This window comes from Zootoca vivipara, chromosome Z1, assembly GCF_965207765.1.
Source record: "Zootoca vivipara chromosome Z1, rZooViv2.hap1.1, whole genome shotgun sequence".
Taxonomy (NCBI): Eukaryota; Metazoa; Chordata; class Lepidosauria; order Squamata; family Lacertidae; genus Zootoca; species Zootoca vivipara.
Window position 1 is genome coordinate 17127821 of NC_142583.1, and position 72089 is coordinate 17199909.

Consider the following 72089-nt stretch of genomic DNA (forward strand, 5'->3'; position numbering starts at 1 on the left):
AGAGAGAGAGAGAGAAGCCCACTCACCCCTCTTGGTATGGCGTTGCGGAATGAAAGAGGCTTCACTAGGGCCCCAACGTAGGAACTAGAACTGCTGTGCCCTTCCTAATAGGTGGTGGGGGAAGAAGCATCCAGCATCCAGCGGCGATAGTGATTGTAGCATCCACGCTCAATCGTGCCAGCCGAGAGCCTTTGAGCTGCCCACTGGCCAGGAGCAGCAGTTTTTCCTCTCCTTTACAGGCTTTTTCGGAGTAGGGAGATTGGGGGAGGACTCCGCAGAGGCGCCCGGTTTCCGCGCCACCCACCTGGCGGCCAAGAACAGCACGGCTTCCTTCCTCCGGCAGGCGTTACGGCAAGAGGAGCAGGCGTGGGGGATTTGCCAGCTTTCCCCGTGTTTCCATATTTCCCACGGCTTTGTCATCGCAAGGGTGGTTGGAAACATGAGTTTTTTGCGTGGGTGAGTAGTTCCTTAATTACCAAGAGCCGAGGATTCTGGGAAACTTTGGCGAGTTTTCGTGGCCTTTGATGCTTACTGTGGGGGGGTGGAAAAAAAATTCTGGTCGCTAAAAAGCACAGGTTTTCTTGAGGCCGGTTTTGTTTGTTGCTTACATAACGTGGTTTTCAGTAATCGAAAAATTCAGGAATTGGATACTAGCACTATTGGGGCCTTCCTTGATTGTTGGTGCATTTTAAAATCAAAGCCATGTGGTGCCAGGGCGCAGACCCTGGTTGTAGTGTTCTTTTCCTTTGTTGTAAGAGCTGAGCCGCGCCATGTTGTCGTGGAATCTGGGCCTTCCAGGTGGGCGCGCAATAGAACTAGAGTGACCAGTGCTACCACTTTAAACAATAAAAGGTAATTAAAGGAATAAATAAGTAAGATCATTGTTGAGTTATAAATTAACAAAGAGGGCAATTCGGATTACGGCTTTTGTTTTAAGTTTAGCTCTGAGATTTGCTAGTGCATGTTGCTTTTAACTTTGGACTGTTTAGTTTACATTGGACGTACGCTTGGTGTGGGTGCAGTTGTTTGGGAGCCATATGTGAAATCTTGAACATATTTAATTTTGGGGAGTTCATTTAGCTTGCATTTATTTTCCTGTACTTTTGGTCGCGTGTTTTTCTTGATGCTTATTTTGGCGAGGTTCCTTTCTAGCATTGAGGGTGGTGTGCTTGGTTTTTGGGGAGTGTGGCTGGTGTATATGTGGGAATCTCACTTGCTGCCTTAGGTATTGTTTTAAGAAAAAGCCTGCTCCTTTTCCCTTGTGGGGTATCCAACAACCCGTATAGAGACCTTAAGTGGGTTCCCTATCGGTAGGAGAAAACAACAGAGGCCAACCTGAGAATATTGAGAAGCAAAGCAGCTAGCAAGCCTGATCTTTATTAAACTGTTGAAACAGGGTTCCTCACTCACCACACGCAGGTGGGAGGAGAACCCTGAACAATGGTGCGCAAGCCCTTATATAGACTTTTGAAATTTCCCACCCTGTAGCTCAAGACCACCCCCCAAAACATCATACATACATCACAGAAGGAGGCAGGTCTTCAGCAGAAATACATCACAGGAGAAGCTTTATGGTCACTGATTGCTTTACCTGGGCAACCTGACCACTCTTTTGTGATGGCCAATACTTTTAGTTCCTGAATCCAGGTCACAGGCTCACCCTATTCATGCACAAATGCACCCTTAAGACAGGTGCTGTAATGATGCTGGTTGTGAGGAGAGAAGGGGGATAAAGGTACAGTGGAGTTAAGAGCGGAACAAAACCATATCTCCAAGCGAAGGGGAAGCTAAAGACCGGAGAGGGAGAGATAATTGAGAGATTGTAAGAAAAGGCACGTTGGGAACCCGTGAGAGATAACGCAGAGGAGGGTGATGAGAAAATGGAGGACTCATTTTAAGCTGACTCAAGTAGAGACACTTGCTTCCGTAGTCTTCACGGAAGTGGGGATAAAGAGAACAATTAGTGGTGTAGCAGGTGGGTGATATCTAGTGGTAGATCTTTCAAGACCGGTGCTATGTGGTCTCGGCGACCGCTCCCAGTCACCAATCTAGCTGCCGCATTCTGGGTGGCTCTGATTTGATATCTAGTGGACAAACTAACAACATGAACCGAGACCAGGACTCTCTGCTTCGAGACAGACGCTATATTTTGCTTCTGATTCTTATCAGGTATTCGAATCTGTTTTGATGTCACGATAGACACATAACAAAGGGAACTCCCGGATTAAGGGGGAAAGGGCTTATTGTAAAAGTGAATTTCAGCATTCGTTTGGCGACTTGGACTTGAATTAATATATTTGGAACAAGATAGGAACCAGAAGAGCGCAATCCATAATAGCAAAAAGACAATTGATATCAAATGATAATGACACCCTGGCCAATATTAAAGAATTAATAACAGAAATGAATAAATCTTTGAATGATAAATTAGATTCGGTGGAGGCCAAATTGGAAAATAATTCGAAAACAATTTTGGAAATGACGGGACAGATAAAGGATTTATATGGCAAGAATAAGGAAATGGAGAAATCAATGAAGGATCTGAGCGCTAAAGTTAAGCAGACAGCTGAAAGTAAGGAATTAAAGAAAATACAAGAAAATGAAGAAAAGAAAAGACAAGATATAAAGAAAATGCAGGAAGAGTTAGCTGACCAACTTGCTCTGGTGGAGATGAGGCAAAAGGCATTGACGTTAAGATTGAGAGGTGTCACAGAAATGGCCAATGAGCGAATTGAGGAGAAAATAATTAAAGAGCTAGCGGAACGGCTGAGGGTCAATGAAGATGAGTTGATATTGGATGTGGATAAGAGCTACAGAATAAGCGGAGAAATGTAGCGAGTAGGCATAGGTCATAGTTACGAGAAGTGGGCCTATGCTTTCCTGGTATATAACTGCAGGGAATGAGCCATTTTGCCTTTTTGGTATAAGTCATTTTGTCTTTCTAAAAATCATATGTTCGTCTTTCTAAAAATCATATGTTCTGACTCCCTTTGCCTTACTAAGATGCTGTTTCTATGACCGTCAGCACTGCCTATGTTTACATAAAGCCACCTGGTTAGGGAATGTTCTTGTCTGGCTGGCAGAATTCCTGGAACATTAGATAAGGATGGATGTTTCAAGAAGTGGGCTATGGGTTATGGCTGACTGTCTTTCCATGCTGTATTGCTAATTGTTGTACTCGCATTGATGAAGTGTCTTTTATGTATTATATTGCTTTCTAATATTTACCAAAGTTTAATTGTAATTGTATCCATGATGGAAATGCACCTATGTTGGAAAGCACCTAGATTCTGTCTGTGTTATAGCTGGACGCTGGATGTGAGCACACACAGACAGGAACCTTGGAGACTTGGAAGGGGTTATACCTAAAATGTGGCAGGAAGCTTATGTAATTTTAATACCAAGAGGGAAAGAGGGAATCGAGGAAGTAGGAAATTTTAGACCAATTTCTCGCCTGAATATAGATTATAAAATATTTGCAGAAATTTTGGCCAATAGAATAAAAGGGGTATTAAATAGGGTCATTGGGCAAGAACAACAGGGTTTTTTTTACCAAAGATGTTTAACAATATGATAATCTTTTTGAATTTATTGGAATATATTGATTGGAACCCTAGTAAAAGGGCAGCATTCATCTTTCTAGATGTGGAGAAGGCGTTTGACAATCTAGCCTGGGGGGGTTATGAAGAAAGTTTTGGGGGAAATGGGGGTAATGGGCAGATTTTTGGAAGGAGTAAAGGCAATTTATAATAAGCAAATGGCTATATTGATTATAAATGGGGTAATCTCAGAAGAATTTGAGATATCTAAAGGCACTCGCCAAGGATGCCTACTGTCTCCATTATTGTTTATTCTGTCACTGGAATTTCTGATACAAGACATTAAAAAGGATGAGGATCTCAAGGGAATCTCAGTGGGGAGGAGTAATTATAAAATAAGGGCCTTTGCAGATGATATCATAATAATGATGGAGGAACCAGTAGAAACAATAAATAATCTGAAAAAGAAATTATTAAAGTATGGAGAAGAAGCAGGATTTAAAGTTAATGGAAATAAAACTAAAATAATTGTTAAAAATATGAGAAAAGAGGAAGTAAGCAAATTAAAAGCAGCTATAGAGTAGGAGATAGTGAATAAAGTGAAATATTTAGGAATAATAGTAAACTCAAATAATGTTAATTTATATAACAATTATGCCAAAATACAGAAAAACATTAAGGATTTAGAGATGGAAAGGGTTAAATTTGACATTTTCGGGAAGAATAGCGGTTTAAGTAAATTTATTTGGCACGGAAAAGGGCTAGAATACAGTTTAGATTATTAACAGATATAAAAGAAAGGGGAGGCTGGGAGGTTCCAAATTTGAAATTATACCACGCAGTGGCATATTTGTGCTGGATGAAAGATTGGTTTCTGCTCAAAGACCGAGAATTATTAGAACTGGAAGGCTTCAGAAACGTAGGCGGCTGGCATGCATATCTATTAAAGAAAAGGAAATTATACAGTGTTTCCCCCCTTTTTAATATATAGTCATAAAGTAAGCCATGGCAGGGTTTTTCTAAAAGTAAGAGAAGTAAGACATACCCCGAACGTGAGCCACCATTGTTCCTGTCGCCTCCTCAGCCCCTCCTGCATGCTCAGGGAGCCAGGGGGGAAAAATGCGCCTCTCAGCTGATTTCCCCACAGCCTGCTCAGCTTGCAGAGAGAGGGGGGGGGGAGACGGCCTCTTCCTGTCCCACCTGTTGCTGACGCACTGGGAGCCAGCAAACCAGCAAGAGAGCAGGGGGGGAGGGGGAAGGGCGCCTCTCAGCTGAGTTCTCCACACCAGCTCAGCACGCAGGGAGAGAGGTGGGGTCGGGAAGCCTCTTCCTGCCCCCCTGGGAGCCAGCAAACCAGAGAGGCACGGGGAAAACCGTGTCTCTGAGTGCAAGAGACGCCGACTCAGCAGAGACTGAGGGACCAAGAAGCAAGGGGGTACTGGTACCAGTAAAGACCAGTAAGAAAGAACCCCTTTATTACTCCCCCCTTTTAAATAATTTTTATTCCCAAAAGTAAAAAAAAAAAAAAACCTCTTTGGGGACCCACATTTTGGGGTGGGGGGTGGGGGACTGAAGCCACTGTTCTCACCAGAGAAATTGCTCTGTAAATGGAAGTGGGTTGCTGAAAGAACAAAAGAGCCCTGAAAAGCCACTTTGATGCAGCAAGTTGGGGTGTTGATAAAGACCAGTAAGAAAGAACCCCGTTATTACTCCCCCTTTTTAAAATATTTTTTTTATTCCCAAAAGTTAAAAAAACCCCTCTTTGGGGGCCCACATTTAATTGAATAAATGTTGATTGCTGTATGCTCCAGCAGAAGATGACTTAATTTTAATTGAAGAAATGTAGATTGCTGTACTGTACCGTACCATACTGACGCAATAAAATTAAGACATCCCACCGAAAATAAGCAACCCTGTGTTTTTTTAAGGAAAAAAAGTTACAAGATGGTGTCTTAAAAAGGGGGAAACACGGTAAATCGTTTTCAGATCATATGATTAAAAAATCATTATATAATATTTGGGAAGAATAAAAGAATTCACTCAAACCAAAGGTACCATGGTGGGCTTCACCGCTGGAGATGACAGAGATGAATAGCAAACCTAAAGGGGGGAAATGGTTAACTTACAAAGACCTATTAGTGAAAGAAAGTGATCAATTTGTGTTAAAACTATACCAACAGATTGAAAAATATTGCATGAGCTGGTTACATTATTATCAAATACAAAGCGTATTTAATAAACATAAATTAGTGGGATTTTCTGAAAATAGATCCAAATAACAAGAATTGTTGATTGAGAATTCTATCAAACCATTGGCAAAAATATACAAATTCTTATTAGAATGATATATGAAGGATGAGGAAGTCAAAAATGTGATGATAAGATGGGCACAAGATCTTGGTAGAACAATTTATAGGAGTCAATGGGATAAATTGTGGAGGGTGGACATGAAATTCACGGCCTGTATGGGGATTAGGGAAAACATGATGAAATAGATGGCATCTGACGCCGGAAAAATTAGCAAAAAAAAAAAATAGGAACAATTCGGATAAATGTTGCGAAATGTAAAGAAAAAATAGGTAATTACATTCACTGTTGGTGGAATTGCAGTAAGGTCTTTAAATTTTGGTCAGATATCTATGAAAAATGAAAGATAATGCTAAAGAGGACGTTCGAGAAAAAGCCAGAGATTTTTCCATTAAGGTATTAAGCATAATACCTGATAGCATCCCGAGTGACAGGAAAAATATTCTCTTGTATGCATGTGCAGCAGCCAGAATGTTGTTGGCTCAAAATTGGAAGGGGGATAAAATACCATCAATCCCGGAGTGGCATATTAAGTTGGTAGAATTCATGAATTTAGCAAGATTGACGGAGGTAATCAGGGAGGGATGTCCCAAAACAAAAATTGAAAGAGGAATGGAGATATGTGGAAGAATATTTGTGCAAAGAGGGTTTAAGTACGAAATTGGTGATTTGCTTAGGCTAAGATTCACAAGAAAATACAAGGATATAAAATGTAAGAAAAATATGATTATGTTTTATTTTATTTTTCAAAACTCAATGAAGAAGAAGCATGGTAATTGAACATAGGAAGAAAGGGAAATGATATTAAAATGATTGGAAGTTGATTTTTATTCCTTATTTCTCTGGTTTTTCTTTTTCCTTTTCTCGTTTTCCTTTACTTCTTTTTTCTTTCTATATCTGGATGGATGTTATGATTTGATACGATTTGTTATAATTTGTTTTTTGTATGGGTGTGTTTGTTTGTTATGATTTGTTGATGTTTTAATAAGAAATAAAGCTTATTTAAAAAATTAAAGAAAAGAAACATGAAACACACAGGGGGGAAATGACATACACAGGTTAAATTGCCATGTTGGCACTTTGCAATCAATAAGTGTGTTTTGGGTTGTGCAGTTTGGAAACTTGGGTCTCTAAAAGGTTCTCATTAGGGGCCAAGTGCTGCCAAGATCATGCCACATTCCAATGCACGGTTGGGCATTGCGGCAATCCTTTGTTTTGGATGGAGGGGAGACTGTAGTCTCCGCCTGCCCCTCCAAACGCTGGGGTATCCCATTAAAGGGATCTGGGAGGAGCGGCCATGTCCAGGGCCGAAGGCACTCCCTCGAACAGCGATCCCTGTGGGGGCCACGCTATTTGATGTCTTAGGAACCCTGCCTGGTCTGACCACACATATTTAGATTTCCCCATGCCCAAGCCGAGCCTCTTTCATCTGTATTCAATCAAGTTGTGGCCTCTTTTGACCCCAAACCAGTCTTATTGGTCTCTTTATTTATATGGGTTGGGATATGGGGACCCCAACACCTGGTCCCGCAGTGCCCTGCCAAGAGGTTTCTCTGGCTGATGCTGAGCGTGTTGCACATTAGTGTGAATAATCATGACAAAATGGCTATAAAGAAATGAGGACAAAATAAACAGGAAGGAAGGAACACAAATTAGTTCAGAGCTGCAGGGCTCTGCCCTCTCCCCACCCACCCCACGCTGAAAAGTCTGCATTAGGTAAGGGAAGGCATAGGGAAAGTGCAAGCTCCTGCAAAAAGACACATGATTGGTGGCTAGATGCAGGCAGATGTTTCTGAATGGAAAGTCAGGCCGGGAATGTTGTCCGATCTGGGTCAGTGGACATAATGAAGGCCAGTTGGCCTCCTTGCTTGCAAGCAACCACCTTGTGTTCTCCATAATTTCTCTTTCACTGAATCCATCCCCTGAAGAGCTGGGATGTCCCAGGTTGGGCATTTGCTCAGTCATACATGGCTTCCGGCTTCAACCTGGAAACGAGAAATAAACCAAACAGCTGATCCCTACATGGACTTGGGGAATAAATACACTGCCACCAACAGCAGAACTATTGCTATGCTCCTTTGACCGCTGCTCATTTGCTGCTCAGAGACATGTCGTTATCATCATGTGCTCCCTCCATCTGTTAGTGTTTTCATCTCTCTCTCTTTTTTTTGGGGGGGGGAGAAAGATAGCAAATAGCATTTCATACTGGTGACGCACTTACGGGTCTCAAACCATATAGGTACAAAGGGGAAAATGATTCCCAGTTATTTCAGTGGCACACAGTAATGCAATACTACCCACGATTGTATAAACTTTTGTTTTTAAAGAATGGTGCCCTGTTAAGAATAATATCAAGTTTTAAGAATCTTTTGAGCTTGTCCTTCAGGAGCTTGCAGAAGCAATAGCTGTAAATAGCACACAAATGGAGGGCATACTTTGTGATGACTTCTTTTTGTACTTTTTATGTAAACATGAGATAAAAGGCACAGCAAACAAGCACCAGCTGTCCAACAGAAAACGTACAATGCATTCCTATGCGTGTCTATCCAGAAGCAAGACCTAGCATGTCTGCAAAGAAATTGGGGTTCCCAAATCTTGGGAACCAGGCGCTTGTTGGCTTAGCAGCAGGGTTGCTACCCATGGTGGCCCTTGGCCACCATGGAGGCTCGTAGGTTCCCACAAATGAGCCAATCCATGGAGATTGGGGGGCGTGGCCTGGTGAGTGGGCCTGAGGGTTGCAGGCTTCACTAAGGTCCACCTGCCAGCTATTTATCCCAGCCAACCCTGCACAGCCGTTCAGTCAGCTGGGAGCATCAAGGAGGATGGACAAAGAAAGAAGATCCAAAGATCCAAAGGCAGCAAGGGACTTGGAGCACTGACCGTCCATCCAAAGACCACTGTGCTTTCTCACCCGGCCATAGGAGCTGCGCTGCAGCGTACTGTGCAATAAAGGAGGCGCTGCTATGATGGACAAGAGTCGGCCGACTGCAGGCTTCGTTGGGTGACGAACGCAGACATCATCAGGAGGATTGCCAGGATCATGGGTGAGCCCCACAAAAAGAGCTGAAGGCGCTGGGCTTGTTAGCTGCCCAGGTGCCAGGCACATTTCTTAGCTCAGGTGCCTTAGGGCAGGGGTGGCCAACTTCCAGAAGACTGCGATCTACTCGCAGAGTTATAAACTGGAGGTGACCTACCCCCGTTTTAGTGGGGTTCAGATCGAAGTTGTTGAGCTTTTTTTAGAGAGGGGAAATGACCCGTTTCATAACCCATTTCCCTCTCTAACCCTTTCTGAAGTTCTGAAGCCATGGCTCGAAGCAACATGGGCCTGCCGCAGAAACTAGCGGCACCCGCCTTCCCCACCTACTTACAGCTGCTACAGTGCCACATGGTTGGCACCATTTTGCCTACACGTGGTCTGTGCTTCACTGACCCTGTGGGAGGCAGGTAGGGGAGGGGGTCACATGGGGAGGCAGGCACCCAAGAAAAAGGGGATTTCCATGAGGTTTTACATGACGTTTTCTGCACGTTGGGGGTAGGGCATGAAGCTTTGGTGCTGCACCTATTAGGTCTTCCCAAGGTGTCCGTAGCTGCACAGTTAAGAACAGAACTGGGCCTCCCCTCCCCTCCATTGTAGCGAGAGCTCGTATTAGGATCATTAGTTTTTATAATAAATTAGTAGATGCTATTTTCTATTAGCCAAGCAGGCTTTTTTAACCTGCTCTCGCAGTTTCACATGGTCCAAGGGCATGGAGACCACCCTCACACGTTACTCTCTTCTGGAATTTGCCACGCTGTCATCTTGGGATCAAGACAAAATCTGGGACTGGATCCTAGCTAAAGACGAAGCTATGGACCTGGCACAGTCCAAGACAGCTCGCCTTTCCATGTGGTTCCCTAGAGTGAAGGTCGTAAGATCTCTAAAAAGTGCAAGGTATTTTATGGGGAGTCCCATAAGAGGGAAACATCAATCTGAAGATTGGGGAGGGGGAGGCTTTAGTAGCGCCCCCCTCCCCCAACATTGTAGGAAATCTCCGGTGGTTTGTGAGTTTTATTAATGCAATGCTGCTAACAAGTTGTATTTTCTCACACATGGCTTATTTTTAAATGAACTGCTAAAGCGTAACTGGCATATTATTTAGATTCCTACCTAGCTGCCTTCCCTGGACCAAATTGCCTGCTAGTCAGTCAGTCTCTGCCTTCAGAAATTCCTTTAATCAGCTCATTAGTGTAGTCTAAGGCTACCTTGTCCTGCTTGGATGATTTAGCAGTAAGACTCGGCTGCCTCTTTTATAAGTCGACTCAATCTACAAATCCTGGCTACAGTCATGAAAATGCAAAAGCTCATGTCCAAAATCTTCAGCTAAGTGAAGCAGGTGGCACTAAGGGTCCCTTCACAACCTGCTGTCTAATTTTGGAAGCCTCACTCAGGATTCATAGATACTGTAGGCAGTAGGCATGTTTCTCCTCAGAAATGTGTAGTTGAACTTGGGAGGTCATGAGCCCAGAGGAAGTTTCATTTGTACAACAAACAGGATCTTCTCTGATCTGATGCGCCACACGAGCTACTCAAAACTTATTTTCACCATGCATGTCAGGATGTAACTAGAGAGATGTAGCTGAGACATCATGACACACCTGAAGGCAGGCCACAATTTTAAGATTCAACATGGATGTCCCCGAGTTCTGATGCTATGGGAGAGAGGAAAAAAGCTTTTCTCTATGCATATTCTCCACACTACACGTAATTCAACACAACTCTATTGTGTCCCTTTCCTTTCATATTCAGCCACTCCTTACTGTACACAAATAACGGCTGCTAATTTTGCTAAGATAAAAGGCTACCAAACTGAAAGGCAACTTCATCTACTCACCAGAGATCTAACAGCCACCCCATTTTTATATCCCTTCTGCATAGGCTACAAGCCAGGTAAGAAGTTGGCTGGCTTGAGGTGTGTGTTGCAAGGCATTGATTGCACAAACATCCTCCAAGCTCTCAGACTCAAATCTTTCCTTTTGACTTAGGGTGAGGTTGGCCTGCATTGCCTTGCAAATCATGCTGTGGGCTTGATTGTTTCAGCTCTATTTGAGGGGATAAATATAAAGGAAAACTGTTCTCAACAAAAGGACTCTCATGTTCATGACTCAGTGAGAGCAGGTATCCATTGCAAAGAGACAAAACACGTTAAAGGATTCCAAAGGACACAAATGCAGTTGTGTTCATGAGCACACATACAGGCAGGCAGGCATGTGTGTAGCACAGTAGTTTTCTTCAATTAAAGTTATAACAAGAATGCTGAGCTGTCTGAGCACCTGAAATACATTTCCATTTTGATGTCAGTCAACATTTTTCTCCATGGATTTCCTCATTTATTTATGAGGATGTTGGCCAGTATCTAGCTAAATCAAAATCACACGCAAAATTAGGATCACTTACCTCCCCATAAATTTGTGCTGTCTGGGTTTTCATAAGCCTAGCAATTGTAATCATATGTTGTCTAGTCTATTGGAAAGTCTTACAAATTATGGTAAACTAAGACACACTCTGTCTCATTGGAGTACAGTAATTGAAATGGGCATAAGTAACTTGAGTTCGTTGGCTTCAATGGATCTACAAGGTGTGTGTTGTAAAGATGTGTGTAGTAATATTGGATATTGCTCATTACTTCTGTCAACTCCAGGAGCATAAACCTCCTCAGTTATGAGCCACTTCTGCTGTGAATTCTTAACATCCCTCCATACTTGGATCTTAAAACATAATTGGTTTTTACTGCAGAAGAATATCCTGCTGCTGTGTCATTTATTGGTATAATCTCAAGTACATGGTTGGTGTGTTCTGAACATGCCAACTGGAGGCTAAAGATTTCTAATGGCATGAACTCATGTGAATAAAAACACAATTATTCTATCTTGGGCTTCTCTTTCCTTTCCAGAGCTGAGTAGTCAGCAGCCAGGGCATTTTTAGGTAATTTAAATGACCTGTTACTTTGTGTGATCGGGGACCACTTAAAAACAAGCTTTGTGCAAGTTATCTTAAAATCTGATGGTTGGAGATACGGATACTGTAATTCAAAAAAAAAAATCATCCCAGAACTTCCTACTTTTTTGGGCTTGGATCTCTAAAGCTGCATTTAATGTTCTCTCATTGAGGTTGTACAAACCATATTGTTAGGAAGTCATTGTTTGTCGTATGGGACAAATATAGAAGACTGCTTGAACCTAAAATTCCCCGATGGATTATTCCAATAGAGGCCTGCACAGTCAAGAGGAAAAACACCCAAGGAATGTGGCCTTCATATAAAGCGGGCTCTCCATTCATGGAGAGCACGGGTTGTGGAAGGGTTAACAAGACGGGTTAGACTAGATGGCCACAGGGTGATTGAGCATTTTTGTTGCTGGGGGGGGGGGAAGTATGTTGCAAGTTAATGATGGCAGACTTCTAGCTCACCTTGGGTATCGGCACTATTATGGGCCTTTGTGCTGCAGTGTTTGCGTTTTAACAGTGTTTTCGGCTCACTTTATTACCAGAGCATCTCTGGAACCTTGGCAATAATAGTTTGGCTGGGAGTAGCAGAATCTATTTCCCCTTCTACTCATAGGTCCTATATAAAAGCTTTGACAGATTTCCTAATTTCCCCCATCAGTCCTTAGCTGCTGAGGTAGGGTTGCGTCCTTCTATTTCACAGGTGCTGCAGTATCTTGTGCACCTTTTCAATTGGGGTGCGCTGCTAAAACCCTTAGAACCAGTCGTCCACCATTTAATTTTTCCGCAAATATAAGATCCCTGAGCTAGGTTTGTCGTACACAAGGCTTTGGAGGGTTGGGGTAGGCTCTGTCCCATTCGAACTCCACTTAGGAGGCCCGTAATGGTTGATTAGTTGACCATTATGTGCTTAAAATTACAAGTCTTCTGTTGGTCTAAGTTTGAGTCTAGGTTCTTTCGGCAGCCTTTTCCATTGCATTTTTGGTGCCCTAAGAGTAGGTGAGGTACTCCTGGAAATTTTAAAGGGGGTTCCAGGAGTTTATTGCTACAGGATGAAAGCTTGTCCCGGTCAGAATTGACCCTTACCATTAGGAGTTCTAAAACCGATCAGCGGAGTAGAGGCATTGTGTTTCACTTGCTTGCTACAGGCCAGACGGGCCCATGTCCCGTCAAGGATGTGTCTAGATATTTGGCCCTTAGACCTCCCGGAGATGGCCCATTGCTAAAGCATTAAAATGGGCTCCCATTGGCAAGACGTGAGTTTTCCAGGGTGATGCGTAAGGTAATAGCAGCCTGTGACTTTTCGGCCACTGATTACGCTCCTCACTCTTTTCATATAGGGGCTGCCACGACAGCCGCCCGCTGGGGTTTGTCAATAGGATTAAGAATTTGGGCCGATGGAACTCTGATGCTTAAAAAAGCTACGTGAGGATGCGGTGTTAATTCTGGTTTTTGTTTGCTTGTTTGATTCTTCAGGTTTAGCGGTGGTTCGCATCTGCATTGTGGGGCACAGCATTGTCCAATGGGCTGGCAACAGAGTGAGGGAGTCTGGACTCGGCTTTGTTCTCAGCCTTCCTCAACATGTGAAGGGACACTCCATGGCGGTGGTGCAGCTAGGGGGAAATGATTTGCCACCCTCACTTTACATTCCACAATCCAGAAAGATTTAGGTGAGTTAAGTGTCCTTGTCATAGCTGCCAAGTCTCCCGATTTTGCCGGGAAAACCCCGTTTTAAAATCCGTTTCCTGCCCCTGTCCCGTACAGCAAAATATCCCGTAATTCTCCCGTATTTAAGGCAGCAGCTCCTGCTTCTGCTGGCCGGCCGCCCAGGAGGCTCCTCAGCTGCGTTGCAATGCTCTGTGAGGACTCGGAGTATCAGATGCTAAAGGGTTAATAGGAGTCTGACTCAGAACGACTGGGGTGGGGGCAGAGCTTGCATGCCTTTGTGCCTTGCCTGGGGACCCGCCTGTCCTTTCCTTAAGCGTTTCGCTGCACTGTGGGAGCTTGAGGGAGGCTTTTCTTGTTGGCTGGGCTTTGCCTTTCTGCCTTTCGGAATCGGAAGGGCTCGAAAAGAAACTACCAGGCTGTGTGCTTGAAGAATCGATCGGATGGAGGATACTACTAAGTCCGATGGCCCCTTGCAAGGGAAAAGGTATGTCTGGGCCTGACCCTTTTCAGCCTTCCCACCCTTCGGCAGCGGTGTGGGGGAAGTGTGGATCCCCTTAAAAAAAAAAAGCGAGCATGGGCTCGCAGCTAGCTTGCGGCCCTGGTGAGGAGCGGACAACGGCGGGAGGCCTTTTTCGGCCTTCCCGCCCTCCAGCAGCAGCGTGGGGGGGGGGAGTGGATCCCTTCCCCTTTTTAAAAAAAAGGCTGGGCGGCGGCGAGAGGGGGAGGCCTCACCGTGTCTCGCAGCTTGGGGCCTTTGAGGTTTTATTGCCCTACTGAGTGTTTTATGGCTCAGCAGGGCATCTTCCAGCCCGGCACACTCCCAGAAGCTGCGCGCTCTCGGCTGTAAAATGCAGAGTTCCATCGTCTCCTTTCTTGCAGCACTGTGGGGGCAAGGAGCAAGCGGTGCAGCTGCGAGACCAGTGTTTTGAGAAAGTTGCTGATAGCATCGAGAGTTCTGCTGCCTTAGCAACGGTCAGAAACAAAGGACTAGACAGTTTTACTTTCATTGTCGACTCAGGCGCTTCGCACCACATGATGCCGCCAAGTGGACAGATCCGAGATTGCAGGCCACTTGAAGAGGAGAAAAGCCTTAGTTTGGCTGAAGGTTCTTGATCTTGATGTTTATGTTTTACCAGGCATGAAAAACTGTCTTTTAAGTGTGTCTTCTTTAGTGTGTGATGGTTTTGAAGTGGGTTTTGCTAATGACGTGTGTACCATTTCCAGAGATGGGGTTAAGCTGGTCAGTGTTACTGTTGGGTCAGATGGTCTGTTTGTCCTGGATGGGAGGGGGCAAGCAGGTGGAAGTAACACTGGTGAAGCCCAAGCTAAGTGCGCCACAGTTGCCAGAAGGTAAGAAAGCAGTGAGCAGTCGGTGGGTCTACAGGTTGAAACCCACAGCGACTGGTGAACCTCAGTACAAGGCCAGGTTAGTGGCAAGAGGTTTCACGCAGTGGAAAGGACTTCACTTCTCAGAAGTGTTTAGCCCCACTGCTAGATTGGAATAGTTTAGGATGCTTCTAGCGACAGCAGTGCAGAGAGGTCTAGTGGTCAACCACTTCGACGTGGACACCGCCTATTTGAACTCTGACCTTGAGGAGGAACTGTACATGTTGCCTCCACCAGGGTTTGAGGGCGACGTGCCAGGTCAGGTGTGGAAGCTGCACAAGTCGATCTACGGTTTGAAGCAATCTGCGAGAAACTGGAATTCATGTCTTGATTCTGTTTTGGAGAGCCTAGGTTTCAGGAAGAGTCTAGCTGACAGTTGTCTGTATCTCAGAGGTGAAGGAGAACAGCAAGAACTGTTGCTGGTCTATGTAGATGACTTGATTGGGGAGAAAGTTGATGGAGAAATCTGCTGCCCCCCTTCCTTCTCTTGTAATAAAGTCCTGGAACCTGGGGTCACCCAATGAAGAAGAATGTGGGAAGTTTCAGGGCAAGCAAAAAGGTAAAGACTTTTGCAAAAAGCCAGTAGTTCATTTTACATTTATTTACTTGTTTATTTACTTGCTGCATTTATATGCCACCATCATTTTTCTCCAAGGAGTTCAAGGTGGCCTGCATGGCTCTTTCGCCACCTCATTTAATCCCCACAACAACCCTTTGAGGTAGGGCAGGAACTGCTACAGGAGAGCAATTTCTTTTCAAACTGCATGTTTGGCCAGGGGCGTAGCCAGGATGAAAATTAGCGGGGGCAAGGGGCGGGACCAAGGGGCCACAGCGGGGCAAGGAAAGCTCCCTTCTCCCTTGCCAGCTTTCCCTACACCCGCCCCGGCGATCGCGGAGGGGGAGGAGGGGATTGGAGCAGCACGATTTCCTAGCTAAGGGCCAGATGCAAGTGCAGAAGTTTGCAAAAGAGCTAGGTAAGCGGTTCAAGCTCAAGAACCTAGGTGCAGTGAAAGTTTATCTAGGTGTGAAGATATATAGGTCTGAGGATGGAAGTTTTTTGCTTAGTCAGAAAGGCAAGATTGAACAGTTGCTTGAGAAGTTCAGAATGTCTGACTGTAAAGGAGTCAGAACACCCATGGAGACAAGCTTTGTGAAAGACTCACAGGTAAAGGACAGAGTAGCGTTTGAGAGTCCTGAAGTGTTTCAGTCTGCTCTAGGAAGTCTGTTGTATTTGTCACAGTGGAGTAGACCAGATATTGCTTTTGCAGTAAATTTGCTTAGCAGAGAGGCTTCAAAGCCTAGTGTGCATGCCTGGAATGGCATTAAGAGAGTGCTGAGGTATTTGCAGGAGACCAAAGAGTTCTGTTTGGAGATGTCGGCACAAGGAGAGCCACAACTCACTTGTTTTGCAGATGCGGATTGGGCCAATCAAGAGGACAGGAAGTCAGTGACTGGTTTGGTAGTGAGGTTTGGAAATTCTCTGATTGGTTGGCGTTCACGCAAGCAAAGCCTAATAGCTATGTCATCGACGGAAGCTGAATTCTGTGCGTTGTCTGCGACATGCACTGAGTTGGAGTACTACAGATGTTTGGTCCAGGAGATATAGTGATTGTAGCCAGCCCATCACTGTTTGGGGCGACAATCAGCCATCTTTGAAACTGGCACAGTCTGGACAGTTCAAGGCCAGAACCAAACACCTGGACATTCGCTTCCGGAACGTATGTCAAAGCGTACAGGCAGGCTTGGTAAAGCTGAAGTACTGTCCAAGCCATGAGAACCTAGCAGATGGGTTCACAAAGCCCTTGAGTTTCCAACGTCATGGGGAATTCTGTGAAGGGTTGTTTTTGGGGTGAGTCTAGATACCCACTGTTCCCCAGTGTCCAGGTGAGAGGGGGTGTGGAGTTTTTCAGGCTGGCAAGGGTTAAAAGCCTGAAGCTGTGAGAAGGAGGGAGGAGTTTACCCTACATACGGGAAAGTTCCTTTTGTTCTCTGTATGCTGTTTTTAGTTTCGTTTCTGGTTGCGATGAAGACACAACCATGCCAGATTTGTCACCAGGTTTGTTATTTTCACTGTAAATAAAGTTCAGTAGCATTAGCAGAAGCTGGACTTCGTGGTTTTATTCATGAGCTACTTCTGAAAGCTCCACAAGCTTCCGTTTGTGCAAGAAAGGAGACGACGGAACTCTGCATTTTACAGCCGAGAGCGCACAGCTTCTGGGAGTGTGCCGGGCTGGGAGATGCCCTGCTGAGCAATAAAACACTCAGTAGGGCAATAAAACCTCAAAGGGCCTTCCCCAGGGCCAGGCGGGCCTGCCTGGCGAGGAGCGGGCGACGGTGGGAGGCCTTTTCGGCCTTTGAGCATGTGCAGAGTATTAACATGTTGCAGTCGTGTGATTTGATATGCACTTGGAATGGGAGGGGATGCCCTCTTGGAGTGAGGGATGTTGCTGGCTGGAAAAGGTTGAGAAAATGGGGGCACCACAAATGATCCAGGGACTGGAGCAACTCCCCTGTGAGGAAAATTCACAACTTCTGAGGCTTTTTAGGGCAGAGAAAAGGTGACTCGGGGCGGGGAAGGGGGAAGAGACATCAGATTGGGATATAAAATCATAGAATCATACAAGTTGGAAGGGATCCTGAGGGTCATCTAGCCCAACCCCTTGAGCTGCAGGAATATGCAGCTTTGTGAACCTGCAGCCTTGGTCTTATCAGCACAAAGCTCTAACCAACAGAGCTGGGGAGAAAGTTGATGGAGAAATCTGCTGCCCCCCTTCCTTCTCTTGTAATAAAGTCCTGGAACCTGGGGTCACCCAACGAAGAAGAATGTGGGAAGTTTCAGGGCAAGCAAAAAGGTAAAGACTTTTGCGTAGCCAGGATGAAAATTAGCGGGGGCAAGGGGCGGGACCAAGGGGCCACAGCGGGGCAAGGAAAGCTCCCTTCTCCCTTGCCAGCTTTCCCTACACCCGCCCCGGCGATCGCGGAGGGGGAGGAGGGGATTGGAGCAGCACGATTTCGGGCTGCTCCGACCCCCTCCTCCCCCTCCTCGAACGGCAGGGGCGAGGGGGCGCCAGGATCAGCCCGAAATCGGGCTGCTCCGATCCCCTCCTACCCCTCTGCGATCGCCGGGGCGGGCGGAGGGAAAGCCCCAGAGCCGCGCAAAGCGTTTGGCTGGCTTTCCCTCCGCCCGCCCCACAGCCAGCCGGCTAGAAGGGACGTCTCCCTTCTCCCTTGCTGTCTGTGGGGCGGGCGGAGGCAAAGCCAGCCAAACACTTTGTGTGGCTCTGGGGCTTTCCCTCCGCCCGCCCCACAGCCAGCCAGGGAGACGGCACCGGGCAGGCAGCGGGGCAGGCTGGCCAGCGGCCCTGCTTCTGGGGGGGAATTGCCCCCTCCTGCCCCCTGCCTACGCCCATGTGTGTGGCTACTCTGAATGTGTTGCTTTTCTTCTTTTTCAAACAAGGAAAGAGATGGATGGAGGTGGAGAAGACATTCCTTCGAAAAAAGCAAAGAATGGCGCAGAAACATGCCCCGACAATGTCCACATTTGTGACTAGGAATACCAAAGAGGCTGACCAGGACATAAATGCAGAGGTTAAAATGGCCATGCTGTGTGCCAAAAACGTTTCTTTCACCTTCTGCGACGACTACAACAAGTGTGTAGCTGACATGTTCTCGGACTCTGCCATTGCACAAAAATATTCTGCGGCGAGAACCAAAACTGCGCAAATAATAAAAGGTAAGTTGATACAGGTGCCATAGCAGCAGAGCTAGATGACGAATTGGCCAAAGCATGCCGATCTCAGCCCTTTTCATTGAAGTGTGACGAATCGAACAACAGAAAAGCAGACAAAGAATTTGTGATCATGAGGCCACTCTGCAGGTTGCTACCAGATTTTTAGAGATGCCCATATGCAACATTGGGAATGCAGAAAATCTTTATGAAAAGCTGAGTGAAGCATTCAGGTAGGGAAGCCGCACTGTGTTGACGTTTGCAGTAGTTTGCTCTTAACTATAACCTTACATTTTGTCTGATGTTTTGTTGCATTTTTTTTTTCCTATAGAAAAAGAGGCATTCCATGGGAGAACCTGATAGCCTTCAACTCTGATAATGCGAGTGTCATGAAAGGCAAACATAACTGTTATCAGCAGACTAAAGACCAGACAGCCCCACATTCAGGATCTTGGCTGCATCTGCCACCTAGTACAGCTGGCCACTGGCTATGCCATCAGAGCAGCACAGGAATCTGTTGAAGACATCCTGGTCAGAAAATACAACCACTTTGATAAAAGGTGAATTCATGTACATTATTATTAGATGGGCTTTGCAAACATACACATACGTATCCAGCCACTAACAAAATTATTTTCTATGTTACAGTGCAAAAAGATGTGAAATCTACAAGGATTTTGTAGATTTTACTGATTCAGAGCACCGGAAGCTGCTCAGGTACTGCAGCAACAGATGGCTGAGTCTGTTAACCTGCATCCAGAGAGTGTTGAACCAATGGGCCGCACTAACGGTAAGGATGGTAAGTGCAGTAGATATATACATGCTTTACTATGCTTTGTTTTCATTTTAATTATGTTCTAATCTGCAGGCCTACTTTAACAGCCTTGAGGAAGTGGAGAAGAATGCTAAACTACATGATCTAGTGGCCATCCGGCTGATCCGGTCGTGAAGATCTACTTCTTGTTCTGGCTGCTGCCCTGAAGCCTTTTTCTGAATTTAATATTGCGTTCCAGGTGTGTATGGGTACCGATGACATTGTATGTATGTGTGAATAATAGTTGTAAATAAATAGGAATGTCACATTCCTAATTCTCTTTTTTTAATATTTTCTGCAGTCAGGGGCGTACCCACCACGGGGCAGAGGGGGGCAGCTGCCCCCCAGAAGCTAAAAAGAAAGAAAAAATGGCAATGCCTATTTAAAAAAGCGGGGCGCGCACTGTTTTTCCCACACTGTAAAAAGAAAAAAGAGCAGAGGCCGGTGGGGAGGAGTTGCGTGACCGCCGCCTCCCCTTGTGGGGGTGTGGGGGTGGACATTGACCACACCCCCTGGGGATCCCGGTCACGTCATCACCAGCCAGCCAATCGGGTGGCTGGGGGCATGGCCGGGGGCCCGGCTCGTTTAAACCAGTGCGCGAGCTGAGAGGCACTTTCTCAGCCGGCACTGTTGCTCATTCAAGCAACTCCGAGAAGGAAAAATTGACAGATTCTGGGGCCTGCTAGGGAAGGATGTGAGGTTCAGGGAGCTGCCAAGACTAATGAAGGTGTTACTCTGCATTCCCCACAGCAATGCCAGTTCAGAAAGGGTGTTTAGTATGGCAAGAAAGATAGTCATAGAGAATAGGATGGCATTGGACAATAGCACTGTTTCTGCTTTGCTTGCCTGTAAAACGAACCACTCTGGCCCAGCCCACAAATACACTCCTTCCAAAAGAGTGTTAGAGGCTGCAAAGCCTGCAACACATTTGTATAATCAGTCATTAGTGGATGCCAGAGAAGAGCCCCCATGAAGAATTGAACATTTTTGTATTGTATTGAAGATTTTCTTGATTTACAGAGGTGTGCACAATGTCTCTCATATTTTGAGAGAGCTCGGGTTGTGGAAGGTTAAGACATCCCTAGGTTTGTTGGGCGGGATAGCCACAGGTGTGATGATTGGGGGTTTGCTGTTGTTGGGGAAATTGGTATGTTGTAAGTTATTTGATTGACAGCCATAGCCTTTTATATTCATAGCAAGCAGCTTGAAGTTTCACTTTTGCTGCTTGCAATGGATCTCCTGCCCGTCCTCCCTATTTTCAGGGGTTGCTCTTGACATTGCTATGCCTGTCATGGGGTCGACTGTTTTGGATCAGGGGCCTGGTAGGAATTTTGTCCATTTGGCTGATGCCATGTGGTTTTTGCCTAATGCATAGCAAATCAACACAACTTGTAAGGTTGCGGTTAGGCATTGGTTCAAATTGGATGGTGGAGGGGTAAGGATCTGGGCCTGCCCCTCAAAATTGCTGCTGCCAGGTATTCCGTTAAAGGAATCCTGGGGCTCCACATGTTTGTCCGTACCCCCAGTAGGGGCTCAGACCACGCATGAGCCTCGGGGAGCATCCAAGGGAGAGGTGAAGAGTTTGGCTCCCAGCTCCGTCCTCTCTTGAGTGTGCACTGCTCACCTATACTGGCTTCCCTAGTACGCTAGCGGGAGTCAGTTCTGTCTTGGGCGGGGGACAGATGGCTGGAACCAATGCCTAAACAATCACTCACATTTGTTGTATTTAAATAAAGTTGTGGCCAAATTAATGCCAAAAACCTTAAAGTCTGTGTGAAGTGTGAGTTATTGGGGGGGGGAATGTCTGGGTACCTCGACACACTCCCTGAGAATCGTAGACTGTTCCCGGGACAGGTGAGGGTGCTGATCCCTTATTTTGAAATCCGAAACTTGGCAGCTATGGTCCTTGTTGCCTGAAGTAAAGATTTTCTGGTCCCAATTATTGCAAAGGTGTGTGTGGCGTGGCAGTCTCTGCCCGACTGCCACGGGAAAGGCCAGAAAGCGCACTAACAGTGCGGCAGCTAAGAAAGTATTAGCGTTGGGTGGGTCCTTAATTCAGCACCGAGATTACTTTTAAAAGCGACTGCCCTTTACCGGGATGATGGGGTGTGTTGTGTATTGAGTCAAAGGATTTTATATCTGTATTATTATTGTCTGTATTTGCATTAGGATAAAGCAGGGGTCCCCAGACTACGGCCCGCGGGCCGGATGCGGCCCAATTGGCCTTCCAATCCGGCCCGCGAAAGGTCTGGGGATCAGCATAGCCATCCCGCACTTAAAAATTTTTTTTTCAAGCCGAGAGCCAAGCCGAGAGCAATTTTTCCCCTTCGTCGCCATTTCCCCCCTCTCCTTCATCGTGGTTGGCCAGCAGCAGCCAATCAAAAAGTCGGAGTGCTTCAGCCAATGGGTGGGCAGCAGCTGCACGTGCACAGGAGGAAAGGGGCTGTGCAAAGCTGGCCGATCGCCATTTTCAGCAGCCGCTTCTTGCCAGAGCAGAGCCAGCCCTTTCTTTGCTGCCGCTCCACCCGCCGCCGCAAGCAGCCCCTGCTTCAAGACACGGGTACGTGTTTCGTGTGTGTGTGTGTGTGTGTGTGTGTGTGTGTTTTAAATACTTTTATTTTGGGTTGTCTTGCCTTGTGCCGCTCTCGCCTCCGCCTCCGCTGCCTCAGAGGCGCAGGCATCCCAGTGGCGTCCCTCCTCCTGCCTGCCTGTATTGTCCGATGAGCCCAGGCAGCTGCCAACTGCTGCCGGCTCCAGCCCCAGTCCCGGCCGGGCTGCCGTTAGCCGCAGCCCCGGCCCCATCGCTGCAGCCAATTCCTTCCTTAGGGACGCGGAGCCAGGCTGCCCGCCGCCGCGCTCCTCTTGCGACTCCCTGCGCGGCTGCTTAGCCGCGCTGCCGCTCCCGCCGCCGGAGCCGGGCTGGCCCGACCCAACACTTGAGGAGGGCCGCCTGCCCGCTGCAGCCACTGCCGCGGCCGCCCTAATGGCCTCCTCCTCCTCCTCCACCGCCGCTCTCTTTCTGGGCTGCCTGCCCGCTGCAACCACCGCCGCGGCCGCCCTAATGGCCGCCGCCGCCGCCTCCCCCTCCAACGCCGCTCTCTTTCTGGGCCGCATGCCCGCTGCAGCCACCGCCGCGGCCGCCCTAATGGCCGCCGCCGCCTCCTCCTCCTCCACCGCCGCTCTCTTTCTGGGCTGCCTGCCCGCTGCAACCACCGCCGCGGCTGCCCTAATGGCCGCCGCCCTAATGGCCGCCGCCGCCTCCGCCGACGCTCTCTTTCTGGGCCGCATGCCCGCTGCAGCCACCGCCGCCGCCGCCCTAATGGCCGCCGCCGCCTCCCCCTCCAACGCCGCTCTCTTTCTTGCGGCTCTCGGCCCGAGAGCTGCAAATATGGCGGGCGGAGGTGAGCGGAAAAGCGGCTAGGGGTGCTGGGGTCTGGTGGGGCTCTCCCTTCGGCCCCCTGGGAAGGAGGGACGGGACTTTTCCCGCGCTTTAGGCGGGCGCCTTCTCGAGGGGGGGGGACTCGGGGGCCGCCGGACGGCTGCTTGAGCTGCCTGCCCTGGTGGAGCGCAGCCTGTGTGAGGGGGTCGTGACTAGCTGCCGTCCGTCTTCCAATGGCCGTGTGCGGAGCTGCCCGGCTGGTCTCTACCCACAGTCCCGCGGCCAGGAGCGGAGGTGGAGGGCGCTTGGGCCAAGCCCTTCCTTGGTCTGCGGGGCTCCCAAGGAGGGCCAAGGCCAGGATGGAGGGGGTCTGGCTGGCACTGGAGGGGCTGGGCGGGTGAGCGACGGCGGGCCAGGCGGGGGAGGGAGGGATAGACTCGGAGGCTCCGTAGTTGCGCCCTGGCCATGGTGGGTGGGGAAAGAGGGAGGGAGGGATGCTGAGAGACAAAAAGGGAAGGCAAGGTTGGGAAGTTATGGGGGGGGAGTGTGTGCGAGAAACTTGAAATGTGTTCCATTAACAAGAAAACCACCCACCCCTTTTTATTGTCCTTTTTTTCTTTCCACCTTGCTTTTTTTGTACTGCTCATCTCTAACCAGTTTTCTCCCATTGCCTGTTTCCAGGCTTCCTTTGGGAGTTCCAGCCCAGGTTTGGAACAGGAGTTCCTTCTTCTGAGATTCCGGCAGTGCGAAGCTTTTGGGTACGGGTAGGCGCATCTGCCAAAAGATGCTTTGTGTATTTTCTCGGTTTCTTCATGTTAAAAGTCACTTGTTTGGTTCTAGAAGGGCCAAGCCCTGTAGAGCTGTTCTCTCTTGTACAAACCACTTTCTGCTTTGCTAAATGTATATTTTTTCATAAGTATGTCCCCCTGAATTGAGAAGAAATTTCTTATTGAGAAATGAACTTAAAGTTGCAGCCTTGAAATCTGAGATCTTCAGAATTGACTAATGTTCCCCTTTCTTTCCTGCTTAGCTGTTTTCTCTCTTTCCCACAGGCCTCGCCCCCAGCTTCTTCGTCCCATCAGTCCTTCCACCTTTTAAAAAGAGGAGACTCTCTCTCTCTCTGCTGCCCACCCAGAGAGAAACGCCAAGGCACCAGGTAGGCAAGCACAGTGGAATGGCCCTTGGCCATATCCAGTGCACATTTTTATGCACATTTTCATGCACAGGGATTAACTCAGTACAGAGTGGAAATAATGTGTTAGTTTAGCAATGCATAGTTAGTTTTCAGAGACGGGCCTAGAATACACATATATTTTATTTTATTCGCTGCTTTGCTTTCTCTTAAGACAGCCCTGAATGGTTATAAAATAGTTAGGGCAATGGCAAATAATCAGTTGTTGCCATTATCATTTTTCTTGCTCTTCTAAGTTTATTGGTATTTTACTGACACCAATTTTCCATCCATAGGAAATCATGTCACGTAAAAGAAAAGTGGACTCCGAGTGCAGAGTTTTCAACGAACAGTGGACATACGACTACTTTTTCACCCAATACAAAGAAAGAGGCGTTTGTCTTATTTGCCACGACACGGTGTCTGTCTTCAAGCAATTCAATATCCAACGACACTACAATACTCACCACAAGGATAGATATTCTTCTTTGACAGGACAATTAAGAAAAGATGAAATAGCAAGACTGAAAACTGCCTTGACAGCTCAACAAAATGTGTTTGTGAAGCGGAAGCAGGAGAACATTTCGTCTTTGCGAGCAAGTTTTCAGATTTCCAGGCTTATAGCCCGCAATGGAAAACCCTTTGTAGAGGGAGAATTTGTTAAAGAATGTATTCTTACAGCCTCCAAAGAGATGTGTCCGGAGAAGACTGAATTGTTTTCCACATTGAGTCTTTCTGGAAGCACAGTGACTCGTAGGATTGAAGAAATGGGGGGAAATTTGCATGAACTTTTGCAAAATTCCTCAGAAAAGCTTCGTTACTTCTCGCTGGCACTGGACGAAAGCACAGATATCCGTGATTCTGCGCAACTCCTAATTTTCATCCGTGGAACAAATGAAAAGTTTGAATTCACAGAAGAGCTTGCTGCACTGCAAAGCATCAAGGGAACAACGACTGGAGAGGATATCTTTGCAAAAGTTCAGCAAACTATCCATGATTTGAAGTTGGACTGGGCTAAACTTGCCAGTATCACAACAGATGGTGCTCCTAGCATGGTGGGGCGTACAAGAGGAGTGGTTGCACGCATCAACCAAGAGATGGACAGACACAATCAGCCACATCCAATAGCAATACACTGCCTTATCCACCAACAAGTGCTGTGTTGCAAAAGATCGCTGAAGTTGGACGCAGTCATGAAAACTGTGGTGTCCTGTGTGAACTTCATTAGAGCTCATGCACTTAACCACAGGCAGTTTCAAGAATTTCTGTCAGAGTTAAATGTTGAGCATGAAGATCTACCATACCACACAGAGGTCCGTTGGCTGAGTCGAGGAAGAGTTTTAAAACGTTTCTACGAATTACTTCCTCAAGTTTATGATTTTATGCTGATGAAAGACAGAGAAGTGCCAGAGCTCCAAGATGACGAATGGAAATGGCTGCTTGCCTTTCTGACTGACATAACCGAGCTACTGAACAGTTTCAATATTCAATTGCAAGGAAAGGGGAAGCTCATTGGTGAAATGTTTGCACATGTGAAAGCGTTCCAAGGGAAATTAGACTTAATTGTTAGACATGTGAAGGAGAAAAACTTTTTTCATCTCCCCACAACTCAAAACCGGTCATTGGGAAATCCAACAGTTCCATTCCCAAAAGAAGCATGTGTGGATTTAGTGGAGAGTCTGCAAAAGGAGTTCCAAACAAGATTTAAGGAGCTTCACATCCATGAAAAGGACATACATCTTTTCCGAAACCCTTTTTGTGTGGACATTGACACTGCAGATCCCATTCACCAAATGGAATTGATTGAACTGCAAACTTGTGATGCTTTGAAAGACGCATTCAAGACAAGCAGCCTTGCAGATTTCTACGCATCTCTCCCCTCAGAGACATATCCAAACATCAGAAACCATGCACTCAGATTTGCAACGGTCTTTGGCAGCACATATGTCTGCGAGCAAACTTTCTCTAGGATGAAACATCTGAAATCTCCCACGAGATCAAGACTGACAGATGAACACTTACATCACTTGCTAAGACTAGCAGTGACCAATATGGAACCAGATATAGACCATCTCATCAGCCAAAAGCAGGCCCATTTTTCCCATTGAAGTTTTTGTTGATTACAATCATTCTTTAATTTAAATATTGTATGGTGTTGTTTTATTTAAAATATTATTTTGTGTTGATTAAAATCATTATTTTAAATTTAAATATTGTATTGTTTTCCTGTTTTTTTGTGCACCAAATGCAATATGTTCAATGTGCATAGGATTTCGGCTCCCCCCCACCCCCCAAAAATATAGTCCGGCCCAGCGAAGGGTCTGAGGGCGGTGGACCGGCCCCCGGCTGAAAAAGTTTGGGGACCCCTGGGATAAAGTAACTGCCTTTTGGTTCCAGAGGGTACAGCTACTATTGGTTCATTTAAGCTGCTGTATTTGGATCCTCTGTCTTATTGGTTTCCTCCAAAAGGCAGCACTGTGATTGCTTGATATTGTTCCCTCCAAAATGTATCCCTTCCTAGCTAGTCCCCTGTCCCTATAAATGTAGCTTTCCTCTCCTCAGTCTTCAGTCTTGTTCACTTTAATAAAGAGCTGTTACTAGAGAACTGTCTCCAGCATGTTTTGTCAAAAAAGCTGAAATCACAAACCCCACGTCACAACAACTGGCGACGAAGGTGGGATCCGGAATGCTGAGGAGCGGTTAAACACAACCCTGCCTCAGAGTCCGGATTGCAGCTGAGAACAAGACTCACTGGCCAGCTGAGTAGACGACCCTGCCCGCTAGGACAATGGAGAGTCCAAGGGTATTGGAGCCCTTCCAGCCATCAGAGCCCCACACCTGGGAAGACTACGTCGAACGCTTCGAGTTCTTTGCAGTGGCTCAAGGGATCACCGATGCCAGCAAAAGAAGGGCCACATTCCTGAGCTACTGTGGGCTCGAGACCTTCAAGCTGGCCAAGGCATTACTTGCTCCAGCGAAGCTGAGTGAGACATCTCTCAAAGATATTCTTGCCTGCCTAACAAGCCACTTGGCGCCTACTGAGACCAAGATGGCCCGGCGGATGGAGTTCCATAAGAGGCAGCAGCATGCTGGGGAGTCTGTATCCACATTTCTGGCTGAACTCCGGAAGCTCGCTCAGCACTGCGGCTTCCAAAATCTGGAAGAGACTCTCCTGGATCGGTTTATTGGTGGTCTGAGCAGCAAGAAAGCCAGAAGACGCATCGTGGCTAAAGAAGAGGTTACCCTTGCTTCAGCCTTGAAAGAGGCCACCGCCACGGAGAATTATGAAAGAGAGGAGCTTGATGCCAGTCGCAAGGCCACTAAGCCACAGATAGAAGTTGCGCATGCCATGGACGAGCTAGAGGCTACTCCGAGCCAGAGCCCAGTCCGTGGGGTCGAGTCGGTGCGTCAGGCCTGCACAGTGCACAGAGATCGCCGAGGCAGTTGCCCAGGTTGTGGCGGAAACCATGAAAGGAAGAGTTGTCGTTTCAGGGATGCTATCTGCCAGACGTGCGGAAAGACGGGTCACATCGCCAGGGTCTGTAGATCGGCGGCGTCGGGAGCGACAGGAGCACCTAGACTGGAGCATCGCAGACCGCCCACAGCAACTCGTTTTCTAAAGGACTGCCACTACGTAACGGAGATCAACGGGAGGGCCGTGCAGTTTCCAGCGCAAGGCAAGGCACACGTCAAGGTGAAGATTGAGGGTCAGCAGTGCGACATGGAGGTGGACTCCGGATCCGCATTCACCATCGTGTCGGACCAGACTGCGAAGACATTCTTCCCCAGGGGTAAGTTGCCCCCTCTGGAGCCCTTTCCGGCAACCTTGCAGTCGTACTCAGCAGGCCGCATCCATGTTATGGGAATGTGTGCCGTGAGAGTACAGTTCCGGGACAAACAGGCTGTACTCAAACTGGTGATTGCGAAGGGCAGTCGCCCCAGTCTCCTGGGCACTGACTGGTTCCCTGCCCTGGGACTGAGTATCTCAGGGCTTAATTCAATCCAAACCTGCCCTGAGATGAGTGAGGTATTATGCAAGGAATTTGCTGGTCTCTTTAATGGAAAACTGGGTTGTTATAAAGGGCCCCCAGTTGACTTCGAGTTGGACCCCGGGGTGGCTCCAATCCGACTCAAACCAAGGCGAGTGCCATTTGCACTGCAACCCAAGATCGAGGCAGAGCTGGATAAATTGGTCAAGCAGGGAGTTCTCTCACCCGTGGACTCTGCTAAGTGGGAGACTCCAATCGTCACACCCCTTAAAGCAAATGGGGAAGTCAGGATATGTGCAGATTACAAATGTACTATCAATAAGGCACTCAGGGGAAACTCATACCCCATTCCAGTCGTATCACATCTGTTGGCTAAACTGGCTGGGGGCAAGGTGTTCGCCAAAATTGACCTGGCACAAGCTTACCAACAGCTGCCAGTAACCCCACAATCAGCGGAAGCACAGACTATTGTCACACATAAAGGGGCGTTCAGAGTTAACAGATTACAGTTCGGAGTTTGTGTGGCCCCAGGGATTTTTCAAGGGCTCATGGAACGCCTGTTAAGAGGTCTGCCGGGGGTCTTGCCATTTTTTGATGATGTTTTGATTGCTGGAAAAGACCCACAGGAACTGGTTGCGCGTGTCCGTGCAGTGTTGCTCAAGTTCAAGGAGGTGGGGTTGCAACTGAAAAAAGAAAAATGCAGTTTTGGGGTGCCAACTGTGGATTTCTTGGGGTTTAAAATTGATGCATCAGGCATCCACCCCACAGATGCTAAGATTAAGGCCATCATCGAGGCACCACGACCACAGAACAAGACGGAGTTGCAGTCATTCCTGGGACTTATTAACTTTTATCATTCGTTCTTACCCCAGAAAGCTTCGGTAGCTGAACCATTACATAGACTATTGCAGAAAAAGAATGTGTGGCGATGGGGGCGGGAGCAGCAGAAGGCTTTTGACTCCTTGCGAGGAATGCTGAGTAGCAGGAGCGTCCTTGCTCATTATGATGAGTCAAAGCCGCTGGTCCTGGCATGTGATGCCTCTCAATACGGTCTGGGGGCTGTGCTGAGTCATAGGGAACCGGATGGGTCGGAAAAGCCCATCTCTTTCTATTCCCGTACGTTGTCGCCCACAGAGCGCAACTATGCTCAAATTGATAAAGAGGCACTGGCTATTGTGTCCGGAATCAAAAGGTTCTATGATTATTTGTACGGTCGCCATTTCTCCATTGAAACGGACCACAAACCACTGTTAGGGTTGTTCAACCCAAACAAACAAACGCCACAAATTCTCTCCCCCAGAATGTTGCGTTGGTCAATATTCCTGAATGGGTTCCAGTACACCTTGACCCATGTGCCGGGGAAACAGTTGTGCCATGCTGATGCGCTGAGTCGATTGCCCCTTCCTGGCGGGAGCAATGAGGATCCTGCTCCGGCGGAGCACATTATGATGCTAGAAACACTTCCGGGGGCTCCTGTAACAGCTACGGATATAGCTGAGAAAACTAGGAAAGATGCTGTTCTCTCCCGTGTGCTCACTTGGGTGGGGAGGGGGTGGCCAGGTGGTCCGCATGAAGAAAAATTCAGGCCTTATGCGACAAGGCAGCACGAATTGTCCATGCATAAGGGTTGTCTCCTATGGGGAGATAGGGTGATAATCCCAGCACCACTGAGAAACAGGGTTCTTGAGACGCTTCACATGGGACACCCGGGAATGGTCAGGATGAAGTCGCTAGCCCGATGTTATGTGTGGTGGCCTGGAATGGACCAGAACATAGAACAATGGGTACGAACATGCAAGGCATGCCAAGAGGTGCGGCCAGAAGTGGCCAGAGCACCAGTCCACTGGTGGGAGCAGTCCAGGACTCCCTGGAGCCGGCTGCACATAGATTTTGCTGGGCCATTCCAAGGGAAGGTCTTTTTGGTTATCGTTGATGCATATTCCAAATGGTTAGAAGTGGCGATGGTCCCTAGCATGGCATCAGCTGCCGTAATCAAGGTGTTGAGGCAGCTGTTTGCTACCCACGGGTTACCTGAGACCATTGTATCAGATAATGGGGCAGCTTTTGTATCCCAAGAATTCAGGGCATTCTTGGCTGATAACTTTATAAGAGGGGTCACATCCGCGCCCTTTCACCCATCCTCCAATGGGCAGGCTGAGCGCATGGTAAGAACAGCCAAAGAATCCATTGCGCGCTTAATGGAGGGTAACTGGTCGGCTCGCATTGCGCGAATGTTATTTTTGCAGCATGCGACGCCATGTACTGCGACGGGCAAGTCGCCAGCCGAGCTGCTCTTAGGTAGAAGACTGGTAACGGTGCTGGATTATGTCCACCCAGATAAAATGCCAAACCGTAATTCAAGAGCAACCCCCCAGGCTGAGACTGACACAACAAGGTATCTCGCCCCTGAAGATCTGGTCTGGGTGAGGAACTATTCACGAGGTCCGCGGTGGGTGGCCGGTGTGATCACCCGGGCTAGTGGACCTGTGTCCTATTATGTGACCTTGGAAAATGGGCAAGTTTGGAAGAGACATATAGATCAGCTGAGGCGCCGGGCGCTCAGCAGGGAGGAGTCAGATAATTCATCCCTGGCTAATGACGCACAGCTGCAAGACCAGAGTGAAAATGGTCCAGAGGTACAGTCACCAGGGGCTTCAGCAAATGAACCAGGGTCTGCTAGTCCTCATGATGACGAGGTACAGGTCGGGGACCCTGAGATGTCTGGGACTCCATCTGTTCCTGATGAAACCCCTATAGCAGCCCCTCCACCACAGGTAACACCCAATCCAGAACCTGCAACACCTGTTGTCAGGAGATCAGGTAGAAGTTGTAGGACCCCACAGTACCTGAGGGATTACGTCTGCTGTGCTCACTAGGGGGGGAGGGGTGTTGTGTATTGAGTCAAAGGATTTTATATCTGTATTATTATTGTCTGTATTTGCATTAGGATAAAGTAACTGCCTTTTGGTTCCAGAGGGTACAGCTACTATTGGTTCATTTAAGCTGCTGTATTTGGATCCTCTGTCTTATTGGTTTCCTCCAAAAGGCAGCACTGTGATTGCTTGATATTGTTCCCTCCAAAATGTATCCCTTCTTAGCTAGTCCCCTGTCCCTATAAATGTAGCTTTCCTCTCCTCAGTCTTCAGTCTTGTTCACTTTAATAAAGAGCTGTTACTAGAGAACTGTCTCCAGCATGTTTTGTCAAAAAAGCTGAAATCACAAACCCCACGTCACAACAGGGTGCATCTGTCATCGCTAGGGAGTGACACATGGTTGAAGGCCATTGCTTTGGGTTTAAAGGAATGGCTGGGATGGTGAGTGGTTGGTGGCGAGCTAAGGAGCTCAATTGGCGGTTAGGCATTGGTTAAAATTGGTTGGTGGAGGAGTAAGGAAAGGCTCTGCCTACCCCTGAAAATTGCTGCTGCTTATAGAGGTATTCCGTTAAATGAATCCTAAGGCTCGACATGCTTTTGTCCGTACCCCTGCAAGGGGCTAGGGCCTCGGGGAACATTTGGGGAGAGGTGAAGGGCCTGGCACCCAGCTCCATCCTCTCTCAGGGGGTGTTTACCTACTGACTTCCCTATATGGCTAGGGATGTCAGATCTGTCCCAGGGCGGGGGACAGATGGATGGAACCAATGCCTAAGCTACCACTCACAATTGGATGTATTTTAAATAAAGTTGTGGCCAAATTAATATCAAAAACTTTAAACTTAAATTGTTGTGTGATGTGAGGAAATAAGGGAGTATGTAATGGACTGGTTTCAATACCACCAATTATACGAAACATTTAAATCAGACATACAAAACGGTTTTGCCACAGAGACTTCTAGACTTGAATCTGATCTAGTAAATTGAAACAATGACAAAATGGGCAATAGACTTAGGGAAACCAATACAATCAAGGCAATGGGAGAAGTTATGGAAAGATTCTTGGAAATTCACGGCTGCGGAGGGGCTAAGAGAAAATATGATTAGAATGTTCAATGTATAAAACAAAAGATAACCTTTGTTGGAGATGCCGGAAAGAGGTGGGGACTTTCATGCATATATGGTGGCAGTGTGGTGAAACTAGAATTTTTTGGAATCAAGTCTTTGAGGAAATTTTTAAAATTCTGAAATAAAACAAAGAAAAATCCGGAATCCTATTTATTGGGGATAACAGACGGAATAAGTAAACAAGATAGTTGTTTCTCTATGCAGTAGTCATGGCCAGGATACTAATTGCTACACGTTGGAAGCAGCAAGAGGTTCCAAAAATCAAGGAGTCACAAGAGAAATTATAAAGTTATATAGATCTGGCCAAATTAACAGATTCAATTCAGGGGTGTCGCAATGGGGGGCGGGGGCAGGCCCCTTCCAGGGTAGTTTTTTGTTTTGTTTTGCGGGGAGCGGACTCCTGAACCCCCAGCAAAGTGATTGCTAATAGACAAATCCAAGGCGTTTCACCCTCGTCACCTCCCCAAAGTCAGCTGGGGACAAACCCTTCCCATCCTTCATTCCCTATCTGGGAAAAGGGAGCGAGATGTTTTGTAGATTGTTCCACTGGTCACAAAGCCTTTGATAAATGTGTCCTGTGGACCATTCAGTCTAGTTTTGTCTTACGCCGAGGGGTGGGGGGGAAAGGGAAACTCCAATTTCAGTCTTCGAGGGCCTTTTATCCAAACAAAGATCCTTGATCAGGGACCATGCAACACGTCTCACTCCAAATACAACATCTCCATCCAACACCAGTCACAGGATCTTTAGAATATACGGCTTACTCAGAATTATCAGAATCATACGTAAGCATTGGCACATACTATGGAATGTGCCTGGTTGTGATGAATTCCCCTTAATTGGCCTGAGGAGGACCAAGTCTATTAAGGACATGACATGACTCTCACTTGATCTATCAACACCATTGGCCCCACTGGCCATTACAAGTGTAGCAGATGTTCATCCTGCCCGTTTTCACTACAGATCAGAGAGATTTATGATGATAAGTCTAATTTTAGATTTGTCCTACGACAATTCAGCACATGTCAAACTAAAAATGTGCTTTATCTTATCCGATGTCCATGTAATTTATTATATATAGGTTCCACCAAACAAGCAGTCGGGATTTGCATTGGGGAGCATCGTTCCCGTATACGAAATGCCATTAAGGAGGCACCTTTGGTTGAACATTTCTTAGCCCACAAATATTTGGACACAGATTTATTACTTACAGTATTATGGGTAAATCAAAATAAATTTGGTATTAGGCAAGATTTTGAATGGCGTTTACGTCAAAAAGAAACATGTTTCATTTTTCTGTTTAAATCTATTTATGGGGCGGGGGGCTAAATTCTGAACTTGATTTTAATTGCTTTGTTTAAATATTGCTGTATGCATTGTTATATATTTGTCCTGTGTAACTGCTTCTTATGGATCTACTTTGTATTCATATGCTGTATTTACTATATATACTGTCTTTAAGCATATCGTCATTAGAAACACCTGTGGCTTACTTGATATATCCTATACAATTTAGTTGCAAGTATCAACAGCTACACTACTAGTAAACACTGATCCGTAGCATGAATCTTACTTACATTTTTTTTTAAAAAAAATATACTGGGTACGTACCTTTATACACTTTCTTTTGTATATTCTGTTTTATTATACAATGTGTATACGGGTAGCTCAATTCTGTTATCGTTCATTGGTTGTATGCTTTGTATTGTATTTTCAGCTGATGAAGACTATCACAAAACAGTAGTGTCATTCCGGAAACACTGTCCTTGATATTTTTGGGGTGTCTCCCGTTGAAACTTTTGAAAAACTATTGAGAAAACTTTACTTTTTAGACTTTTGAGACGTCTTCTGTTGAAACCTTTGAATAACCATTGTGAGACTGACCTTTGACGCCTATCTTGAACACATGGCTTGACGTTCTGCGCCACTAGTCTGTTACATTGTATATATGAACTCTAATCGAACTATTTCTACCTTTTGAATATCATTATTCTATTGTACATGCTTTAACATTTAGCCTACATGTCGTGTCTATATTTCTGTGATTGGTTCTCATTGCAATACAGGGATTTGTTTTTGGAGCACTAAACACGGCTGCACACCGTGTGCGTGTTCAGTGTGAGATGGTGCCGGTTCTGGGATCCATCTTGGGCAGGCTGGCTGGGAGAGAAGCCTTGAACTCCTTGGCTGCATTGCTGTGGGGGACAAGCCCCTCTTGAAATGACCATGCTGTAAGATCTGGACTCCCTCCATGCAGACTGAATGTGTACAGGTGAATAAACCGTATTTCCTCTGCTGTTTCAATTCTCTGCGAAGACTCCGAGTGCTTGGGACGCAATCCCCCGGGAGTCTTGCAGAGTGTGGGGGGTGGTACTTGACCTTTGAAACAGTATTTAGGCACCCCCTCTATAGAACAAATATATTCTCCTGGCTGTAAGCTGTTATTTTAATATTGTATTTATTGTACCTAGTCATTATGGTAAAGGATGGGCAATGAATCTGAGCACTAACAAGAACGAGAACAGATTCTCGCAGGACCCAATGCAACATTAGGAATTAGTAGTATGTACTTCAGTGAGGTAAAATGAGGGAAAGAGAGTTTTCCCTATCTAGATTGGACCAGAAATGAGAATTTTACATTGGATTTAAACTGAAGACCATGCAATACCTGCAGTTGTCCTTAAGCTATTTCCAGAAGTACTATTGCTGTCTAGGGTGAAGTAAACAAGTGAAAGACGCTGCTCCCCTCCTTGCATTTAATCTATCCACAACTTTTTTCTAGGTTGAATCACAGACACTAAAGTCAGACACTTCAATTTACTGTGGGTCACCATGGTTACAATTCAGCAAGTTATTTCTTTTTTGTACCCAGAATAGTTAGTGGGTTGTGGGTGGGTTTTTTTAATCCTCTTCAACTGAGATACTCTCAGCCTAACTTGTGAGACATAAAAAAAAAATCTGGCACGAATTTAAGAAATGAAAACCACATGGAATAAAAGATGAGTGTAGATGTAGGTGTTATGTAGAGAAATGAGTTCACACTGTGGGAGTCACTGAGCATAGGAAATATCTTTCGGGATTTTGAGAGAACATTTTGTGACCTGCCTATCCATCTGTGCAGAAAGCCTGCTTGCTTTCCCAGGGAATTTCCCTTTTTTTAAAAAGCCTTTTGAGTAGTTTCCTCCTGCTTGCAATCTGGAGCCTGGCTTATTTCAGAACTACTGTTCAAATGCATGAAGAAGAAAAAAGCCAGAGTTTGTGCTGGAGGTCATCCCAGTCAGCATGGGCGCAAATCTAGGCTTGCCATACATCAGAACAATTCCTGACATGTCCTGGTTTGGGGGTGTAAAAATGGCATGGGTAGGTTTCTAAAAAGCAGGAAAAGCTCAAAGGGTGTCAGGAATTTTATAGGCAACCCTATAAATCTAAATTAGCAATTCACTGTAGCCAAGAAGGCAATTGCCTTCATCCATAGCTGCCAAAGCTTATTTTTAAATATACTTTTGTAATTTGGCACCCTAAACCATGGTTCTTGGGGGGGGGATTATGATGCATATACCTACAAACATTACATGTATTTAGAAAACTCTTTTAAAATCCCTGTGTATGTTATTCTAGAAGACACTTTTTTAAGTATGTAGGAATTGCAGGAAATTCAACATTCTCCAAGTTTCTCATTGGGTCACTTAATCTGTTAATCCTGCCCCTTTCAGTGACAATTCCCCATTTATAAGATATCCTCCCCGAAGAGGCCAGTCTATACCCTTTTTGTTTTCCCAGAAGGCTTGACTGATGCTACCTGGAGAGGGCAGGAACAAGGAATGGCGACCAAACACCGAAGCTTCTGCCCCCAATGGTGGTCACCCATGTGTGCCTTCTCCTGCCCAGCAGCACCCACCACCACTGGAATTGGGGGAGCAACACAACCACACCCTGCTAACCAGCTACCCAGAAACATCGATTCACCACTGTGCACCCCATATGCAGCAGGCAGATTGGGGCACATATTTAGTATACAACTAAGGCCCACATTCCCACACTGTCAGTGGACGTTAAATCCCCCCCGTTACAGACACTGATTTGAACATTTTACCATCTCTTCTGGAAACCTGAATATTTATCTACCTGAAGTGTACCAACTGATGTTTAGTAACTGAAGTTTAAGAAGAGTTGTGCCTATAATATTGTGTTTAAGCCTGAGACACCTTATAGCTTAAGTAACTAAATTGAATTCTACCTGAAGGAACGTTTCCCAACCCACTTTTTGTCATAAACTTCCTTAGTTAATACAACCTTTCCTGTTTGTTTGATCAACTCCTGCCTGAGACTCTCACTTCTGGATAGCCGCGTAATGGCGAACAGAGGGCAAGCCTGATCGCTCAGACGGACTTGAGCTCTGCAGAAGGAAGGGGCAAGTGCTGAGGCAAGGCACCCCCCCCTCAAAAAAAAAACACTAGGAGTGCTCTGAGGTGTCTAGAGGTCCTGCAACCTACAGAAATGGCTTTCTGGCTGCTGCATCTGCCTTTGCTGTCGTGCCTTCAGCACATATAAAGAGATTATAGATTTTCTCTGCTACATGTTTGGAGTTTCTGCCTGTTGTGATTGCATCATTGGTAAGCTCTTGCCTGCAGTTAACATGTAGTAACGTAATGATGTTTGGATTGTTGTTTGTCAGGTATACTTATTGTATGTATTTCTATTGCCTTCTAGTTTTACCTCATCCTTGTTCCTTCAATAAAGTCAAGATTTCTAAATAGTCTGCTTAATGGAGAACAGGGAGGTTTATCTGCATGTCGAGCTGCGCATAGGACACAAGGCGAAGGGAGGACGAAACGTAGGGCGTGTTGAATTTTTCATCTTTTAAAATCCTGATTTGAGGGGTGTTACACAAATATCAACACGACAGCAATTAAAAATATTAAAATTCATTGCATACTATCCCAACAAAACCTTCATCCCACAAAACAGGAAGAAAAGGAAAAAAGACAGCGTGTTAAACAGACGATGGAAGGGGTCTTTACTTTTTCATCCAGAAATCTTCCCCTGGCTTTCATGGCCTTCATCACAAAGACCACTAACCACGTGGGTAATCCGTGGGTTAGCATCAACTAACAAAGATTCTATTCTATCTTCAGGATTGATTAGAGTTGGGTGTAATTTGCAGCATCGCATCTCTAAAGCCTGAGTAAATGGGACAATAGAGGAGGTAATGTATAAGATCCTCTTTAATTTTCAATGAAGCAAGGGTGTGGCGGATTTGAAACTGTTATGTTATGTTATTGTTTCGCAACCGACCTATTGAAGGGTTAACCCAGACTCCTGGTTAACTGACAGCAACATTCCATGGGAGGCGTGGCCTGCATGAGGTTTAAATGGAAAGGGGAACAGTTATGTCAGTTGGCGGTTGGGGGTTTTTTGTGTGGGAGCTTGGGTGGTTGTGGAGAAGGTAGAATTTAGAGTAGATGAAGTAGTGGATAGGTATTCTGTTATTTGATTACCAAGAACATTACCTGTGAAGTTAAGTTTGTACCAATGTTACCAGAAAGCAACCATTAAGATTCAAGCCAATAAATATCCATCTTTAAAGTGTCACATTAGTAATCGTCTATTTCATTTTCCAGCTAAGGTACCCAGGAACCCAGGTGGTGGGGAACTCTTTTAAACTGTCAAAACTGCCTTTTAGAGGAGGAAGGTTAGTTTGTGGCTGAGAGTGCACCAAGAAAGGGGGGGGCTAAGGGAGGAGACAGGTTCTGAGTGATAATAAAGTTACCTCAGGAAGGAGGCTAGCTTTACAGTAAGGGAGGTTCTAGTGAAGGGAAACCCTTATCTGAGCGCACATAGGAACAGTCTTATTTATAGCCCCAAGTATATATAGGTACCTGGTCACGTTTAGGCTGGAAGAGGACTCTCTTTTATTTTTGAAAACCCACAAGTGCTAGAGGGTTTAAAGAAAGGCTAGAGGGATAAGTGGGAGGTTTGATTTACCTCAGAAATCCCTGCTAGTGCTTTTAATAATTGAGAGGTCAGAGTTATAAGACTGAAAGTGAGAGGGACTTTCGTCAAGATCCTCTTTAATTTTCAATGAAGCAAGGGCATAAACGGAGCTCTACTGGGATTTTTGTGAATCTGCCGGTCAGGTATGCAGCTGGCAATGCTTGAAACCGGGCCATAGTGAAAGCTTTCCAAAGGGTGGACAAGATATTGTAGTTCTCTTATATATGTATTGTACTCATCTGTACTATTAATATTAATATTATACAACGGTATGTGATATATTTTTTGCTTTCTACAACCAGTGATAACTGCTTCACTATGACTACAAAGAGAACAAGACAGGGAACATTCACACATATGAGCAATCTTATTGGAAGTGGAAGAGACATGTTGCCTTCTGAATTACCAACTTTGCGAGACGTGTTAAAATATGGACTGTTGCTAAATATTGGATCTGGATGGGGTCTGTGTTTTGCCTGTGATGCTGCATGGCATGCTTTGCAAATTCTATTTCCATGTGCTTTGTATTGTATCTGTTGGATGGGGTCTGTGTTTTGCCTGTGAGCTTCCATGGCAAAAAGTCATTTTAATTGTACTAATAGCCATTTTCAATCCCTAGGAAATGATGTCCAAAAAAAGAAAAGTTGACGCTGAGTGCAGGGTCTTCAATGAACAATGGACTTATTACAAAAAACACAAAAAATACATAGAAAAAACAGAAAATACAAACAAAAAAAGAAAGGAATAAATGTTTCTTTAACAATTATCCAACATATAAATTTCTTACTCTGTCGACTTCCTCCTTCCCCCCTTCCATGTTTCTAATTAAATCTATAATAGCACTCTCTACTTCTTAACCCATTTCTTCTTCTAATATACTTATCTATAAATATTTTTCTTGATCCTTTTTGACCACACATTCCCAATATCATTTGGATCTAGAAATCTTAATAACTATACTCCATTTAAACTTATTCCCTTCTTACAACATCTAAGTGCTTCATCAGCCTCTTTGTACATCCGTTTCCCTTATTATCTATTCTTAATCTTATAATTCTTTTCCAAATAAATTTTAAATTTCTTCCAATCTTCTTCCACCATCTCGCTTCCCTGTTCTCGGATTCTCCCAGTCAGTTCAGACAGTTCCATGTATTCTATCAGCTTCATCTGCCAGTCATCCACGGTCGGTAGATCTTCGGATTTCCAGTTTCTTGCTAATACAATCCTAGCCATGGGCGTAGGCAGGGGGGGCAGCTCCCCCCCCGAAGCAAAAAAATATTGTATTTTACAGACCATAACCAGCACTTTTCCCCTCCAAAAACTGAAGTGGAAAGGGCTTTGCTTTTGTGAGAGCAGCTCTCCACTTGCTGGGGGGGGCGGGAACACAGCTGTAACAAAAACACATCAAATAAATAAAGCAAAGTGGCTACCGGTACTTAAGCAGTTAAGACAATGGAGCAGAAAATCCCTTCAGGCAAGGTTTGATAGCTGACCAATTCACCCTATTGTTCTTCAGTGGTAGTTGTTAATGAGCATTCAGGGATCGCATTAAGAGTTCTATTGGCGATTTAATGAGGGTGCATTGACTAAGGTGGCTCTGCAAGGCTAAAAGGAAATGAATAAGAAAGGGGGGGCTGTAGCTTTTGATAGACACAGTGATGTTTATAAAAAGCAGAGGTGTTCCAGTCTGCCCCTCCTCCTGCATCTGTATACTGTAAATCAGGGGTGTCCACCTCCCAAGAGACTCTGATCTACTCACAGAGTTAAAAACTGGGAGTGATCTACCCCCTTTTGGGGGGTTCAGGTCAAAGCTGTTGGGTTTTTTTAAGGAAGGAAAGTCCTGTTTTTTTTGAGTTTAGGTCAAACTTGTTGAGCTTCTTTTAGGAGGAAGGGAGGCCCATTTTTGTTTAGGGCTTCAGGTCATAGTTCAGCTTTTTTAGGGAGGAGGAAAATTTTGGGTGAGCTTTTTTTAGGAGTGCCAGTGATCTAGCAGTGATCTAACACAGACATCCAGTGATCTGGATGTACCAGTATCTTCCTCTTGCTGCAGAGTTCCAGCATCACAGCGTCACGTCACCCAGAGGCACCCACAAATGTGAGTTATCCCTCTATTTCTTCCTTCCTTCCCTCCCTCTTCCGTCCTTAATACTGGGGGGGGGGGCAGATAAGCCCCACATAGAAAGCCCATCAACATGGGGGGGATGACTCTTTTAAATACAGTATTTATCAGTAATTGGGGGGGGGGGAGGCGGCACCTAGGCCTCTAGGAGTTGGCTGCTATGCCTAGGACAATTCAAGAAAGCAGATTGATGCATATGCTATGGTAATATATCAATAGAATCATGGAATTGTAGTCGGAAGGGACCACAAGGGTCATCTAGTCCAATCCCCTGCAATGCAGGATCTTTTTCCCAAGGTGGGGCTTGAACCCACAACATGGTTGAAATATTATGCTGATATGCAGCAATGCCTCGGAGCTGTCGTGACTGCGGCCGTGCCTTCCCTCGCCCTCGTCCGCCCTGCCACCCCCTCTCGCCTGCCCGACCCTCCCGTCCTCTTACTGCAGAGTTCCAGCATCACAGCATCACCCAGAGGCACCCACAAATATGAGTTATCCCTCTCTCTATTTCTTCCTTCCTTCCCTCTTCCATCCTTAATAAAATACGGGGGGGGGGCAGAAAAGCCCCACATAGAAAGCCCATCAACATGGGGGGGGTGACTCTTTAAAATACAGTACAGTCGTACCTCGGGTTGCGAACACCTCGGGTTACGAACTTCGCAAACCCGTAAGTATTTTTGCCCCGCGCGCGTGCGCAGAAGCGTCACATGCCTTTGCGCATGCGCAAAACGCAAAAATAGCGAAAACCTTTTCGGGTTACGAACTTTTCGGGTTACGAACTGCGACCCGAAATGGATCGCGTTCGTAACCCGAGGTACCACTGTATTTACCAGTAATTGGGGGGGGGAGATGCACCTAGGCCTCTAGGAGTTGGCTGCTATGCCTAGGAGTAGGACAATTCAAGAAAGCAGAATGATGCATATGCTATGGCTATATATCAATAGAATCATAGAATTGTAGTTGGAAGGGACCACAAGGGTCATCTAGTCCAACCCCCTGCAATGCAGGAATTTTTTCCTAAGGTGGGGCTTGAACCCACAACATGGTTGAAATATTATGCTGATATGCAGCAACGCCTTGGAGCCATCGTGTCTGCGGCCGTGCCTTGCCTCGCCCTCGCCCGCCCTGTCACCCCCTCTCGCCTGCCCGACCCTCCCGTCCTCTCCAGCCAAGCAGGGTAGCCGCCAATGCTGCCAGCCCCAGAAGCACAAGGTGGCCGCCGCCGCCACGATGTCATCAGGCCAGCTGGCCCTGTAGCCCCGCCCACGTTCCCACTTTGGGCCCCCGCCCCTGAACGACCATGGCTTGCCCCCCCCCCAGTTTTGATCCTGGCTACGCCCCTGATCCTAGCTGCTGCTGTGGCATACAGATTTATGGGAGAGGAGCTTAAACGGGAGACCGCCGGGAAATGGTAAGGAAAAACAGGGGTTTCCTGGGGAATACGGGGTACTTGGCAGCTATGGACATACATCTTTTCCGGAACCCATTTTCTGTGGACATTGAAACTGCTGATCCAATTTTCCAATTGGCTGAACCACAGACTTGTGACTCTGAGAGAAGCATTCGGATCAAGCAGCCTCACAAATTTCTATGCATCTCTCCAAGACATATCTGAATCTCAGGAACCACGCACTCAGATTTGCAACCATCTTTGGCAGCACATATGTCTGTGAGCAGAATTTTTCAAGAATGAAACACCTGAAATCTCCAACTAGATCCAGACTAACAGATGAATACTTGCATCACTTGCTACGAATAGCACTGACTAATATGGAACCAGATATCGACCATCTCGTCAGCCAAATGCAGCCCCAAACTTCCCATTGAAATACTTTTAAGAGCCATACAAAGCAATGCTGGTGTGGCGGATTAGTGCTTGCTGAGGATTCCGGTGCATTGAGGGTTAAACTATCCCTCCAATGATAGGCAGTTCTCCAGGAGGTGGAACTAGACTGTGTTTAAAAACAAAATCTCCGAGTGAAATCCATGTTCTCAAGTTAATAAATAAAGTTAAAAATGTGCCTAAAAGCTAATTGACTCCAGCAGTGTGTCAGTTCCCTCCAGTTGTGTGACTAAGAAGAGAACCAAGCTTCCCTGGGGTCAGGAAAGGAAGCTAGTTCAAAGTACTTCTGACATACTAAGGGCTGGTCAGTGAAGCCAAGAAAGCCATGAAGTTGCCCGAGCGAAAGGCTAACCAGAGCAGTAGGGATCCATGAGAGGGGAAACCCCACTGGTGGCAAGGTGGTGAGGGGCTTTAGATAAAGTGCCCTGAGGTAACCTAAAGCCAAGCCCTATCTTTTGATGAAACTGGAGGTTTTCATCCCACTTTTGCTGAAAGAACAGTGGGAACTACTGTCTGGGTGTTAAGAGACTCGTCCCTTCACAACTGGTAGCATGAGGTTTTATGCAAAGGAAAGGTGAAGGTTTTGATGAAACTTTTTCTCCTACTGCAAGGAGTGAAAGTGTACGTTTATTGCTAGCTACTGCAGCACAATGTGGGTTTGAAGTAAATCATTTTGATGTGTAAACAGCTTACCTCAATGCAGATCTCCATGAAGAAATTTTTATGAATCAAGCACCAGGTTTTGAATCAGGTGAACAAAACTCAGTATACAGGTTACATAAAGCAATCTATGGACTCAAACCAATCAGCTAGAAATTGGAAAGAGTATCTTAACAATGTTCTCAAAAATATTGGTTTTAAAAGAAGCTTAGCTGATAATTGCTTGTACATCAAAGGAAAGAATGATAAACTAGAGTTTTGTCTATCTTATGTTGATGATTTGCTTCATGCTACAAAAAGTGATAAACAAGTGAAAAATTTTGCAGAACTAAGAAAAGAATTTAAATTAAGAGATTTGGGTACAGTTAAAAATTACCTTGGTCTGGAAATTCAAAAGACAAATGATGGAAGTTTTTTGTTGAGTCAAAAAGATAAAATAATAGATTTATTTTCTAAAAAAGGAACTAAGCCTTGCTCTTTAGTTATTGTCTTCGATGTTGTAGCTGTCGCTAGGTTGAGTCTCTCTCGAGGCCATTTATAGGGGGGTAGGGGATTCGGAATGCGCGAGGGCCTCCAGGTTTACTCAATCAGTTCTTAGTCTGTTTTCTAGCCCCGTTTTCCGCGCCGCTTTCCTCCCTTCGTACCCCGAAAGTTTCCTTCGAGGGTTCCGACCCTCCGTTGCCCTCAGAGAGTCTATAAGCCCCCTACAAAAGGGCCAAATCAGCGAGATTATGCTCCCACCTTTTCGACCCACGTCTTGACTAGACCGCGACCAACCCGGAAGACTTACCTTAGCCTGTGCTTCTATCGGGGAACGCTTGAGAATAGCGACGGGAACAAAGAAAAGGGCTTGCCTGAGCTCCCGGAGGTTGCAACATTGTAGCGAGAAACGCGGGGAGTGAGACAAAGAAACTTAGGAACAAAAAAGGAATCCAAGGAACAGAGAAATAAGGGACGACCCCCCCCAACGCCTGGTCTGGAGGTACCCATAAAATGTTTTGGGGAAAGGACGAGGCGGAGCGACTGGAGACTAGCGACTAACGATCAGCCAAGGAAGCAACAAGGAAACACCGGAGAGCGAGCTGGAAAAAGTAAGTCGTAAGTCGTGTAAGGGAGAAAGGAGTGGGGGTGTTCCCGGTCCCGAGGGAAGGAAGGAAAAGTATCTTTTCCCTTTTTTTTTTTTTAAAAAAGTGACTCTCATTGACGGAAAGTGGATTGGCGGTGAAGAAGGGTAGAACACAAAACCCGGAGGAGAAACCCCAGAACGCAATTGTACCAACTTATTAAACTAACTTGAGAGCTGGGAGAGATCAAGGGGAGGAGGAGACTAGACAGAGAGGTAGACCACTAGAAAAGAAAATCGGCAAAAGGGGGGAAAGGTCTGGCAATTACAGAAGCCCAAAATGGCGACAGCAATGCGCTGAATCACGGCCAACCGGAAACAACTGAGTACTAAGAACGGGAAGAAGAGTGAAGGGCTAAGGAGTGAGAGAGAAGCCCCATAAGCAAAGACATTAACAAAGGCACAGCGACACCTGGTGGCGATCAATATAAAGACTAAGAAAGTGCAACTAAAGGGCGTAAAATAGAACAGACAATAGACCCTAATACCCCTCTCAACGTGGCAACTCTTATAATAAGACTTTCCCCCTTTGCACAGCCTCTATTCATTATGCAAGCTTAAAAATAGATGCCCAACCCCCCCCCCAAAAGAGACAATTAGCTCCACCTCAGAAGTGGGAAAATTGGAAGGTCTAATCCAATTTAATTGGGCACAATACTCCCAAAATATAAAAATCAACATGAAGAAAAGGCTTGAAAATCAGGCAACGCCGGCTGTAGCAGGTCAACAAAGGCGTCAATCAAACGCAGATACCGAACCAATGGATATAAGGGAATTAATTCTAGGAATGAAAGCAGAGATTAATGAGAAAATGGACTCTATGAACGAGAAGTTAGATAATATGGGAAACAAAATTGAACAAAACTTGAAAAGAATTGAGGAAAATTCGAAAGCAATAATTGACCTGAACAAACAATATGAGGAGCTGCAAGAGAAAAATAAAGGGATAGAAGAAGTCACCCAGAGCCTGTCAACCAAAATGAGCAAACAAGAGGAAACAGCTAAAAAACATGCAGAGGAGCAGAGAGAACTGAAAAGGGCCCAAGAAAGAATAAGAGAAGAAATGCAGAAATTAAAGGATATGCAAGAGGCCACCTGGGATACAATTGCGATGCATGAACTTAAACAAAATGATTTGACATTGAGGTTTAGAGGTCTGAAAGAGAACCCAGAGGAAAATGTGGAAGACACCATAATTAAGGAAGTTGCAAAGTGGATGGAGTTACAAGAAGAGGATGTGTCTATATGTGTAGACAGAGCTTTCAGACTAAGAACGAAACAGGCAAAAGCTGGCAACTGGCCAAATGACTGTCTAGTCTTTTTGAACTCTAGAATATTAAGAGACAAAATAATGCAGCACAAAAAAACACAAAAGCTGAGGATAGAGGACAGAGACATTGTCATTATGAGGGAAATTCCACCAAGACTTTTGAGGAAAAGGTCGAAATACAAATTATTAGCAGATGCTCTGCAGAGGAATAACATTTACTATAAATGGGAGTTTCCTGAAGGGATAACCTTCACATACAAGCAGGTTAAGAGGAAATATACGACAGAATCACAGGTGGAAAAGTTCTGGAGAAAATATGCTAGTGCGTTGGGGGGGGGGAGGTTGTGGAGAAAAAGAAGAAGAAAGGAAAATCGGAAAGTGAAGAAGAAGATTAGATTAAGAATAAATAAATAATTACGATAGGGAAGGAAGAGGATAGATGTTCTACACTTGATCTATAACCCAAAGCTAGTCAGGAGAGTGAGCAAAATGATATGAGAAAGGAAGATTTTAGATAATGAGTGGTTGGTTATGGTAATTTTGGTAATTTCGTGTTGTTTTATTTAGATTATTTCTTTTTTGTATGTTTCTTTTCTTGTGAATATTATCTTTTTTCTGATGATGTGTTTACTGAGAAAGTAATTTTATTGTAGATTTTGTTGTATGTAGAGAAAGAATAAAGGTAATTGGTATAAAGTATATTTGGTGTCAGGGAGATTAAGATTGGAAAGTGCGGAAAATGGATTTAAGACTTACCTCTTGGAACGTGAACGGATTAAATAGCAAATTAAAGAGAAATAGATTGGAGCGCCTGCTGATAAAAATGAAATCAGATATAATATGCCTGCAGGAGACGCATATAGCAAAGAAACACCGCAGATTATTGGTGAATAAGAAATTAGGATTGGAATTTATATCCTCAGACGCAAATAAGAAAAGGGGTGTAGTATTTTACATTAACCCCAAATTAAACCCAGAACAACTATATAAAGATAATGAAGGAAGAATTATGATCCTAAAAATCAAAAATAAATTAGAGAAAATAATTTTAGTAGGGATTTATGCGCCTAATCAGAATAAGTCAAAATTTTACCAGAGATTGGAGAATGTGATGTTAGAATATAGTGACCAAAAAATTATTCTTATGGGGGATTTAAATGGGGTAATATCCACCGAACTGGATAAGGTGAACAAAGAGAGGAAAAACAAAAAAGAGGGGCGTCTCCCAGAATCCTTTTTTCAATTAATAGACAATCTGGATTTGCAAGATGTATGGAGGCGTAAACACCCCACCCAAAGAGAATTTACATTTTACTCGTATCCCCAAGATTCAGAAAGTAGAATAGACATGATCTGGGCGACTAAGGATTTGATGTTAAGATGTAAAAAAGTAGAAATTTCGCCCAAAACAATATCGGACCACAACCCAATAGAGATGGAAATAATTGGCGCAGAGAAATGCATTAAAAGGTGGAAGCTAAGTGAATTTTTATTGGAAGATGAAAGGATAGTTAAGAAAGCAGAGGAGACAATAAGAGAATTTTTTCAGATAAATTTGAATCAAGAAAATAATTTAAACACAGTTTGGGATGCTGGGAAGGCTGTCTTCAGAGGGTTCTTCATTAGTCAAAATAGTTGGAAAAAGAAAGAGAGAGAGAAGAAATTAGAAAATCTTTTGAAAGAAATTAGGAAGAATGAGAGAGAATTAGAGAATACGAGGAGTAAAGACAAAGAGGATATGAAAAGGAACATTAAAGTATTACAAAGTCAAGTCTCTATGATTTTAGATGATGAAATAGAAAGGAAAATAAGATATTTGAAACAAAAGAGTTTTGAGCATTCCAACAAGGCAGGAAAATACCTAGCCTGGCAATTAAAGAAAAAACAAAAAGAAAGGACGATAGATAAAATAATAAAGAAAGGGAAAATAATAGAAGACCCAAAAGAAATTGCAAAATACTTTGTACAATTTTACGCCAATTTATACAAGGAAGGAAAGCCAGATCAAACTAAAATTGATGAATATATTAAAAACACAGATATATTAAAAGTTGATGAGAGGGGAGTGAAATTATTAAATGAACAAATAACAAAGGAGGAGATACAAGGAACAATTAAAAGAATGAAATCCGGCAAATCCCCAGGGACAGATGGAATCTCGGCAATATTCTACAAAACATTTATAGCAGTATTGACTGACCCCCTGCATAAATTATTAAATGAAATTTTAGAAAAAGGAACAATCCCGAAGACATGGGAAGAAGCATACATAGCTCTCATCCCAAAGCAGAACTCGGACAAAAATCAAATACAAAACTTCCGGCCCATTTCATTATTAAATAATGATTATAAGATCTTTGCAGACCTGATAGCCAATAGAATGAAAAAAGTATTGAAGAATATGATAAATAAAGACCAAACAGGATTTCTCCCAGAAAGATTTATGCATAATAACATCAGGAATATCATCAACATCTTAGAACATTTAGGCTTGAGGTTTAATAAAAAGGTTGCCTTTCTGATGTTGGATGCGGAGAAAGCCTTTGATAAAATTTCATGGACATTTATGAAGAGGTGTATTATAAGGTTGGGATTTGGAGAGAAAATTATAAAAGGAATCGAGGCAATTTATAAATCACAAAGTGCCAAGCTAATAATAAATAGTGAAATATCTGAGGGAATTCATATACGGAGGGGGACGAGGCAGGGCTGCCCATTATCCCCGCTATTATTCATTTTATGTCTGGAGTTTTTGTTGAAAAATCTAAGGGAAGAAACTAGGATAAAAGGCATAAAAATTGGCAAAGATATACACAAGGTTAAGGCGTTCGCGGATGACGTCATAGTCACTGTGGAAGATCCATTAGAGAGCATCCCAAAAACTATAGAAAAAATTAGAAAATTTGGTGAATTAGCAGGATTGGATATAAATATGAAAAAGACAAATTTGCTAACCAAGAATATGACAAAAGAGGAAGATAGGCAATTACAAGAAATAACAGGATTGGAGGTAGTAAAGAAGACTAAATATCTGGGAATATGGATAACAAATAATACAAACAATTTGGTTAAAGATAATTATATTAAAGTTTGGAAAGAAGTCAAGAGGGATTTGGAAAATTGGAACAAATTAAATTTGACGTTATTAGGTAAAGTGGCTGTAGTTAAAATGAACGTCTTGCCGCGAATGCTTTTCTTGTTTCAAATGTTACCGATATTGGGTACGGGGAATAACATATTTAAACAATGGAAATCGGATTTGACGAAATTTATTTGGAGCAATAAAACAGCTAGGATAAAACATAAATTATTAACGGATTCTAAAGAAAGAGGGGGGCTAGCCTTGCCAAATCTTAAATTGTATCACGATGCGGCAAGTTTTTTATGGTTAAAAGATTGGATAACCTTAAAAGACCATGAATTATTAGACTTGGAAGGAATTGACAATAAATTCGGCTGGCACGCTTATTTAATAGATGGGAAGGTAAGAGTTCATAAAGGGTTCAACAGCCATTTAATCAAAAAATCCCTTTTAAAGACCTGGGAATGTTATAGAAGGCTGCTGGAACCCAAAACGCCGAATTGGGCATCACCAATTGAAATAATTACAATCAAGAAGGTAAATTCAAACGGGAAATGGGGGAGATATACAGATTTACTGCAAGAACAGGAAGGTAAACTCAGATTGAAAAAATATGAAGAAGTAAAACAACATTTAACAGGGTGGCTGCAGTATTGTCAGATAAATAGCAGATTTAAAGAGGACTATTTCAAAAACGGCTTCCAGAATGAACCATCATTATTAGAAGTTAACTTGTTGCAAGGGGATCGGAAAGTTATAAACAGGATGTACAAAGTATTATTGGAGTGGGATTTAAAGGATGAATCCGTAAAGGAAACAATGATTAACTGGGCGATAGATCTGGGGAAACCAATCCTAATGGAGAGTTGGGAAAAACTTTGGAAATATTCGTGGAGATTCACGGCGTCAGAAACGATCAGGGAAAACATGGTTAAGATGTTTTATAAGTGGTATCTCACACCGGTTAAAATTAAAAAAATGTATAAAACCCATGATAATCTCTGTTGGAGATGCAAAAGAGAGGTAGGGACATTTGTGCATATATGGTGGCACTGTGATAAGATTAAAATATTTTGGAATGCAATTTTGGAGGAATTGAAAAAGATATGTAAATATAACATTAAAAAAAACCCGGATTTTTTTCTACTAGGGATGTTGGGAGAGGAAATTAAAAAACAGGATGAGAAAATATGTTCATACGCAACGGCAGCTGCAAGAATTCTATTGGCGAAGTATTGGAAAAAGGAAGAAACTCCCAACATTAAAGAATGGCAGGAAAAATTATTAGGGTATATAGAATTGGATAGACTAACAAATGTAATAAGGGGAGGGAGCTGGGAAAAATCGGTGAAAAATTGGAGGAAATTTGGAGAATATCTTAAAAAACAGTGCCCCATGATAAAAACTTGGATTTGCTTTTAACACCTCGCAAAGAGTGAATTCAAAAAAAAAACAAAAGAAACAATGCAATAAATATTAAGCTATTAACCCGGGAAGAGGACAAGCGGAAGTCGGTTAGTAGGTGAAGGGGGATTATGTATGAATATTGTGTGTACATAGGAATTTATGGAATATAAGTATTATAAGCATTACAAGAAGATACAGGTATTGATATATGGGCTAATTTACATTCAAATTACACATCAGAATATAGATTTTGATTCTATTTTAGATTTAAGTTTTGATATTAATTTCGTGTTATGTTTTACGTTACGTTATAATTTTTGTTATGATATGATTTAATTCTAATTTGTATTTGAATTACGATTTATTGTTATTTAGACATCGTTAGGCTCTTTTTTTGTATTTATATATGTATTTGTTTGTGTTTTTGTTTTTTTGTTTTTTTTGTTTTTTTTCTATTTTCTTTGTATTTTTAATGTGTGTTTTTCATTTGGTATCTTTTCTGTGTGCTTGTGTATTTTAATCTCAATAAAGTTTATTAAAAATAATAATAATAATAATAGATTTATTAGAAAGAAACAGTATGTTAAATTGTAAGGGAGTAAAAACCCCAGTGGAGGTAAGGTTTTTCAAGAATGAAGAAGAATGCACAGAACCAGTAAATCCTATAGTTGGAAGTTTAATATACATTTCATTGTGGAGCAGACCAGATTTGAGTTATGCAATTGGAATGCTTAGTAGATTAGTAAGATGTCCTACTGAAAATGCATGGAAGGGTTTAAAACGTGTTTTCAGGTATTTAAAACAAGCACTTGATTATTGTTTAAGAATATCTTCTTCAAAATCTACAAAATTTCAATGTTATCTCATCAAGACCTCACCCTAAGCTTTTAACAATTATGGCTGTAGGAGATACTGCAGCCTGTTATTTTTCCCCTGTTGGAAACTGTTTTGATCCGCTTTTTAGTGTTAAATATATAATTAGAAAATTTGTGTGCTTGTTTGTTTGCACCTTTTCTGTGTTGCATTGTGGACCAACTCGCAGGGAACCCCAACTCTGGAGCATCAAGACCTCACCCTAAGCTTTTAACAAATGCAGCGCAATGAACTATTATTCATACCGATTAATGATTTGAGAGAATGAAGACAATCACATTTTGAAATGCAGTCAGTTGTTTCACCAATACATCGTAGATATGTATGCAAAAATTGAAACAGAACGTTTGATATTCAGCTTTGCTCTGAAGAATATGTTCATTTGAGAGACGCAGTTGTAAATGACGGTAACACAAGTAACGTTGGAAGACTAATGTGACAAATTGAAGCACTTTTAAAATGTTTATTTCTGCCCGGCTGGCAAAGAGTTAACCCACCTCCAGCCTGACTGACTTAGAACTCTGATGGGGGCGGGACTGTGCCCGGTTTAAAAAAGGAGGGAGAGTCGGTTTGGTCAGTGAGGAGGGAGAGGGAGGAAGGTGTGGTGTGGTGTTATGAGGTGGCTTGTTTGAAGACAGTGAAGAGGCTAGGAAAACTTAAAGTTAAATGTTTGACTGAGTTTATTTTGTACAACTGGAACAAAGCTAATTAATAAATGACACGTTAAAGAAACACTTATGTTTTTAACACAATAAAACTTCATCTCTGTTTTTGCCAAAAAAAGGTCCGTCTTTATTTTTCCAGCGAGGTACCAGGACTCACAGCCGGGGTGACTCAAGAGAGGGCAAAACTCACCTCAGGCAGGGAGGTGGCAGTTTGTGTCCTGGAGTTACACGGAGGAGGCTTAGAAGGGTAACCTGAGGTGCCAAGAAGTTGCCAGAGTGCATAGGGCAAACTTCTACAGTGGGGAATCCAACTGAGGGAGACCCTTTACTGGAGGCAAGAGGTTATTCCGTGGGACAGCCTAGAGTTTCTTAAGGTACCAGGTCACGCAAGCTGGAAGGTTCTCCTTACTAAGAAACCCATTAGTAAAAGGGGTTTATTTTTGAGGCGTCAGGAGAAGAGGGTGGGTGTTTTCCCCTCTGGATTCCTGTGTCGCAGTGATAGTAAGGTAGAGTGGGACACGGGTCGTCACAACTAACAATTTTGCCATCTTCATATACAGGCAGTCCACGCCATATGCATGAGTACACTCAAGATGCAATTGCATATGTCCGTCACTACGGTCCCCCAGACCTATTCATTTCAGCAGAAGTTGGCGGTAAATTAGCAACCATACAAATGCAAAACGGTGACATCAAAGTAGATAACCGGTGGATTGTTACATATTCGCCTTTGCTATCAAAAACATACAAAGGCATGCGAGTGACAGACCTCGCCAGGGAGTACGGGAAGAATCCATCCACCATTGGGACCATCCTGAAGGGAGTCACCACATCATGCCGAACCGGCCAGCTGTTCTTGAGGAGGTCGAGAAGTTGCTGCTCGTCTGGATGCAAGAGAAGCAGCGTGCAGGGGACACAGTGACCGAGGCTGTCATTTGCGAGAAGGCCAAGGCCTTGCACGCAGACCTCGTCCAGCAACAGCCAGGATCCTCAGATGCTACACCAGAAGTCTTCAAGGCGAGCAGAGGCTGGTTTGAAACATTCAAAACCAGATCCGGAGTTCCCAGCGTGGTCAGGCATGGAGAGGCGGCCAGTTCTGATGTTCCTGCGGCTGAGGAGTTTGCCTCAGAGTTCCTTCAGGTCGTGGCTGAGCAGGGCTACCTTCCACAGCAGGTCTTCAACTGCGACGAGTCCGGGCTGTTTTGAAAGAGGATGCCCCAAAGAACCTTCCTCACTGAAGAGGAGGCCAAGCTGCCTGGTCACAAGCCCATGACCCTCCTCTTCTGTGCCAATGCCAGCGGTGACCTCAAGATCAAGCCCATGCTGGTGTACCACTCCGAGAACCCACGGGCCTTCAAGAAACACAATATCGACAAAGGCCAGCTGAGAGTGTTGTGGCGATCCAACAGCAAGGCTTGGGTCACACGTGTCCTCTTTGTGGAGTGGGTCAATCTGGTTTTTTGGCCCTGCTGTCAAGCAGTACCTGTTGGACAACGACCTGCCGCTGAAGGCCATGCTTCTCATGGACAATGCTCCTGCTCATCCTCCAGGCCTTGAGGACGACTTGCTGCCGGACTTCTGCCTTCATAAAGATCATGTTCCTGCCACCTAACACCACCCCAATACTGCAGCCAATGGATCAGCAAGTCATCGCCAATTTCAAGAAGCTCTACACCAAGGAGCTTTTCAGGCACTGCTTCGAGGTGACCGATAGCACCAACCTCACCCTGCGCGGTTTCTGGAAAAACCACTTGGACATCGCCAGCTGCGTCAAGATGATCGCCACGGCCTGGGATAGGGTCAGCCAGAGAGTCCTGAATTCCACTTGGCGCCAGCTGTGGTCAGACTGTGTGGCAAGAAGTGACTCTGATGCTTCTGCGCCTGCACCAGAGACAACAGTGCTGAAGGACATTGTTTCGTTGGGGAGGGACATTGGCCTTGAGGTCACAGCGGAGGACATCTGCGAGCTGGTGGAGGAGCACGAGCACGACCAGGAGCTGAGCACCCAGGAGCTGGTTGAACTGCATTCAGAGGCTACGCTGGAGCAGACCCAGACCCCTTCGGAAGAGGCGGCACTCCACGGAACTGAAGGACATCTGCCAACAGTGGGAAAACGTGCAGAGTTTTGCACGCCGCCACCACCCAGACAAGAGTCTGGCACGTGACCTTGTGAACACATATATTTTTTTTAAAAAAGATATTTTTTATTAATTTTTTAAAGAAAAGAACCATAACATCCATGTGATTATACATTGTTATAACATCCATACTTAAAAAAGAAAAAAACAGAATAAGAATAAAGAAAGAAAATTAAAAAGAAACAAGAATTTCTACGTGTATAGGGGACTTCCCCGAGTCCCCCTTCTAGCGGTTCATTGATAACATTCTTAGCAGATTCTAATTCTATTTTCCAAACCTAATTGCTATTACAACATCATTTCTCAATTTTGCAACTCAATGTAACATTCTAACCTTTTTTCCATTTATATCTCACTTATTTTAAAAAACCCCTGCAACTTCACAATCGCTTCTAATTCTACTCAAACATCAATTCTACAATATTTTTTATAATAAATTCTAAATTTCTTCCATTCCTCTTCCACCTTCTCCTCTCCCCGGTCGTGTCTTGTGAACACATTTGACACAAGGATCATGTCCTCTTTCAGAGGGATGCTGAAAAGGCGGCAGAAGCAGCAGTCCATGGACAGGTTCATCATGAAGAAGCCAAGAGTGGAACAGGAACCTGCTGCTCCTGAGGCTAGCCAGCCTGAGACCGTCGCTGCCTGCTCTACAGCGCCTTCTACCAGTTCTACCAGTTGAACAGCATTCATGCCATCCCCAGAGAGGCTCTCCGTAGCTCTGGGTAGGTGCTGCGTCATGTTTGCTGGGTTTTTTTCAATCTTTTTCTGTCATGTTTATAAAGTTGAAGTTTTGCACTTTAAATTTTTGACATGCTCTGTGCAGTATGTATGCCTTTAAAGTGCACTTTATAAACACTTTGAAAACCAAATTTGGCTTTGTTGTGACCATTTTTGCCCATAGGAATGCATTAATTGATTTTCAATGCATTCCTATCGAATTGACCCGTGGAACGAATTAGTCTAGTGAGGACTGTATGTTAAATTGTAAGGGAGTAAAAACCCCAATGGAGGCAAGGTTTTTCATGAAGAAGAATGCACAGAACCAGTAAATCCTATAGTTGGAAGTTTATTATACATTTCATTGTGGAGCAAACCCGATTTGAGTTATGCAATTGGAGTGCTTAGTAGATTTGTAAGATGTCCTACTGAAAATGCATGGAAAGGTTTAAAACATGTTTTCAGGTATTTAAAACAAGCACTTCGATTATTGTTTAAGAATATCTTCTTCAAAATCTATAAAATTTCAATATTTTCTCATCAAGACCTCACACCATAAGCTTTTAACAATTATGGCTGTAGGAGATACTGCAGCCTGTTATTTTTTCCCTGTTGGAAATTGTTTTGATCCGCTTGTGTTAAATATATAATTAGAAAAGTTGTGTGCTTGTTTGTTTGCACCTTTTCTGTGTTGCATTGTGGACCAACTCGCAGTGAACCCCAACTCTGGAGCAAGGCCTGAGCCAAGGTAACAAACTGGAAGACAAAGTTCTGGGATTATAAAAATTGGCCAAAACAATAGTGATTCCAGATGTATGTTCGATTTGGTTTAGGCATTGTAGGGAAAAAACACTTAAGCCTAATTTGCTTAATAGAATATCTGGCCTCTAAGGGGTGGGGCTTTTATGCTGTACTCTGGAATGGGCCCCTCCCTTCAGGTTGTCAGTTTTGAAACAGAGGTTAACAGTCATGTACCTCAAAGATGTTTCATTTCTCAGTTTGTTACTAGTAGAGCTGGAAGGGACCCCTAAACAGCAATTGACATGCCATCTGATACACACAAGATTGTCATTCATGCTGACAAAACGCCTGCTGGAGAACATGTGTGAATATTCAATGCTCCAACTATAGATGAAGTGGCAATTGTTATAGTCTGAGATCAATTCTAATGTTCTTCATCGAAAAAACAATCAATTGACAAAAGTTCCAGAAATTCATCGATGCTACGATGCCCTGCAATATCCACTCATTTTTTGGGATGGTGCCGATGGATATCACTTCAACGTTAAGATGATAAATCCACTCAGTGGCCAATAAACAAATATGAAATGCAGCGCAATGAACTATACCAATTAATGATTTGAGAGAATGAAGACAATCACATTTTGAAATGCAGTCAATTGTTTCACCAATACATCGTAGATATGTATGCAAAAATTGAAACAGAATGTTTGATATTCAGCTTTGCTCTGAAGAATATGTTCATTTGAGAGATAAAGTTGTAAATGACAGTAATACAAGTAACGTTGGAAAACCAACAATTTTGCCATCTTCATATACAGGCAGTCCACATCATATGCATGAGTACGCTCAAGATGCAATTGCTTATGTTAGTCACTACGGTCCCCCAGACCTATTCATTTCAGCAGAAGATGGCGGTAAATTAGCAACCATACAAATGCAAAACGGTGACATCAAAGTAGATAACCGGTGGATTGTTACATATGGGTCAGTCTATGAAAATGTGGGGAATTTTTTTTTCGTAAAAAGTTTTTTTAATAATTTTTTTACATGTTATGTTTGTGTACACATATCAAAGTGTTTTGGCAACAAAACAAATTATTCCCAGAATGCTTCATTCCAAAATGGCTGCCACCTGAATGTAGCACATGTTGCAAATGATTTTGTTTTTGAATTTAAACATACATTAAAGGTAAGATAAAATCTATTCAAACCACGAAAACAATGATTGTAATATGTCTATTGAAAGCTTAAAATGTCATCTTTCAATTGCAAATGGTCTATATTGCTCCAATTACATTCTTAATTGGTATTGATTTATGTTAATTATTGATGATTAAGCTGTAAAGTGAGTTACCAAAACAAGTTATTTTTAGAATATCTTTCTGAATTGGAGCTTCAGAATTAAACTTTTCTGCATTTTCCTTCTAGGCAGTAGATGCAATGTAATCATGTAAACATTTTAATTTTATGTTACACTTTGTGCCCTACAAACACTATCAAAATGTGTAACGTGAGTTACCGCAATTATGGTAACTCACGTTACAGTGCTCACTGTGACGGTTTTGAATTGTTTTGGTATATTTTTCTTTTTCAACCGACCTACTGAAGGGTTAAACCGGGGGAAGCAAGACCCATAGCTACCCCTCCTTACAGGGTGACGGGGGAGCACGCCGACTTGGTCTCTTCAGAGATCAGGGAGATGCTTGCACTGGGATTAATTGAGCCCTCTTACAGCCCCTGGTCATCGCCCCTGCTCTTGGTCAGGAAGTCAGACAATACCTTTCGTCCCTGTGTAGACTTCAGAAAGTTGAACCAGGTGACCGTGCCGGACGTTTACCCCATGCCACGGGTGGACGACTTGGTTGAGACCATAGGAAAAGCGAATTATATATCTACACTTGACTTAACAAAAGGGTACTGGCAAGTGGAAATAGATCCCTTAGATAAGCCCAAGACCGCTTTCATCACTAGAGATGGGTTGTTTGAATTTAAAGTGTTGCCTTTTGGGTTAAAGAACGCGGCAGCCACGTTCCAGCGACTCATCGATAGGATGCTAAGGGGTCTGAAAACGTTCGCCCTTGCTTACATTGACGACATAGCGGTATTTAGCCCATCGTGGAGAGATCACTTACAACACCTAAGTGTGGTCTTCCAGAGGATAAAAGCGGCAGGTTTAACAGTAAAAGCGGCTAAGTGTCAGATGGGGAAAAGACAGGTAAAATACTTAGGCCATGTTCTCGGAGGGGGAGTGATCAGGCCAGATACTAACAAAGTGGAAGCCATCAGAAGCTGGCCGGCTCCCAAAACTAAGAAGCAGGTGCGTGCCTTTATAGGAGCTATAGGTTATTATAGGCGTTTTATCCCCCAGTTCAGCACTCACGCGGCTGTGTTGAGTGACTGTACGAAGAAAAGCCGCCCGGACAAGATTATCTGGACATCACAGTGTCAACAAGCTTTTGAACTTTTAAAGGCTGCTCTGATGACAGAGCCCATTTTAAAAGCACCTGATTTCTTTTGCCCTTTTAATTTAATGACGGACGCATCAGGTGTTGGTTTAGGTGCAGTACTGGCACAGGAGGGAGAAGGAGGGTTTTTACACCCGGTGTTATATATCAGCCGGAAGCTATTGGAGAGGGAAAAGCACCTCTCTACCATAGAACTCGAATGCCTAGCGATTTTGTGGTCCGTAGGTAAATTGAAGCCTTACCTGTGGGGCCGAAAGTTTACCCTATATACCGATCACTCACCACTGAAATGGCTAAACCAAATGAAGGGTAACAACAGCAAGTTAATCAGGTGGAGCATGCAGTTACAGGATTACACATTTGATGTCAAGCACATAAGTGGGAAGGAAAACATCATAGCGGACGCTTTATCCAGGTATTTTTGAGAGGTATAGAATAATGCAAATTATTATATGAAATGGTGGGAACCCTAGCAAAACATTTGTGCTAAGGCGTTATAATCTAACACATGCCAAACAGGGTTTATCTGTGTACAAGTTTATGAGATGTGAATTTAGTTGACTTTGTAATATGAATGTTATAGAATGCATTGAAGAATTTATAACCCCAAGCCCATTGCTTTGGCATTGCTCTAGTTAGTTAAGAGCAAGCCGACGCAATGTCTTTGTGGTGGGGGGAGATATGTGACAAATTGAAGCACTTTTAAAATGTTTATTTCTGCCCGGCTGGCAAAGAGTTAACCCACCTCCAGCCTGACTGACTTAGAACTCTGATGGGGGCGGGACTGTGCCCGGTTTAAAAAAAGGAGGGAGAGTCGGTTTGGTGAGTTAGGAGGGAGAGGGAGGAAGGTGTGGTGTGGTGTTTTGTGGTGGCTTGTATGAAGACAGTTAAGAGGCTAGGAAAACTTAAAGTTAAATGTTTGACTGAGTTTATTTTGTACAACTGGAACAAAGCTAATTAATTAATGACACGTTAAAGAGACCCTTATGTTTTTAACACAATAAAACTTCATCTCTGTTTTGCCAAAAAGGTCCGTCTGTATTTTTCCAGCGAGGTACCAGGACTCACAGCCGGGGTGGCTCAAGAGAGGGCAAAACTCACCTCAGGCAGGGAGGTGGCAGTTTGTGTCCTGGAGTTACACGGAGGAGGCTTAGAAGGGTAACCTGAGGTGCCAAGAGGTTGCCAGAGTGCATAGGGCAAACTTCTACAGTGGGGAATCCAACTGAGGGAGACCCTTTACTGGAGGCAAGAGGTTATTCCGTGGGACAGCCTAGAGTTTCTTAAGGTACCAGGTCACGCAAGCTGGAAGGTTCTCCTTACTAAGAAACCCATTAGTAAAAGGGGTTTATTTTTGAGGCGTCAGGAGAAGAGGGTGGGTGTTTTCCCCTCTGGATTCCTGTGTCGCAGTGATAGTAAGAGAGAGTGGGACTCGGGTCGTCACAACTGACGGCCACATTCCATGAGGGGCGGGGACTGCCAAGTGTTTAAAGAGAATGGGGAGCCGTTTTTTTCAGTTGAGAGGGTTATGGAGAGGGAGTGTGGGAGGTTGTGGAAAAGGTAGATTTAGAGTAGATGAGTCTATATAGGTACCTGGCCACGTTTTGTGCTGGAAAAGTACTCTCATTTTATCTTTAAACCCCAAGCGTTATAGGGGGTTTACAGGGAGACTAAAGGGGATAGTGGGAGGTTTTCATTTTACCTCATATACCCCTGTTAGTTCTTCTTTTAATTTGAGAGGTTTGAAGAAGTAAAGGCGAAAGACAGAGGCCGATCGTCGCACTCACATTTTGCATTCTTATTTTAAATGGCCCTTACACCTGCTGAAAAGATGAAACGTAGGAGGGAAAAATTAAGAGCTGAGGGAAAATATAATGAATACAAAGCCAAACAAAGAGAATTTATGAAAAACTAACAGGGGTATATGAGGTAAAATGAAAACTTATCACGCTACAAAAGTGACAGCATCGGGTTCGAATTAGAACGCTAGTACCAATAGGGACAACATTACACCTGGAGGGGAGGATAATCTGAGGATTAATTATCTAACCTGGGGGTGTGAGTGTGTGGTTCTGAGGTACTGAGAAGAAGCTGTAACAACAAGAGAAGAGAACTCAAAAGCTGTTCTGGTTGTGGGTTAGATTCAGAGTCAGTGGAAGTTAGCTAAAGGGTGAGAGAGAAAACCCCTAGCTGAACTTTGTGACAGGAATCTTGAAGAGCCTAGCCAGAGGAACAGAAACTGAGAGGAAATTTCTCTAGAGTTGTTAAGCTTAATAGAGATTCTCACACAATATGCCAGCTAAGAAAAGAAAACCAGCCATGAGGGAAACCTCTGTTGAAAGAACCCAGGAGGAAAATGGGTCTTTACAAATTGAAGAGCCTAGAGTTGAAACAGTTAGTGAAACCCCATCTGAGGGGAGGGTTCCACAAGTGTCTGAGGAATATGAGAAATGGAAATTAGAGAAAGAATATCAGTTAAAAGAAACAGAAATGAGATTACAAGCTGAAGAAAGAGAAAGAGAACTGAGAGAGAGGGAGATGCAGTTTTTAAGGGCTAGAATTAGCAGAAAGTTAGCTGAAATTTATGCTAATATGACAGAAGAGCAAGCAAACGATTTTGAATTATTTAAACAAATAACTTTTACCCATTTCGGAATTACCTCAGAACAGCTAAGAAAGAGGTTCTGAAGTGTGACGAAAGGGAAGGAGGAAACATATGCTCAAGTGGGCACCAAGATTTCAAATTACCTCACCAAGTGGCTAGACACAGAGAAAGCCAGTACCACATCACAAATAAAAGAAGTGTTTGCTTTAGAACAATTTTATGAAACTATACACGGCCAATTAAGATATCTGATAACAGAGAGACACCCTAGAACCCTTCAAGAAGCTGCTAATTTAGCTGATCAGATAAATGAAATAAGGGACCATAGATTTGATGACCCAAGTTTTGGCGGGAAACTGTGGGGGTCTCCCAAAAGCAAATCCCAGACAGTGAAGGGAAACCTTTCCTCAGAGACTGAGAAAGGAAACAGAACCCAAGGCAGCACTAGTACAAATGAAGAGAAGGGGAGGAAAAATAATTACACTAATCCTAAAGAAATCAAATGTTGGGTGTGCAATCAATTTGGCCATAAAAGTTTTCACTGTAAAAATAAGCAAGATAAAGCTCCAAGTGTCAGCCCTCAGAAGCAAGCTTATTGTATCCAGTCAGCTGAGGCAAGTCAAGCTAGCCCAGTTACCATGACAACAGCAGCCCCACTCAGGCCTCATGCTGTGGCAGTTGAAGACACAGTAGCTCATTGCTATGCCATTAAATATGACAATCAGTTGTTGAAGAATGCTGGGGAATTTATTGGGATTGAGGGGAGGCAATTTCTTGCGATTCGTGATACAGGATCTCAGGTGACTCTTGTTCACGCCGATCTAGTCTGTCCCTCTAAAATAATCCCTGGAAAATTGACGAGATTAAAAGGAATTTCTAAACAGCCAGAGGTGCTGAAAGTCGCACGGCTTCAAATTCTGTACCAGAATTGGTCAGGAGAATGGGAAGTGGCAATATCTGAAGAGATTCCCTCTGCTGTGTTAATAGGATGGGATCTCATAGAGCACGTACAGAGTTCTTTTGTATTAACACGTACTAATGTGAGTCAGCAGTCACCTCACGCTGAGGAGATTGCTACTGTTGCCAATGAAGCTAGAGCTGAGGAACTAAAGTGTGAGGGGGAAAATGAAGCCCTGTTGGTTCCTATTATAAGAAAACAAAAACCTAGCTTTGCTCAGAAACAACAAGAAGATTCTGAGTTGCTAAATTTTTTTGAGGCAGCCAATCCTCTAACACCTGAAAGCCCTGAAAAGTTTTGCTTGAGCAAGAGACTTTTAGATAGGGAAGTTCAAGCTACACAAGCCCAGGAAGGAAAAGAAATGTTTATAGAACCTGTGATTGAGAACCAAATCCTTAGATTATGTGGCGTTTCACCTCTAGAGGGCCTAGAAGGGGTTAAGTTGCCAGGGAGGGAAACCAATGGGAGCTCTCCAGCCAATGGGAGCTCTCCAGCCAGAAGCAGGGTGTATATAGGGAGAAGCAGGCAGGCAGGAGGGGAGATGAGAGTTGGAGATAGGGTTGTTGAAGGGAGTTATTGGTTGAAGTCAGTCAGGTTAGAGTTGGTGTGAAAATAAGAGCTGGTTATTATTGAGGTGGCTGTTAAATAGTGAGATAGTCAGACAGGATACAGTGTTATGAGATTAGTGATAATTATTATTAGTTATATTTAGAGGTAATAGGCCGGTAATTCATATTTAGAGGTAATAGGCCGGTATAGGAACCATCTGTGATTTGAAACCGTTTAAGCTTTGTACAGTAACCAATACGCATAAGAACATTCAATAAACCATCTTGTTTTATTTTACGATATCCTGGTCTGAGGTGTGTGAGTGATTGAAAGTATTTAGTTTGTCGTTGGCACATCACCAATAGACCGTCAAACGTCCGGGGGTGATGTGCAGGTCAGTGACCGCGACACTGACGGCCACATTCCATGAGGGGCGGGGACTGCCAAGTGTTTAAAGAGAATGGGGAGCCGTTTTTTCAGTTGAGAGGGTTATGGAGAGGGAGTGTGGAAAAGGTAGATTTAGAGTAGATGAAGAGTCTATATAGGTACCTGGCCACGTTTTGTGCTGGAAAAGTACTCTCATTTTATCTTTAAACCCCAAGCGTTATAGGGGGTTTACAGGGAGACTAAAGGGGATAGTGGGAGGTTTTCATTTTACCTCATATACCCCTGTTAGTTCTTCTTTTAATTTGAGAGGTTTGAAGAAGTAAAGGCGAAAGACAGAGGCCGATCGTCGCACTCACATTTTGCATTCTTATTTTAAATGGCCCTTACACCTGCTGAAAAGATGAAACGTAGGAGGGAAAAATTAAGAGCTGAGGGAAAATATAATGAATACAAAGCCAAACAAAGAGAATTTATGAAGAAAAGCAGAGAGAAGAAAAATGCCAAAGAAAGTAAGTTGCCAAAGGCTGAACAGTTGAAATTGCAAAGTGCCAGAAGAAAGTATGTAACAGAAAGAGTTTCCAAACATAGAGAGTTGAAGAAGAAAGTCCCAGTTACTCCTATCGGGACAAATAAAGACTCACCGTCAGCATTCAAATCCTACTCTGCCCTGGCCAAGGCTACAGCTAAGGCTTGCCGAGCTCTACCCAAGTCACCACGCAAGAAACGTACAGTTATATGTAAACTTTTTGAAAGTTTAGGATCACAGAAACCATTAGCAAAGAAAGCTGTTCAATCTAATTCTGCATTGAGCACTGAAACTATTAATAAAGTAGAAAATTTCTATAATCGCGATGACATAAGTCGACAAGCACCGGGAAGAAAGGATGTAAAAACATTAGTAGGAAATGATGGTAAAAAAGTCCATATGCAATTACGCCATCTAATCAATTCAGTTAAAGAGACATATGCATTGTTTTGCGATGAACAGGGTAAACTACTGGGTAAAACTAAATTTGCCGAACTACGCCCCACAGCATATACTGTTGTCCAATAAACTTCCACATAATGTGTGCCTGTGTAAGTATCATGAAAACTATATGATGGCAATAAATTCTTTGCACAGTTGTATGCCAGGAAATTTTCCAGCATACAGTTCTGAATTTCCCAACTCCTTGATCTGTAAGGAACCAAAAGAAAGCTGTTGGCTGGGGAAATGTGACAAATGCAAAGGTGGCAAACAGAAACTTGATGAAGCTTTTGAAAATATTCCGGAATGTATTTCAGCAACTTGGAATATTTGGGGGGTAAATGAATATGATAGGTTATGCAAGATGGTGGTTGAGGGGAGTGTGAGAGACCTTGCTTGTCACATCAGAAGTATGACAGAAACTTTTATGCAGCACTGTTATATAAAAAGGGAACAAGCCAAAGCCTACCAAAAACAGAGAGAAGCAGTAGGACGAAAAGACTTTGATCAGAAGACTGCACTTATACAGGTTGACTTTTCGGAAAATTACAGCTGTGTGGCACAGGATGAAATTCAAAGTGCCCACTGGAAACAAAACCAAGTAAGCTTGTTTACTTGCTCAATGTGGTATAGTGGGAAGCACCACCCATTGGTTCTTGCTTCTGACAACCTAGATCAGCGTTTCTCAACTGCTGTTCCGCGGCACAACGGCTGGTGTGCCGCAAGACGCTGGCGACGAGAAGGGCGATTTGCTGCCCTGTCACGTGACTGGCGGCCGCCATTGGGGGCGCTGACCTGCCGGAAAGGAAGCCGGCCGGGTCACGACGGGGGCGGGGCGAGCGCAGCTCTAAACAACCACCACCATGGCCTGCTGCTGTTTGTCTCGCTCCTCTTGCTGGCGGCGCCCGGGGCTTGGTCGGCGCGGGAGTGAGCGGCCTCTTCGGTGAGGAGTCCTGCAGAAGGTGAGGTGCTCTTCTCCGCGCGCACGGGGAGAAGGCGGCGAGTGGCTCCGCCCACCAGGCCGGGACTGACGGGACTGAGGCGAGGCAAGTCTGGGTGCCGCGGCAATGGGCGAGCCTCCCGTTCCTTCCGCTTCGCCGCCTCCGGGCTCAGTGCTGCGCCGGCTGCAGTACCTGGAGGACGGGGGCCCCTTCTCGTGCGCAGCCTTCCCGGAGCTGCGCCGCCCGCTCGCCCAACCCGTAGCCAAGGCTCTGCCGCTCGCTGCCCAGCTGCCCGCCTTCTCGCCGCCCCACTCCCGTTGAGAGAGACAGATGTGCGCGGACTCTGAGCGCGTGCAGAGCGCTGGCAGGCGAAAGCCCAGCCGCCGCTTTTGTAAGGTGCAACAGGGCAGGAGGCGGTAGAAGCCTCTGGCTGTGCTCCCCTCAGAAGTCCACGGGGCCAGCTGCTCCCTGGATGGGACTGCCTGGCGCCGGCCGCGGCTACTAGTCCCGGTGGCTCTTGGTGCGGGGGGAGGACAGCGTTGTCCGCAGCTGGGGAGATTGCTGCTTCCTGGTGTCAGGGCAGTATGCTGGGGTGGGGGTAGGAGAGAGGGGCGATTCAGCCTCTGGGAAGCAGCATCTGAAGGTCTCCCTGGAGGAGAGAAGAGCCACCAAGGGAGACCTGGCTTTTTCTCCGTTTTTGCATTCTTGGCATGCTCAAGGAGGATTGGGGCTGGCATGGCTTCCCAAGGGGAGCCCCCCCCCAGTAAGAGACAAAAAACAGTGACAGTGTTAAAATGATGTACTTGTACTGTATAAACTTTTGGCAGCCGCAGGCATGAAATTGTTGAGGGGCCTGCTTCAGGGATCTCTTGTTGTTTTCTGCTCTTCTCTCCACACACTGAGTGACCAAATTCCCAGGGCCACCTGTACACAGAGGTTAAAGCTTAGTTCTCTCTCCCTTTCACTCTCATTTCTGCATCACCCAACTGATATTTCTGATCAGATGCTTCGTTGTCTCAAGCGCCACTGCCTCCCAGACTGAACTTCTCATATTTCCACTTTAGCTCTCCTTTTTTATTGTATTTGTTGATGACGTATTAGATGTTAATTAGTAGTTGATTTCACTGGCATGTATGCAAAGGTCACCTCTAAATATCTTTTTTTTAAAGTATTCATCTTGATTTTATTCCACAAAGCTTATGCAGACGTTATAATGTTTACTGAACATTTGTTCCAACTTGTTTGTGGGCAGTTACACAACAATGAACATTAGTTTGCATTTATTCTGATTTGTTTGTTGGGTGTTGGTCTTCCTGGTATTAATTTGTTTACCACACACTTTTCAATGCATTTCCTTGTCACTTTCCAAACTGCAAAAAAGCCCTATTCTTATGAATATTTAAGTCTCACCATTACTATTTCAGTTCAATTCATTTGTCAAAACCACAGGGTCATAACTCCATTCCTATAGAGTTATGGCCCTGTGGTTTTGACAAAAGAATTCCCTTATCTGAACATGAGATTTCATAACAATAGGGCCTTTTGGGGGGGAGTCCTGAAGTGTGTATGTAAATAAGTATGTATTAATAATCATATTTTATATGGGACTTTGACATGGCAGCATAAATATTTGAAATAATGTCTTTATTATATTATTATAAACTGCTGCCTTAATTCAATAGAATTACTTTATATATAGTCAATATAGGCACAGAGTTAAATTTTTTAACTTTTTTAATGGTGGTGTGCCTCGAGATTTTTTTCATGGAACAAGTGTGCCTTGGCCCAAAAAAGGTTGAGAAACACTGACCTAGATCATTCAAAGGAGACAGTGGTGTGTTACATAATTTCATTTTGCAGCAGATTCCCAAAGAAGTTGACATAATTAATGTATGGTCTGATGGACTGAGCTCACAATTTAAGAACAAATATGTTGTGGCTGCAATTGCTGCTCTTGAAAAAAAGCACCACAAGAAAATAAGGTGGAACTACTTTGCTACATCGCATGGCAAAGGCCCAGTTGATGGCATAGGAGGGACCATTAAGCATCAAGTTTGGAATGCAGTGAGAGCAAGAAAGCAAATAGTTTCCAATGCCACTCAGTTTGTCACCACAGCAACTAAAGTCTCCAAAGTGAAAGTAGTGGAGATGACACCAGGCCAAATCATTAAAAGAAACGCTACGCTGAACACAATGAATATTTTCAAAACTGCACAGCCAGTGAAGGCCATATCAAAGATGCACCATATTAAGATTCTGGAACACAAACCTATTTGCTCCATACTTTCTACAAATAGTGATGAGTAACTAAGCAGACCTGTGAAGTCATTGGCGTAATTTCCCCACCTACTATGGTTAATTCAAGTTAATTCTAAACTGTCTCTAATATTCATGTTTAAATAAATATTTGTCAAAATTTCCTAAATGACAAGAAAATAATTATTTACCTTCATAGAATTCCAATGCCCAAAATTATGATTTGAAAAGTAACATGAGTTACCATGTTATGTAACGTGAGTTACCATGAGAAAAGTTATTCAAATAACCGTTGAAATTAGAAATGCCAGACCACTATGCTATGAAAGGCAAGGTTTCTGTAATACTCTTACCTAAAAAGTTTTTTTCTAAATTCATCATGGAGGAGGAAAAAGAAAAAACAGTGGGTGCATAAAATTAAGCTGTCCAATTCATGTAACATGAGTTACCACACAAAAATAATTTTTATTTTTCATATTTTGAAATTAATATAAAAAAGTAATAAGATTCTATAATAACCAGGTATGTATTATATACACAATTATTTTATTCAAGATTGCTTCTCAATTACTATGTTTAGATATTACTTAATTGTCGCAATCATAAGTCAAATGTAACGTGAGTTACCATGGATTTACCCATATTCACCTTTGCTATCAAAAACATACAAAGCGCACATTAATGTGAAATACTGTAACTCTGTTAAATCCATCAAATACATTTGTAAGTACGTGAATAAAGGCAGCAACATGGCAGTTTTTGGTGTGCAACCAGAAAGAAGTGATAGGAATGTGGTCATACATATCGATGAAATCGCACAGTATCAGGCTGGAAAATACATAAGCAGCAATGAAGCTGTATGGCGAATTCTTTCATTTCCCATACATGAACGAAGTCCAGCTGTTGTTCACTTAGCAGTAAATATAGAAAATGGACAACGCGTTTATTTCACAGCTGCAAATGTACAATAATAGCCCTACACCCACCGGCTACGACGTTGACTGCTTTCTTCACGTTATGTCAAAATGACACGTTTGCAAAAAAACTGCTGTATTCGTAAGTACCTACGTTTTACACATGGAATACAAGTAGAAAATCATTTGAATGACGCAAATGAAGAGAGCAAGTCGACAGACAACTTGGCATATTCAAAGAAACTACAATAGGCAGACTGTACACTGTGCATCCTAATCAAGATGAATGCTTCTTTCTTGGCATGCTGTTGGTAAATGTGCCCGGTCCAACATTTTTCCAACAATAGAGAATACAGATTTAGAGTTACCAACAAATTATAGACCTATTTCATTGCTCAATTGTGATTACAAAATTTATGCAGGAATACTGGCCAAAAGATTAAATTTAATATTAAAAGATATAATCCATGAGAATCAGGCAGGATTTGTGAAAGGGAGGCAGATGAAAGATAACGTAAGGAATATAATAAATATTTTTGAATGCCTAGAAAATGATAGGGGAAAACAGGCTGCAATCATGTCAATTGATGCTGAAAAAGCATCCGATAACGTATCGTGGATGTTCTTAGAAAGAATCTTAAAAGACTATATCAAAAACATATCAAAATCAGAGAGCAAAATTAGTTATAAATGGGAAAATTACAGGAGATATAAAAATATCAAAAGGCACAAGACAGGGGTGTCCCGTCACCATTGTTATCTATAATTGCATTGGAAATATTATTGAAAATTATTAGAGAATATGAGGGGATCGATGGCATCAAGATTGGAACCAAAAAATATAAAGTAAGAGCATTCACTGAGAACCCACTAAAAAGCATTCCAAACGCTCTTAAAAAATTAAATGAATATGGGGAATTGGCAGGCTTTAAAATGAATGGGAAAAAATTACAGAAAATCACGGGCATTGAAATTGGGGGGGAAATGAAATATCTGGGAATACAAATAACTAAAAGTATCAATTTGTACCAAGAAAATTATGAAAAAGTATGGGAAGAAATTAAGCAAAAATTGGAAAATTGGTCTAAATTAAAATTATCTTTATTAGGCAGAGTATCAGTTATAAAAATGAACGTTTTACCAAGGATGATATACCTCTTCCAAATTTTTAGGAGGCGCAAGCTGGCGTTTCACCTCTAGGGGTCTAGAAAGAGTTAAGTTGCCAGGTAGGTAAACAGCCAATAGGAGCTCTCCAGGCAGAGTCAGGGATATATAAGGAGAAGCAGTCAGTCAGAAGGGGAGTTGAGTTGAGGGGATTTGATGAGAGGTGGAGAGGATTTGAAATAGAGGGTTAGAGAAGCTAGTGAGGTGAGCGGTGGTGCAGAATCTGCAAGAGTTAAGAAGTGAATTTCAGTCAGGGAGGACAAGGGGGGAACTAAGACTAAAGGTTAAGCCTAAAGTAAACATATTTGAGAAACCAATAAGAATTGATATGCTTGTAAGATCTTCACATTAAATAAACTTAATTGTTTTGTTCACTGTTCATCTGACTGGGTTCAAATCAATTGTGTACCAGTACACAGATTTACTGGTTGGTGGCAGCAAGGGGGGAAAATAGGCGAGGGAGGTATTGGATCAATAGACCGTCAAACGTCCGGGGACCCTTTACCGGTGTATCTCGCCACAAAATTGGCGGCAGCGTCGGGATACGATTTATCACGCCACAAAAGTGTTGACAGCATCGAGTTCGAATTACAACGCTAGAAAACTATTTAGATTGTTGAGTCTAGCAACCACAAAAGTGGAGGCTAAGACAATATACAATTAAGTACGCTAGTACCATTAGAGACAACATTACACCTGGAGGGGAGGATAATCTGAGGATTAATTATCTAACCTGGGGGTGTGAGTGTGTGGATCTGAGGTACTGAGAAGAAGCTGTAGAAGAGAACTCAAAAGCTGTTCTGGTTGTGGGTTAGATTCAGAGTCAGCGGAAGTTAGCAAAAGGGTGAGAGAGAAAACCCCTAGCTGAACTTAGTCCGAAGTGTGACGAAAGGGAAGGAGGAAACTTATGCTCAACTGGGCACCAAGATTTCAAATTACCCCACCAAGTGGCTAGACACAGAGAAAGCCAGTACCACATCCCAAATAAAAGAAGTGTTTGCTTTAGAACAATTTTATGAAACTATACACGGCCAATTAAGATATCTGATAAAAGAGAAACACCCTAAAACCCTTCAAGAAGCTGCTAATTTAGCTGATCAGATAAATGAAATAAGGGATTAGATTTGATGACCCAAGTTTTGGCGGGAAACTGTGGGGGACTCCCAAAAGCAAATCCCAGGCAGTGAAGGGAAACCTTTCCTCAAGAGACCGAAAAAGGAAACAAGTCAATGTTCAGGGAAAAGAAGGACAGAACCCAATGCAGCACTAGTACTAATGAAGAGAAGGGGAGGCAAAATAATTACACTAATCCCAAAGAAATCAAATGTTGGGTGTGCAATCAATTCGGGCATAAAAGTTTTCACTGTAATAATAAGCAAGATAAAGCTCCAAGTGTTAGCCCTCAGAAGCAAGCTGTGATGGATTGGGCTGGCTTGAATAGAACTCCAGGGTGTTAAGTGTTAAACCCAGCCTCCTAGGTGATTGACACATTCCATTCCTGAGGGGTTTCTGCCACGAGTTTAAAGGGAATGGGGAGCAGTTAATTCGGTTGATACGAGTTGAGAGAGGGTTTTGGGAGCGGGAGTGTGTGGGTGGTAGTGGAGAATAGAGTGTTTGAGAGGTTTACTGGAACTGAATGAACTAGTTTGAGTTATATGTAACTAAGATAATGAACTAAGAGTTTATACAAATGAAACCATAAAGAACTTTACATGTCCTCCAGTTAAATAAAGCTTTCTTAAATGTTGTGTTAAAAACGGATGTTCCTCCTTATTCCAGCAACGTATCTGAACTCAAAAGGGTGGTGACTGAAGAGAGGAGGCAAAACTAAACCTGAGGAGCAGGAGAATAGTTTATACCTCAAGGTCACGCACAAGGGAGGCAAGTGCCAGGGAAAGGGTGCCACAAAGTAGCAAGGGTTGCTAGGGCAAACAGCTGCTGAGGTGAACCTGAGGTGAAAGGGAATTCTTACTGTGGACACAAGTTTGTTCTTGTAACACTTGCCTGAAGTTATTAAGGATATTTGGGGAGCTGGAGCGGCACTTCATTTACTAGCAAACCCCATATATAAACAGGGAGTTTATTTGGGAGGAAGAAGGAATAGTGGGTTGTTTGTAAAATAACTGAATTCCTTCTACACACTGCTAGTGATAGATAAGGGAGGTACATCGCTAATTTGGTGGGATCCGCACATTTTCGATGGGATCGTTGCAGATTTAGTGATAGTGTTGTGTGACCGTCGCATATTTGGTGGTAGCGGTGGGATACGTCGCACAAGCCTATTGTATCAAGTCAGCTGAGGCAAGTCAAGCTAGCCCAGTTACCACGACAACAGCAGCTCCACTTAGGCCAAGACTAATGAAGGCGTTACTCTGCATTCCCCACAGCAATGCCAGTTCAGAAAGGGTGTTTAGTATGGCAAGAAAGTCACAGAGCATAGGATGGCATTGGACAATAGCACTGTTTCTGCTTTGCTTGCCTGTAAAATGAACCACTGGCCCAGCCCACAAATACACTCCTTCCAAAAGTGTTAAAGCCTGCAAAGCCTGCAACACATTTGTATAATCAGTCATTAGAAGAGAAGAGCCCCCATGAAGAATTGAACATTTTTGTATTGTATTGAAGATTTTCTTGATTTACAGAGGTGTGCACAATGTCGGCGTCCCTTGAACCTTTTTTTTTAAAAAAAGATTTTTATTGAAGTACGAGAATTTTTACATACATTATATTCTCTCCTTCCAATTTTTAATTTCCTGTACCATTTTCATCTCTAGTGGGATGGCTTGGAAAAGATAACTTAGCTTGGGGACCCAGAACATTTTAGTAGCCTTGACTCTAGCTGTAATGCTTAAAGTTTTGTTTCTCCATCTTTTCATATCCTTTAGTATTTTATTCCATATCTTCTTATAGTTGAATTCTGTGGTCTTGTTAATATTCCTATAGAGTTCAATACCCAGGTATTTTATTCTTTTAGAACCCGGGCCCATACCTGTTATGCTATTTATTTCTTTTTTTTCAGGTAGATTCACATTAAAGCACATTATTTCTGATTTAGTTATATTTGCCCCTAATCCGGAGTATTCCTCGAAATCTTCTAATATTATCTTTCTTTCTTTTATCCCTTCCTTGGGATTTGTTATGATTACAATAATATCATCTGCAAACAAGTTAATTTTCATCTCCTCTTTCCCGATCTTATAACCCTCTATCCTTCCACCGTTTCTTATTCTTTCCGCTAGTTGTTCTATAGCCATTATAAATAGGAATGGCGAGAGAGGGCACCCCTGCCGAACACCTCTGCGTATTGGGAAGGGTTGGGAATGTTCTCCATTGACTCTTACCACTGCTGTTCCATCTTTATAGTTCTTGTATCGCAAACCGATAAGCCTCTCCTATTCCATATTTAGTCATTATTTCCTATAAGAATTCCTGTGAGAGTGTATCGAATGCTTTAAAGAAGTCTAATTTCAATAACCCGAGCTTTTTTGATTGTCCGTGATACAACACATTAATAATATTTCTAATCGGGTGGGCAATATTTCTACCCTTAACAAATCCACATTGGTCTTCTTTTATAATTTTGGGGATGGCATTTTTTAACCTGTTTGCCATGATTTTGGCGAAGATTTTATAATCTTGGTTTAATAGACTAATGGGTCTATATGAACCTACTTCTTTAGGGTCTCTGTTTGGTTTTAGGATTACCGTTATTTCTGCCTTTCTCCATGTTTCTGGGGCTTTTTTCCCCTTCTAGTATACTATTAAAAAGTTATTGTAATTCAGGGGCCAGAATTTCTACCATTTCCTTGTAGAATTCGGCCGTAAAGCCATCTAGTCCTGGCGATTTGCCATTTTTTAATTCCTTGATTATGTCCTTTATTTCTTTTATTGTAATTTTGCTATCTAGTTTACTTTTCTCAGACTGATCCAGTGTTAAATTTGTATTCTCCTGAAAATTAGCTACTTCCCTTTTTTTATATAGATTTTTATAAAAGCTTGCAAAGGCCTCTTTAATTTCCTTTGGGTCTTGCATTTTAATACCGTTTATTTTTATACTTTTAACTTTTTGTTTCTCTTTCCTTATTTTAAGATAATTTGCAAGTCTTTTTACTGATTTTATATTGTTCCTCTGAAAATCATTTCTGACCGTCCCTTGAACCTAACCCTTCCAAGATCAGTGTTAAGCTTACTGGAAAAATTAGAAAATATAACTCTGATTACTTGGAAATCGGTTTTACGGTCACTGGACCTGAGGAACAGCCTAAACCTCAATGTGTAATTTGCTATGAA

At 43.8% G+C, this 72089-nt stretch overlaps 2 long non-coding RNA genes and 1 pseudogene across 7 annotated transcripts; all 3 read left to right on the plus strand.

Moving 5' to 3' along the window:
- Positions 1 to 13307: 13307 nt before the first annotated feature.
- LOC132592684 (uncharacterized) lies at positions 13308 to 36709 on the plus strand. 5 transcript variants are annotated; one of them, XR_015947311.1, is made up of 7 exons: positions 13308 to 13496; positions 18338 to 18840; positions 18939 to 19167; positions 19256 to 19397; positions 19476 to 19620; positions 34025 to 36571; positions 36669 to 36709. It is a non-coding gene; the product is annotated as an uncharacterized LOC132592684 (long non-coding RNA). The 5 variants fall into 5 exon arrangements; XR_015947315.1 differs by having other exon boundaries at positions 34025 to 34230; positions 35739 to 36709; XR_009558218.2 differs by having other exon boundaries at positions 34025 to 36709.
- Positions 21604 to 24313, plus strand: LOC132592511 (uncharacterized). 2 transcript variants are annotated; one of them, XR_015947318.1, is made up of 4 exons: positions 21604 to 21981; positions 23482 to 23558; positions 23853 to 23956; positions 24268 to 24300. It is a non-coding gene; the product is annotated as an uncharacterized LOC132592511 (long non-coding RNA). The 2 variants fall into 2 exon arrangements; XR_015947317.1 differs by having other exon boundaries at positions 23482 to 23956; positions 24268 to 24313.
- Positions 36710 to 51531: 14822 nt separating the features above from the next.
- Positions 51532 to 53881, plus strand: LOC148687291 (uncharacterized; annotated as a pseudogene).
- The last annotated feature ends 18208 nt before the right edge of the window (positions 53882 to 72089 follow it).